At 41.6% G+C, this 72,089-nt stretch overlaps 1 protein-coding gene across 1 annotated transcript; it reads right to left on the bottom strand.

The window, feature by feature from the left end:
- Positions 1 to 12,850: 12,850 nt before the first annotated feature.
- Positions 12,851 to 68,991, bottom strand: prdm5 (PR domain containing 5). The gene is made up of 16 exons (XM_033621090.2): positions 68,724 to 68,991; positions 67,863 to 67,946; positions 64,932 to 65,054; positions 63,291 to 63,459; positions 62,142 to 62,319; positions 61,387 to 61,479; positions 60,407 to 60,528; positions 59,639 to 59,718; positions 55,289 to 55,373; positions 54,305 to 54,462; positions 53,699 to 53,792; positions 47,952 to 48,112; positions 43,671 to 43,764; positions 30,738 to 30,823; positions 20,369 to 20,473; positions 12,851 to 14,666 (listed from the first exon to the last, which is right to left on the bottom strand). Exons 1-16 carry the CDS (start codon positions 68,820 to 68,822, stop codon positions 14,502 to 14,504), a joined length of 1,896 nt encoding a protein of 631 aa, XP_033476981.1. The 5' UTR covers positions 68,823 to 68,991; the 3' UTR covers positions 12,851 to 14,501.
- Between the last annotated feature and the right edge of the window lie 3,098 nt (positions 68,992 to 72,089).

Raw genomic sequence — 72,089 nt, 5'->3', positions numbered from 1 at the left:
CTTTGTGCAGCCATAAAACTATTTGCAAACCATCCCCTCGAAAGCTCACTTACTAACACATGCATAAAAAAATCACCCCAGTCCGTGGGGTGTCTGGGCTCAGCCTCAGAGATAGGGTGAGGAGCACAGACATCTAGAGGGAGCTCGGAGTAGAGCTGCTGCTTCTTCGTGTTGAAAGGGATCATTTGAGGTGGTTCAGGCATCTGATCAGGATCCTCCTGAGCGCTTCCCGTTAGAGGTGTAATAGACACGTCCCACTGGTAGGAGGCCCCGGGGCAGACCCAGAACACGCTGGAGGGATTACATATCTCATCTGGCATGGTAACGTCCTGGGGTCCTCCAGGAGGAGCTGGAAACAAGGCTGGGGAGAGGGACGTCTGGGGTGCTTTGCTTGGCCTGCTGCCCCCGTGACCTGGCTCTGGTTAAGTGGATGAAAATGGGTGGATGGATGGATAAAAAAAATTGCAAAAACGTTGAATAGGGGTTTTATGGAAACTCCATAAGTCTTGTTGTCTGCTCCCGGCTAATGCTGTGTTCACACGAAGCGACACAGTAACAGGCTACAAGTTATTTTCAAAGGAAGCTGGAGACATGAAGCTACAAACTGACACCCAGAGCTTGTTGCTGCGTGACGGGTGTAACCGGACCGAGACCACCTCTTCAAGAAGGTCTCAGTCCGGTTGTTTTGGTTCACACCTGAGTGTGATTGCTGTGTTCACACCTGCCCAAATGAACCGCACTTAGGGGGCAAATGAACTTGAGCTCAATTGAAACGAACCAAACAGGGCAGGTGTGAAAGCAAACTAATTATCTAACTCTTGGTAAAAAGGTAATGCAAAAATGATCAACTCTTGTCTTTTAACTTTACAATCACAAATGCATGAGTCGGATGTTCATCCTAAAAGAGCAACTCCTGTAAGAGTGACCTCACAGTATTCCCTCCAACAGTCTAATGCTGGTGTCTGTGGAATTAAAACTATTTTTGAAAATTGCTTCATTCTTTGTACCTCAGCACACAAGTCTACAAATCCCATTTAAATGGTCCGTATCAACGTCCCATAGGTGAAGTCCATTCTCTCAGTCAGACCAGGAGGAGGGCTCATTACTTTCCCCACACAGACCGCTGTGTTTGGTGGTCTGAGCACAGGCTGCACCTGTGGCCTGCCGTGTCCACAGCTGAAGGAAAGAAAACAAATACAGTAAATAACTGCCCCTCTGCTTAATGGAGCTTAAGAGTGGCCTCGCTCATTTGCCGTGAAGAACAGAGGGCTGGAAATGACTAACAGCACAATGGCTCTCAGATAGCACTTCCTAGTGTGAGCGGTCTCCAGTTGTGGTGTGCACGAGTAACCTTGTGATGGTTATCAGTTTAAACTGTGTGCAGGATGAAAAAGATGTGAGAGCAACGACTGTAAAGGTTTGGTGCAGAGGTTAAATATACGGGTTGCCCACATTTGCCGAGAGAAACAAGCGGAAAGTCCTACACAAACATCATTGTCTGCTACTGAGGCACAAAGACTGAGGGTTCGAGCATCAAAGACTCATTCAAGGACATGGAGGTAAACTGTCTCAGACCCAACGCAAGCTGAAACCTGAGAATGTAAATGAGGTCTTTCTGCATTCACTATCTGGTTATTTTCATTTTAAACAAAGGAAAGCAGCTTTTTGTGCAGGTATTGTCTTGAGTCAACACAACTGTTGTGTATCTGCAGACAAAAGCACTATTTTCTGTTCAGTGTTCTGCCTTGAAATCCACTGCTCGTCCCTGTTTCGCTCTGCGGGCAGGATTTTATTTATAACAAGGGTGTAATTTATGAGAATCTGAAGGCCCTGACTATTCCATAACCTGGGTCAGACTCACTCATTCTTCAGCATGACAGCGCTGGGCTCCTGGAGTTATGGGATCAAGGCTGATGTCTAACAGAGCATAGCTCGGGGGAGCAGGTATCTGCACTTCCTTATTTTATCAGCTCTCCAACAAGTGAACATGAACACGGGCCCCTATAAATCACTCGCTTCTGATGACAGCCCAGAGGCAGCAAGGCAGAGCATCGACTGATGTCGTACATGTGTGCCATCTTTTTTTTTTTCATAGAAGAAATGTAGCATGACAGACTGAGCTCTCCTCGTGCATCTGTGTGGGTGTAGGTGTACTACACCTGCAGAGTGTGAGGACTAAATGGTAGCTGTGATGCAAATAGTGGTCATTTTAGCTCTAGCATCTGCCAACACCTTATACCGTGTTAGGAGAGGGGTCCAACTGTGGATGTCCCCCCTGACGACCCCAGGTTTGCAAGCCAGTGGGAAGAAAGTAGTGTCCTTCGCATGGATGTATTATAAGAACAAGATTCTGTGAGGTAGATGGTTTGTTACACAGAACCATGTGAGAAGCTGTCATTGAAAATAATTTGGAAAGGGGCTGGCACTGCTGTCACAGGAGCACCAAAGGCAGACAAGACAGTTTGTAATTACCTTAAATAAACTGCATGCCATACACAGAATAAGCAGGCAGGTGAAACAGCAGTGGCGTGGCTTGTGGCCTTTCAAGACACAGGTTCAGTCTGAAGCACCAGGTATAACATGCTGAAGCAGAGAGCAGGTGAGTCAGTGGCGTCCACTGGATGCACACAAACAGTTCAAACGTGTGCAGCAGTACCTTGACGGAGCAGACGGGAGGCGACATCAGATGAGCAGTGGGCCTGATACCAGGTGAACACAGAGGGGAAGGCAAAACATCTGTAGGTAGGTCAGAACCAACGAGGAGTCGAGGAACCAGCGGTGATGATGTGCACACACAAAGGCAGAATGTGCAGCTATGTGGCGAGGTAATCCACAAGCAGAACAGGTAAACTCAATATGTAGAGCTGACTGGTTGTCTCTCCACACAGCCATGTGTACAGGCAAACAGAAACCTGAGATGAGGAAGCAGAGCTCTTGGTCGAGGACAGAAGGCTGAGTGGTTTACCGGGGAGCAGACGGAGCAGGAGAGTCAGAGGCAGGTGAGGTCGGCAACGAGAAAGCAGTCCAGGAACACAAGCTGAAAGGTCTTGCGTAGGTATGACGGTATCATGTTGATCTGTTCTGCACGACTACGTCTATTGCACGTCTGTCCGTCCTGGAAGAGGGATCCCTCCTCAGTTGCTCCTCCTGAGGTTTCTACCATTTTTTCCCCCGTTAAAGGTTTTTTTGGGGGGAGTTTTTCCTTATCAGCTGCGAGGGATTGTGATTTGTGATATTGGGCTTTATAAATAAAATTGATTGATGACAAAGAATAATCTGGCAACGAGAGCCTGTGAAGCTGGAGTATTTATAGTGGCAGGGAGTACCGAGGCACAGGTGAGCGGAGTTGGCTTGAGGAGGTGGGTGTAGGAGATGTGTGGACAGGTGATAGGCTGGCAGGTAGGTGTGGTGACATTTTTTATTGGGAACCAGTATTGTACAAATATCAGATACAAAATAAAATATTTCTTACAGTGGTACAGTATTTTTCTCCAAAACAAAAACACCACCACCCTTACACCTCAAAATAAAAAAATAAAAATGAAATAAAATATAATAAAATGAATTAATAGATAAAAAAAAAACCTATGTTAAAAATGATAGCAATAAAAATAATCTTAAAAAAATAACAGGGGGAAGAACTACATAGGAAAGACAGTCAAGATGCCCACTCAAAGAAATTAGATGAAATGAGAATCAGATAGGGTCCAATGAGGTGAGTGTACTTACATAAGAAATGATAGGCAATGATACCATCTTCTGTAGAAACTGGCCAATGAGCTTTTCAGGGAATATTTCACTTTTTCTAATGATGAAAAGGACATAAAATCAGACAACCAGGTCATGGAGGGAGGAGGGTTAGAGCTATCCAATGTAACAAAAGACGTCTGCGGGCAATGAGTGAGCAGGGCTGTCGCAACCGGACAGGCAAACTAGGCAATTGCCTAGGGCCCCGAGCTGGAAGGGGTCCCTCAGAGACGGCTGACATTGGTCCATATCAATGACAATATGATGGAACCCCTATAGACACTGCAACAATGACAACACGTTGGAATCCCCCCTAATGGGGCCCCCTACTAGCTGCTGCTTGCGAGTGGCTAAGTACGGTGACCAGACATCCCGCACTGTGCGGGACTGCATGGCATTTCTGTCTCTTTTCACGCGTCACGCAAATTGAGACCATGTCCCGCATGATTGGTTGTCACCCGCGCTACCATTGTTGGAGTACCGTAGTACTACGGTACCTCATGGTAACACTACTGTGGAATAAGTTCAAAGTCCAATTGCAAGAGGGTGAGTGTCCATGCGCATGGACACTCACCCTGTCAAATACGCCGCAAGATAAGGCTTTCCGCTAACGGGGAAATCCGGTTCCAGGTCCAATAATTTCCTCTTTGCTGATTTCATGACTGCCCAGAAGTACCTGAACAGCCAAGTCATGGCGGCACACAGGTATGTGATGTGTCAGAGGGGAAACGAGCCGTTCACATTTCTCTCTTTGTGGCAGGTAACGGCCCTCAAACCTCACCGCACTTTAGGGACTGTTCTTAACTTGTCAGGGGAGGAGGGTGGCTGGTTGATTTTTATTTTATTTTTATTTTATTTCAATTCCCCCTATGTTAATCACTTATTGATGCTGTTTTTGAAGTATGAATAAGTCAATAAGTAATTTATTCCATTGACATATCATTGATGTATTATAGAAAAGTGATTTATCTTTTCATAAATGACAAAAGGCACATCTGCCTCATTTTTGCTGTGGTATCGTGATACTACTCAGAACCATGATACTTTCACTGGTATCGTACTTTTACTGGAACCTGGGGGGGGGGGGCTCCAAGGTGCCTCTTGCCTAGGGCCCCCAGAGTGTCTTGAAACAGCCCTCTGAGTGAGACAAAAGCAACAACGTCTGAGTGTTTCTTAGAGAAACTGACCGGTGTAAGGGATTCCCCAGAGATGCTGGATTCAAGAGTGATATGATAATAAAGCTAACTTTAGTTTAATATCAGCATCAAATAAGATCCTATTCTTTATTTTTCCACACCTTGCAAATGTTAAAATGCTAATGTTAATTACAAACATTAAAAAAGTTATATTTGCCCAGTAATACTGTGGCTGTCTTGGATTTTTATTTCACTTAACCACTGAATCCCAGTGGGCGTGGGAGTGAACCAGCCTTCTTTTATGCGAGAGGTCCATGACCTTGATTCTGTTTCCACTCTCCTGTTTCTGTTAACGGGAGTGAGGAAGAGAAAGTGAACACACAAACATGCACGCTTGTTTTTCAGCGTATGCATATCGTGTGGGCTGTGTGTGGGTGTGTGAGGGGGAGACAGATATGGTCACGGTCAACAAGACAAGAACAACAGATTCATTACATTTGTTTGACCAATAACTTCCTGTGGAAGATAGATGTGTTTTGGCACGGCAGCTGTTCACTCTGACAACAGTCACTCCCCTCTCATGATGTCCCTGTACAGCGGGGGAATTATCATTCAGTGCACGAACATATATGTGTGTGTGTGTGTGTGTGTGTCTGTGTGTGTGTGGTCTGGGTTAACAGGTTCAGCGTGGCTAATTCAGAGGGCCCAGACAGATCCCTGGTCACACCTCACACTTCTCAGAAGGGCCACAGACACTGGAGGCCTTTCTCCATGAAGTTAGTGACATTATGCGTGTTCAGCTGCGTTCGCATGTGTGTCTCCATGTGTGTTTTTGACTGCTCGTTGGACCGAAACCTAAATCAGCACATGAAAGGTGTGTATCTCAGTGTTGCTCCTCCTGCTTCTCTGACAGGAAACAGACCCTCGCCGTGGTATTTGGTTTCTCCAAACTCACTCAGGACTCCATTTCAAACATGGTGCAAAATTCAAAACAGAAATGTAGCATGAGTGGGGACAATAAGGCCAATGTTATGTCACTAGTTAAATTTAATTCCAAAGATTGCTCACTGCTGTTCCAAATATATCAATTTGCATGAATGAAAAAAAAAAAAAAGATATTTTGCATCTATTAAAATTTGCTTTTTCTTTCAACCCAATGCACACATGTTTCATATTTACTTCAAAAGCTTTTAAGCAGAGTTAAATCATTTAATTTCAGAGTGAATCCTGTGCTCTGTGTTGTCTCTGTGTGTGTTCAACATGCAGTCATTACCCCTGCTTCTGCAGCTCAGCAGGAGCTTGGTGTTATTTGTGTTGGGCCGAGTGTGTAACACAGGTCTCGCAAAACTCCAAGATTATGTGGGCTGACACAATAACAGCACAGGGAGGAGGGGGAGGATGAGCAGCAGTGTGACCAAAGAGAAAAGACGGGAATTATGGCACGTCTATCATCACATTTGCACAAATGTTTTGGCTAGACCAGTTGAGTCTTCTCTGTCATCACTAATCACCTAACAATAAATCCCTGAGCAGCACTCTTTGGGAAGTTAAGAAGCAGAAAGTCTGTTTGCAGGAGAGGCAGCCTTTTGCACAGCGTTTTCAAATATTCACAGACTAATAAAAAGAATGGGTTGAATTTGGTTCCTGGCAGCTCATCATAAACATTTTCCCCTTTGTGGCTCACAATGAACCTTGGCATAGGTCAAAATCTTATTGGATTTGCCGTTTTGTTGTATGTTTTCTGCCAAGATGAATTTCTGCTTCGACAGCTGAACTTGAGCACAACATCAGTGTTGTTTCTTTTGTCCCTTCAGGCTGCTGTTGTCAGAATCAGAATCAGGATCAAGTTCATTGCCAAGTAGGAAGTTGCCTTGGTGTTTGGTGAAAACAATAAACAATTTAAGACCAAATAAAAATAAAGGCAGAGTTCTGCAAACGTTAAGAACATGAATGGAAAACAGAAAAAATACAATAAAAATATGAATTAGATACTAATGACATTATTGAACGGTAACACCAGGCACAGGCCCAGGGTCCCAAAGTGTCAGGTGGCCCACTGGCCTTAGCTCAAATTACAATAAGAGCTTCAAAATGACCACAAAGAGATGCAAAGTAACTGCAAAGAGACACAAAACGACTACAGAAGACCTCCAATTATCCCGGAGACAAAACACAACCAAAAGAAGAAACAAATGACCCCAAAAAGACACAAAACGATTACAAAAGTCATCAAATTACCACCAAAGATACACAAAACAACCAGGAGAAACAAAATCACCACAAAGAGAAACAAAACACCTACAAAAGACATCAAATTACCTTATAGAGACTAAAAACAACCACAAGGAGAAACAAAATGACCACAAAAGACTTTAAATTACCTCAAAGAGACAAAGAAACAACCACAAGACAAAACAAAATGACCACAAAGAGACACAAAACTATTACAAAAGACTTTAAATTACCTCAAAGAGACAAGATAGAACCACAAACGGAAAAAAAGGACCACAGAGAAACATAAAACGACTACAAAAGACATCAAATTACCTCAAAGAGACATAAAACAGCCACGAGACAAAACAAAATGACCACAAAGAGACACAAAACTATTACAAAAGACATCAAATTACCTCAAAGACCCACAAAAGAACCACAAACAGAAACAATAGGACAACAGAGAAACAGAAAACGACTACAAAAGACATTAAATTACCTCAAAGAGACAAAAAACAGCCACGAGGAGGAACAAGATGACCTCAAAGAGACACAGAACAACTACAAAAGACATCAAATTACTCCAGAGACACAAAAACACAAGAAGAAACAAAATGACTCCAAAAAGGACAACAGAGAAACAGAAAACGACTACAAAAAACATCAAATTACCTCAAAGAGACACAAAACAACCACAAGAGAAAAACAAAATGACCACAAAGAGACACAAAACGACTAAAGACTTTAAACTACCTCAAAAAGACAAAGAAACAACCACAAGACAAAATAAAATGGCCACAAAGAGACACAAAACTATTACAAAAGACATCAAATTACTTCAAAGAGACACAAAACAACCACAAGAGAAAAACAAAATGACCACAAAAAGACACAAAACTGTTACAAAAGACATCAAATTACCTCAAAGACCCACAAAAGAACCACAAAAAGGAAACAAAATGACCACAAAGAGACACAAAACTAAAGATACCAAATCACCTCAAAGAGACTCAAAACAACCATAAGGAGAAACAACATGACCATGAAGAGACACAAAATGGCTATAAGACATCAAATTACCCCAAAGAGACACAAAACAGCCACGAGGAGGAACAAGATGACTACAAAGAGACATCAAACAATTACAAAAGACATCAAATTACTCCAGAGACACAAAAACACAAGAAGAAACAAAATACAAAGACATAAAACTATTTTAAAGAGACAAAAAGCAATGAAAGGAGAAACAAAACGACTACAAAGAGACATCAAATTACGCCAAAGAGACACAAAACTACAAAGAGACAGAAAATGATTGCAAAGCAACACGAAACAACCAAAAAGATATATAATTGCCCCAAAGAGACCCAAACATTTACAAAATGACATAAAACAACCACAAGGAGACACAAAAAAACCCCAACTTATAATGACTACAAAGAGACCAACAATCACCACAAAGTCTGTGTGTTGTGCTTCTCTGTAGGAGAGGTGGTGGGGCCCTTTGCATATCTGTGCCCAGGGGCCCATTGTCTCATAATCTGCCCATGACTATAACAAATCTGAACTATATAAGTGTTTTAGAATGAGAGAGCTGAACAGTTTTGCACACATAACAGTCCAAGATGTACGTTAATGTAACACATGGAGTCAGAGACAGCAGCTTTGTATAAGACCCACCTTGTCTGACTTTTGTATCTGTTGCTACAATGCCCGGCCCACAGAAAGAGACACGAGACGTCAGCCCAGCGAGCACGAAGTGAGGACAGCACTGTAGTTCCTAATGAGGCTGAGGAGTGATGGCACCCAGCAACAAGGTGCTGACAGAAGTGACCAACACTAAAGCTCCAGAGGTGGACCGACACACTGACTGATGTCTCAGCCTCTCAGAATGAGCCTCTCTGTCCTGTAACTCACCGCGGGGCCTTTCATCTCCCACATTTCTTCACAGTTAGAAAGAGTCAACATTCTTGTTTATTGGAATTAGCAGCTCTGCTTGGCATGTGCTGAGCCATTCTCCGAGGGTTTAACCTCCCAAAGAGGACAAAGCCGGGAAAAAAAAGACAATCCTCCGTCATTCTCCTGGAGCGTTTCCTGGCAGGCTTTTTAGCCTCTGTATATTGTCGAGTTCTCGTCTTTCTCACGAGTTTGCGTCCAAGGCACCATTGTGCTCCAGCTCTTCAAATGTGGTTCCATTTCCTGCAGGCACTTAAAACATAAACAATTGGGGAACGCTGTTTCCCCATCAATGGACGTCTATTTTGATTTTGCGGGGTCTTTCCACAGGGGGAAAAACATTTGACAAGACATGTTCCCTTTTCTTTTTACTAGAGGTGAAACAAGGTTTAGTTTGAGGCATGATAGTTATTTAAAACAGCATTAAAGGAATATCTCACCCCCCAAACAACTGTCAGTAACTCACCCTGTGTCACATACCTTCATGGTGACCCAAGAACCCAAAAAGGGAGGAAAGTATTGAGGAATTGAAGTCATAGGGGTTCGTGATTAACAACAATATGAAAACATTTGTTAAAAAAACTCAGTTTTCCAATGACACAGCCCTTTCTGAATGGAAAGTGAGACTTACTTACACTCTTTTCAAAGCCAGACTCCATTGACAAAAACGGTAATTTTACCTTGCTGAAAACGGGAGCTGCTGGTCTACCACTGCCACTTTCAGTTCGTTAGTTTATATCAATGTGTGACTTCAGTGTTTTAAAGGGCTAGTTTCCCGAAAGTCACACCATAAGACAAACCATTTTATTGAGGCAGCATTCGACGGACATCTGCTGTGTTCAGTGAGGTAAAACTGCTGTTTTTTGTCAATGAAGTCTGGCTTTGAGGAGAGCATACATCAGTTCCACCTTCCAGTTCCCTGTCAGAAAGGGCTGGCTGTGCTCCTGGACACTCTGTAGCACTTTACACCACTGTCTTATTTCCAGCCCCCCCGCCATTGGCTCTCTGCTTGTACCAGCTCCTCTTCTTCTCTGCTCCTGTGGCAGCTCGACTCCCCTCCTCACCAAAGACGTATAAAGAGAACTCTGATGCTGTTGCTGTGTCTCGTGTGTGACAAAGAATAGACAAGGAGAGGCTTGTGTTGAGGTCAAGAAATATCCCGAGCTAAACGACCAACAATCCCATTATTATAAAGACAACAGCAAAAAAGATATTGCCTGGCGAGTCATAGCTGTGGAGATCAGCTCTTAAGGTGAGAAATGAAGTTCAATTAGAGGCTGTCCACACATGATTTTAAGCTAACTCAGAGGAGGAAGAGGTTCAGATCGTTCAGTAAAAGTAGCAACTCATCAAATACCGCCACTTTGTCAGTGGAACTACACGTCTAGATATGACGCTCTACGTATCCTCCTGCGTCTGTTTTGGATGTTCAGGCTCTTTTCAAAATACACTTCTGTTTTCACAGGACATGTACAGTGTCTGATCGTTACATGCATAAAGTCTGTTTCAAAATAAACTTACAACGTAGGAAAAAAACTTGATTCTGAGTTTTTTTTCTTAAGTTTAGGCAACAAGAGCACGTGGTTACGTTTAGAAAAAACATTATGATTTAGCTTAAAATTCACACAGGAAACAAACAGCAGGTTCCCAGGTGAGAGTCCGGAGTTTGTTCGATCCATCCATCTCTGAGGTGCCTCACTGACTGGTGCCGACAACACTGACGAAGTTGCAGTTTGGGAGTGAGAACGGGCTGACTCCTGAGGGTCATATCGGCTCTTTAGATGCTTTAGTTGCTTTTGTCTGCTCTTTAAAAAAACTACTTGCACAATGCTTGTATTTTGTGTCATCTGTCCGAAACAATTGTGTATAAATGAAAGGTTTGGGCTGTGTAGGTCGGGGGTGGGGAGTAGCGTGTGTAGTTTAATGATAGTTCCTCTCCCAATTTCCTCCTAATGAAATAATCCCTGTCTACCTGACCTGGTACTTGCCTGGAGTGGAGTCTGGAGATTAAATTAGAACCATCTTGTAAATCAGCAAGCAGGACAAGAATATTGTGCGAATGGCGTGTGTGTGCATATGTGTGTGTGTTTTCCTCGGACGGGCAAGTCTCTCGGCTCAAGCCCTATGGCCTTGTGTCAAGCATTTGACCTTTTGCTGGTTTTCAGTGTCAAGGCTTTTTAGGTACCCAAGTGCCGCAGTCTGTCTCCATGGAAATGTGGCTTTAAAGGAACATCCATCACCGCTGAAAAGGGTGACCCAGAATACCCAAACACACCCTGCCCACTCGTTTTAAAATTCTCCGACATGGCACTCTTCGCCGGGCACACACATTCCACTTTGCTCTGGTGAAGGGAAGCGAAGGGGAAAGGCTACCTGTTGCTACGGCAACACCGGCCAAACACAGAGGTCAGACAAGCGTGTCCGTGTCATTCCTAACGTGACAGCGGTTTACCATAAACCCGGCCCGGCGTGGTAATGATACTCCTGCGCAGTGGGGCGGGGCTGGCGTTCGGCTCTGTGGATGCTGGTCGGGGCCCAGTCTGGCCACACTCACAAATGGGGAGGCAACACAGGAAACTGGGGCTTCCAGTAAAAACATGTAATTAGAAACACATTGACTGGGAGCTTTTGGCATGATACACCCAGCAGGAAGGGAGAGACACATGCAGGCAGGGATGCACGCGGGGGGAAAAGAAATGACTGAAGTGGAGGACAAGATCACTGGGTCACTGGGAAAGTCCCAAGAGGAAATCAAAGGTTGTGATACGAAAATAAAAAACCAGAGACATGGACGGTGACAGGCGAGACGCATCGTTACAGAGAGCAGAGCGATAATCAAGAGCAGAGATATCTCAACACTCAGTCTGACCTGTCAGCCCGATTCGGACCGACAAGTCATGCGGCAGACAATGATATTCCACTGATGGAAATCCCTACTACTACTACTACTGTTTACAAGATGCAGTATAAATGCTACTGTATTTGAGAGTGCGTCAGTATGGCCTGGAGGGCTCACCACTAACAAGCGGGCGGCGGGCAGCACAAGCTCAGCGGGCAGCGAGGGCCTCAGTGAGGCAGGGTGACTCGGGCCACGCCCTGCATGGCCACGCGGTGAACCAAGCTCCAGAGGGAGAGCAGGTTAACCCGGCCGCATGTGATCTGAGAGTCGGCGCCAACCACGCTCCTCTGGAAGCCTGACAGAGGCTGATGGGAGCACAGAGACATCGAGCAGTTTTGAAGTTTTATGCAACAGAGCTGAAATGTAATCTAACACCAGTAATTAGTTAATTGTTAAACAAACAGCACGCACTCAAAGAGGTGAAGATAGACACACTGGAGGAGTTATGTGTTTTTTAGGAAGCCAAAACCACACATGGCGAGATTTATTGAGTTTGAACAGCAGCCCCGTTTCACAGACTTCACAGAGCGATGATGAGAAGGACTCGCGGCTCTCCCACTTCACTCCGCTGCTCGTGGGATTCTCACAGTCGAATCCAGAGATACCAGAGAGCCTCTGCAGGGGACGGACGTGAGAAAGCGTCCCCGCGTCCACAGAGAGAAACCATCAGAGGCGCTCTTTACAGTGTGGCTTTACAGATCAGGCAAGTGGTGACTGTGGCCTCAGAAAAAAAAAAGCTTTAATTAGCCCTCACTCCCAGCAGACTGCCAACCCAAGAACAGGGGTTAGATTAACAACGAGAACACTTTTAATCAACTCTCAGAGCGTTTCCTTGCAACCCCCCCCCAATGTCAACAGTTCGCAAACACATAATTAGAACGGGCGGAGGAAATGGATGTTTGGTAGGTGATGAGGTTTTATACATTTCAAAATACAAAAGTGTGAAGTGACAATTCACAGTCTACAGATGCAGAATAAACAGCTGGAAAGTGTGCATTAATCACAGGGGCAGTAAACGAGGAAGCAAATGGGTCTGGACATGAAACAGGACAGAGTCGCACCTCTGGTGGAATACATGAAATACTGTATTGACCAACGATTACAACTTACAACATACTGTAAGGCACGATGACCCTGGGCCATTCATAGGAAACAATAAATGAAAGTCAACACAAACAGTACTTTGGATTATCTTTGTCCCTAATACAATCTGGGACGCAGAAACAGTAACACAGTTTCAGCACCTAAAGGCAAGAAAGTCTTTCATCTTAAGTTAAAGGGATGATTCGCATTTTTTGAAGTAGGGTTGTATGTGGTACATTTCCACAGTAAGTGTATTACCAAATGAACTGCACCAGAGTTCGTTTGTTACTGTACCAGGACCACCTCTTCAAGAAGGTCTCGATCCGGTCGTTTTGGTGCACACCTGAGTGCGACTTCTGTGTTCACACCTGCCCAAGCAAACTTAGATACGATTGAACCGAACCAAACAGGGCAGGTGTGACAGCACCCTTAATACTTTTTGTTGCTGCTCCCTCCTCACTCCAGCCTGCTTCTCTAAACTGGCAGCATGTTGACTGACATCTCCTGTATGTAACACAGTGACTACAGGTAAGTACATCATACAACCCCACTTCTAAAAATCTGAACTTTCCCTGCAGGTCCAACAGTTATGAAGTCGTCTACCAGATTATACAGTACCTGAAAACAGTTTGAATCAAGCATCCATTAGTACGACAAAACATGAAACTTTCCCGTGCAACTTTTCTTGGAACCGTTCATAACTTTTATAAAAATGAGAGCCCTTGTAGAGCGGTAAAAAAAAGGAGCATGAAAGACTGATGACAGTATGTTTATACTCTCTGGCTACTCTGTAAATAAAATATTTAACTTGTGAGCTGTTTCAGATTTTGTAGCTGGTTAGCATTTGTGCTTTTAGCGCTCCACTTCTCTCCGTCTCCTGCTCAGCCATCCTGTTTTAATACTTTTATTTTGAAATAATAAATGGAGCAACATGGTTTTGAAGTGTGCTCGAGGGCGCAACAGAGTCTAAATATTAAACATGTTTGGGCGCCAACAAACAGGTGTAAACATGTAGGAAGCGTACAGGTAAAACTACAGAAAATGTGCTCACAGGTGTTTTTTGGCACATGGCGACTGGCCATGGGTGTACAGTAATGTGTTCAGACAGTTGGTCAGTAAATGCTACGGTGGAAGAGGTCAGGCTGTGACAGTACGAACAGTAACACTGGTTAGAAGTCGGAGAGACAGACACAGCGGCTCTGGAGGCAGCTCAAACATATCTGGGAATATCCAAAACAATATCCGAACAGTATGACAAAAAAATTACAAATGTACAGCCTATGTTTCAATTTCGAAATACCAAATGTTTTCCATATTCGACATGTATGTATCTTTAATAACAACATTTCTGCTATCTATCCATCTGTGTATAGTATGTGTAGGCCATACTGGTTGCATGAAGCATGGGACTGAACTTTATCCGAGGAATCAGATATCATTCTCAGCCAGTGGTTCCATAATTGGCTCTAGCTCTCCGTCTCCCCGTGGACATTCTCCATATGTACTTTGAGGTAGTCGTTCCTGGTGAACTTCTTATGGCACAGCTGGCACTCTGCCATGGGCCGGTTCGGGTTGTGTGTAAGCTTGTGCCTGCTGAGCATCTTCTTCAAGCTGAATGACAGGTCACACACCTAGAAAACACACAGGATTTAAATAGGAATAATCAAAGTAAGCAAAATAAACACACTTTAAGTTTTAACTTGTTTACCACATTCCTCTGCTCACTGCAGAGTTCAGGCTTATCACAGGCACAGCCGGAGACACACAGAATGATTTGTAAATCAGACGCGACGGACCTTGACGACAGATATTGCTTTTTTTTTTTCACCAGTAGCGAGAGGGAATGCATGCAACTTAACATCCATCACAAATGAGCCATTTTACACTGTACAAATGACTCCATCGTCCTCTATCAATCATTATAATCCGCCGCTGGCTGCTGTTCAGCTGCAGTTTAACGTACTGCTTCAAGAATCACAGCATGTGTCCTCCTCACTCCATCTGTGAAGAACTTCAGGGCAATGAATTACATTCAGAAAATCTCAGACACTTTACATCTGTGGCCTGTGAGATATGAAAGAAATCAGTTCTGGTTTGAAGTGATGCCGAGCAATATATCGATTGTACTCAATGTTTCACAGCTTATTCCATATTGGATGTATAAAATGACTATGTTGCAAACATTGAGTTAAACTGTCACTTTTTTAAAGCCACTGGCATAAACATGACACGTCACACACACGTGGCGATACTGTGTGAGCAGGCAAGGTGTGTTGTACCTGAAGGGCTCCAGACCGTGAGCATTTAGTCACATTTTGCAACCATGGAGCACCAGTGCGACATGCAAATACTCTTAATTTATGAACTGCTTAGTTTGTTTCCCATTCACAGTGAATAAATTCTCACTGTTAATGGCGTCACTCTTATGGTTTCACTTCCTGCTAACGGCTAACTGTTGACTGGAAGCTTTATGTTCAAAGCAAACACATCAACTCTTCTCGCCCGAGATGAGACAGGAACATCAGAATAAAAACCCCAGTGGTTCTGCTTTGACTTATTTTAATATCAACAATACTTTATTCAACTTAATTATACCAGTATTCTATTTAACTTTATTACAGCAGTACTTTGTTTAACTTTATTACAACAGTATTTTGCTTTACTTTATTATAACACTATTTTCTTAAACTTAATGCAACAGTACTTTGTTTAACTTTGTTATAACAGTACTTTGTTTAACTTTATTAAAACAGTATTTTGTTTAACTTTATCATACCAGTACTTTATTTAACCTTATTACAACAGTACTTTGCTTAACTTTATTATAACACTATTTTGTTAAACTTAATGTAACAGTACTTTATTTAACTTTATTATAACACTATTTGGTTAAACTTAATTATAACAGTACCTTGTTTAACTTTATTACAGCAGTACTTTGCTTAACTTTATCATAAGACTATTTAGTTAAACTTAATTATGACAGTACTTTGTTTAACTTTATTAAAGCAATACTTTATTTAACTTTATTATAACAGAACTCATTTACTTTATTATAACAGTACTTTGCTTAAATTTATTATAACACTATTTTCTTAAACTTAATGTAACAGTACTTTGTTTAACTTTATTATAACACTATTTTCTTAAACTTAATGTAACAGTACTTTGTTTAACTTTATTATAAGACTATTTTGTTTAACTATATTAAAGCAATACTTTGTCTAACTTTATTAGAATAATACTTTATTTAACTTTATTATAAAAGTACTTTATTTAACTTTATTAGAACACTATTTTGTTAAACTTAATTATAACAGTACCTTGTTTAACTTTATTACACCAGTACTTTGCTTAACTTTATCATAAGACTATTTAGTTAAACTTAATTATGACAGTACTTTGTTTAACTTTATTACAGCAGTACTTTGTTTAACTTTATTAAAGCAATACTTTATTTAACTTTATTATAACAGTACTTTGCTTAACTTTATTACAAGACTATTTTGTTAAACTTAATTATAACAGTACTTTCCTTAACTTTATTACAACAGTACTTTATTTAACTTTATTACAACAGCACTTTGCTTAACTTTATTGTAACACTATACAAGTACTTTGCTTAAATTTAAACTTTATTAAAATGGTACTTTATTTAACTTTATTGTACCAGTATTTTATTTATCTTTCTTACAACAGTACTTTGTTTACATTTATTAAAGCAATACTTTGTTAAACTTTATTATAACAGAATTCATTTAACTTTATTATAACAGTACTTTGTTAAACTTTATTATAACAGAACTCATTTAACTTTATTATAACAGTACTTTGTTAAACTTTATTATAACACTATTTTGTTAAACTTTATTATAGCAGTACTCATTTAACTTTATAACAGTACTTTGTTTAACTTTATTATACCAGTATTTTATTTAACTTAATTTCAACAGTGCTTTGCTTAACTTTATTATAATAGTTCTTATTTAATTTTATTATATCAGTACTTTGTTTACATTTATTATAACACTATCTTAAAATTAATTATAACAGTACTTTATATAACTTTATTATTGCAGTGCTTTGTGTATCTTTACTATAACATTATTTTACTTTTTTTATAACAGTACTTATTTGATTTTAATATATTAGTTCTTTGTTCAACTTTATTCTAACAATACTATGTTATAACAGTACTTTACTATTTTAGTCTTCTACTGTAAATTGGAGGAGATTTCAAAATATCAAGATATAAATCATATATAGCGATATAGCCTAAAAATATTGCAATATTATCTATAAGTCATGTAGCCCAGCCCGTGTTTGGACACAATAATGGTCAAAAGTAAGATTCCCGTGATATTATTACGCAGTCAGTCCACAAATTTCTATTTTCCAGCTGATGTATGGTCCACAGTGGTTCTGTTTATAAGTCTACAGCCACATGATACATTTTCACCCAACTTCATATTTATTTGCTGTCCTGTTCTCACTTCACTGTCCCAGAGTCAGTAAAATATTAAGAATTTTATGAAGTGAACCGGCGACAGGATCTGATGAGAGTGGGGCCTCCTCGTCTCATCGTAACCCAGATGTTACTGGATGCTTCTACAACATTTTTAATGCTGTTATGACAGACACTGCTTATAGAGCCCCTCTAGCTTGTCTGGAAAATGTTCTTGGAACTGTGCAATCCTTTTTGTCTGACTCAAAATCCACCCCAAAATAAAATCCACATGTTATTTCTATTATCTTTAATAGTTTAGCGTAGAATTATTTACATGAGAATGTCTCTTCCGCAGCTGGGAAAAAGAAGCCAGATGAATGTTAGAGACACTTTCTGCTGATGCTTCACTGGCAATGAATAGGATACTGATTCTGTGGTCTCAAACAACAACTCCGTGCCCATTTTCTGGTCTGGGACTTGAGGCGATGCCACGGATTTAGGCTTATTAGGGTGTTAAAGCTCAAACGAGAATCTGGGAATCCAGAGTTGGGTGATGGATTAGACACGATTGTTTTTTGATGTTCTTCAAAGAATTAAGAGATATTTGGATTCCAGAGTTATGATCTATTGGCCATGACTGAGCTGTCTAGAAGAAAGGTTTTCAGTCCGACACTGCGGCCCCCTCGTCAGACAAAATCGAGACAACTGCGTCCACCCTATTTTAAAATTGCTTGAGTTTTTTGTCTGATCTGAGCCACAGTAATGTCAATTCATACTGAACGTGCACCACAAAAACTTTCATATCAATGGATTTGTGTATTAGTGTTATTCTTTGTTCTGCTTCTACTTTGGGGGATAATCATGCAGCATGTGCTTTGGATTTGGACGCAGTTGTCTACATGAGCTCCCTTTACTTTAGTATTTGTTTACATTTTGGCAAAAAGTAAAAGTATACTGAATTACCTTTTTTCAGTTCCTGTTTGCAATGTGCCCATGGACATACACTATCACTTGATTATTTTGGCACTGAAGAAAACTTGAAATTGTGTTGATTCTCTGGCAAGTTCTTAATTGTAAGGATTGTCTTTATTGCTGTGATTTCGAAGCAGATTTCATGGACACTGGTTCATGATGGAGTAAGGTCCGTAGAGTATTTGAGGGGGATGCCATCCCTCTTCTTAGCAAAGTGAACAAAATGCACCACCCTTGTTAACCTGCTGTCTCTCTCCATCCCCCTGGGTCCAGACCCAGAGTCAACATCTCGTCACAAACCGACATTTGGTCATGGACTTTCCACGTTGACATATGATGTATGACTTTTCAAGAACACTTCTGCTTTCTCAGGAAATGTACAGCTTGCATATAAACTCTTTTTGCAAAATACACTCACTCACACATTATATTGGCACAACAGGGCGGCACGGTGGTGCAGCGGTTAGCATTGTCGCCAGCAAGAGGGTTCCTGGTTCAAACCTGTGCGGGGAAGCCCCGTGGGTTTTCTCCAGGTGCTCCAGCTTCCTCCCACAGCCCAAAGACATGCAGATTAACTGGTGACTCTAAATTGTCCGTAGGTGTGAATGTGAGTGTGAATGGTTGTCTGTCTCTATGTGTCAGCCCTGTGACCGTCTGGTGACCTGTCCAGGGTGTACCCTGCCTCTCGCCCAATGTCAGCTGGGATAGGCTCCAGCCCCCCTGTCAACTGACGTTTTTTTTTTCCTTCAACAACAAATGCACGAGGTTACGTTTGGACAACTCACGTTGGTTGGGTTTATACAACAAAGGCACAAGGTAGGGTTTGGGAAAAAAGAACAGGGCTTGGCTTCACAATCATAAGGGAAGCAAACACCGACCTCCTGGGTGTCAGTGGTTGTTGGACCCATCCACCATCTGTCCTGCTCACCCTAGTCTGACTTTTGCCCCCTTGACATGCATTGTTGTCCCACCGCGTTTCCCCCTGATGCCACCAGGCTCTGTTACACATCAACAGCGACCGGCCACATATTATGCTGATGCGAAAGAATGGCTTTTTTTTGTCTAAAGTCACGGCCCAAGCGCCGGTATTTGACGACTTCAGAGTGAGACCAGGGTGCTAGAGTCCGTACCCCTCTTAAAAATTAACAAATCACCAACTGAATACAGTCAATAACCCTCTAAAAGTGTCTGTCACACTGACGTTAAACTAATGTTCATCATGTCTGTGTGACTAGATTTGACCAGGTCATGACACTTTAATCGACCGTGTTGGTGAATGAGCCAAACTACTTTGACTTCCTGTTGTTTTTAGAACAAAGGCATGCACCTGCCGCTTTCACCTCACACAGCATTGGTTTAAAAAAACCTGTGGTCTAGAATAATACTAAAAACCCATCACTTTAATTCTGTTTGAAAGGTGTCAAGGTCCCAGAACCCTTGGGCTTCACATTTATCCATCACACTGAAATGTTTTGAGAGGTAGACAGGACTTAATAGGATTTTGAATTCAAAAGATTCCCTAAGACAAAGTTGTGGCTTTCTACATGAAGAGCAGGAATTTGCCTTACGTTTCCAATTTTCAGAGATGGTGATAAAGCATTTAGAAAGTTGTTTCCAACATGGACAATGTCTTCTGTCACATGTTCCCTCCCTAGTCTCTGAAAATAATTATTACTCCAACAGTATTATAAGCAGAGGGTAATTTCTCCCTCTGATCCTCTCAATGTATTTACGTGAGATCAGCCCACTCGGCCCCTCCAGAGAAGCAAGATCACTATCTGCCTCTTACTGAGCCCCCTGACTCTTCCCCACATCTGGCCTGATGCCATCACGTATACACACACACAGACAAACACATGCAAGAATGGAGGGAAGGCTGGTTTGGAGGTAAAGCAGAGGCAGCTGGATACTCACATCACATTGGAAAGGTTTCTCTCCTGTGTGGGTCCTCATGTGCTCGTCCAGTCCTCTTTTCTGGCTGAAGGCTTTGTTGCACTCGCTGCATTTATACGGCTTCTCCTGCAAAAACATACAGATACACACTGAACTTAAAGAGGGCACTTGATCTGTCAGTGTACAGCAGAATAATACATAAAACTATACTCAGTTTGGTCACATATGGACAAAACCTGGAGGATTTGTGTCCATTATGGCGTACAGCAGCGTAATGACACACACATGTACACACACACACACACACACGCACAGAAGACACGCACAGTGGAAAACACAAGATGTGGAAATATCCCAGTAACACACACAATCACACACTGATACCCTCTCACTTCACACCCCGGTGTTCTCCCTGTCAGTTTATGAAGATATGATATGAAAGGTTGTACAGCCCCTGCAGTAGGGAGGAAATGGCCGGCGCAGGGGCCATCAAAAACACATGGAATCCTCAAAAGAGTAAGAAAAACACGGCACAGAAGATCCCTTTGAACATGTATCAGAGCACTGGCACTCTGGGGCTGTAGAATATCACTCCTCTGTCTCCACACCTCATCAGTTTACCAAAGAACATTTCCTCTGCGCCTTTCGGAGGCCTGTCTCAGTGTCAGTCAAAGCAGATATCTCACCGTGGGTGTGTTTTTCACAAAAAAACTCCAAGTATGTGTGTGTGTCGGGTGCAAGTGTTTAGCAGGGTGGACGGCCTTGAAGAGTGGGTGTGTCCTGCAGTCAGAGGGGAAACGGTGGCGACACCTAAAAGACTTGAGGAGAAGCATGAAGATAGCGGGAGCTGGCTCCCAGTGTCACTCTTTGGGAAGCTGTTTTTGACAAGCCTGGCTGATAGCAAAGGCTCTACCCATTTAAAGCTTAGTTGTCATGGGAACAGGGTGAATGCAGGAAGTAAGGGTCCTGGGAAAGGCGCTATCATGTGGGCGGGGCAAGGAGTGCCCAGTGACACAGGATACAAAAGGAGGTAAAGATCAGGTTCGCTGCTTGTGTGTGAGCGTACGCATGTGTATGAGCGGCTTTAAGTATGCAACTGTTTGCGTGCAAGTGACTGAATAAAGAGGAGCGATGGAAATAAAGCAGTGTGTGTGTGTGTGTGTGTGTGTGTGTGTGTGAGAGAGAGAGAGAGAGACCTCAAGGAAACAGACTGTGATGATCTGCGTAACTCAAATTTCCACTTTACGAGGATCACTTCTTTTTCCATAAGGCCTGAATGCTTCTTGTATGACAAAGAAAAAAAAACCTACGAGGGGTCACAGTTCAAAGGTCAGGAAACACATGGATGGACTTAGGCGATGTGGTGTACCCAGAATGCATCGTTATGACCCCGGTAACATCGAACATCTGTACCTGGTGACCTTCACTCTTCAGCAGCTGTTCACCCAGCGACCTCTGACCTGACCTTTTCTCTCAATCTGACCACTCTCAGCAAAGAGCAAAGATGGAGTTTTGTTTATTTGCTCATGTGTCAAGTTAAATATGTGGATATTTGTAAAGCAGCATGCAAACAGGAAGTCATTGTGCTCTGTAAGGCTTCAGGGTGAAGTTAAAAATCAACAATGAAATCCACACGAAATACAGTTTTCTGTATTTTATAAAAAACACTTGTGATACCAGGCCACTTCCTTTCATAACAGAAATGTATTTTAATTTGAAACCTATTGTGGTGGTCATGAACAATGCCAATTCAAAAACACATTAAAAATCCAAAACAGGTACAACAATGGAAATTTGCTGCAGAAAGCCAAAACAAACACGTTAACATCAAAGACGGCGTGCAAAGTTGAAAACACACAAATCCCAAAAATAAATGCAACAGAAAAATGCTACATATCCAGTCAACTCAATGGAAACTCTCGGCCTCGAGGAGGAGCACTACGAGGAACAGCTTGATTTACGACCTGAGTGAGAAAGAGAGGAACCAGACGAGTCTGTTTGAAGCACAAAGTAAAATGAAGTAGAGCAGGTTCACAGGACGTGGGCCAGACTCTGAAGCGATTTTGACACAGTGCCCAAACTACACTAGTGTAACTACAACTTCCGAGTCCATCACATGATGCCATTAGGTCCGAGAAGCCCCCGCAAAATGACTTATTTCGCTCTCCGACTTTGATATATTGTGTGTTTTTGACTTTTTGACCCCTTTTTGACAGTCTTGGGCAGGCCTTGGCATGGTTTGGTTTGGTTTGGCTTGGCTTGGTTTGGTTTGGTGTGGGCCGTCCGCTCAGGGTAGCAGGGATTTGCATTTCCACTACAACAGGACTACCTTCTTGAAGGTGTGCCTTAAACTGATAATGACTTGTCTTGAGTGCTAAAGCAGCGGGCCAATCTACGGCTTAAGTCCCCTGTTATTTTTGCTGCTTGTGTTTTTCCACAACAGGGCAGGTAAAAGAAGTTTACCTGTTGGTGGTGAGCTTTTTGCAGAGGTGCAGTAAGAGCCTGTTGCCTGCAGCTCTTCATCAACATCTCACTGTGGCTGTTTCTGCTTTTACTCTTCCTCCCTACCGTATTATTAGACTGGTATTTATTAAGGAAAAGTTGCTGATAAAGTTCAGCTAATTCAGTGATAAACACATTTCATTTCCAATAGATTCTTCACAATAAAAGTCCCACATTAATTTGTTATGTAAAAACTTTTATTGTGAAGCAGCAAAATAAGGAAACGCTGAGTTTTCAGCAGCAACTTTACATAACTTCTAACACGGCTGATAACGAACATGAAACATAAAGCAGATATGTAAAGTAAAAACAGGATGCAGGAGAGAAACTAAACTTCAAACCACAGAGATTCAGGCAGAAGCTACAGACGTACTGAGACCTGAACACACACAGACTCTGGTCTCCTGCAGACAGAGGTGAGACGAGTCTCCCAACACACACACTCGTTTCATGGGGATAAACGGGGTTGTCGGGGTTTGGAGAAACATCACCGCTACCTCTAGGGTAAGGGTTAGGGTTACACTCTAGACCAACGGTGGTGGCTGTGGCTCAGAGGTAGAGCGGGTCATCCACAAATCATAAGTTCAGCGGTTCGATCCCCGGCTCCCCCAGTCTGCATGTTGAAGTATCCTTGAGCAACATACTGAACCCCAAATTGCTCCCAATGGCCGTTCCATCGGTGTGTGTGTGTTTAAAGTAGCAGGTGGCACCTTGTATGGTAGCCTCGGCCACCAGTGTATGAATGTGTCTATGAATGGGTGAATGTGACTTGTAGTGTAAAAAGCGCTTTGAGTGGTCAGATGACTAGAAAGGCGCTATACAAATGCAGATCCATTGACCATTTTACTCTGGAGAAGGTCAGCACTGCGCGTCTAAACTGACGGATGGAAACGCAAATCAGTGCAGCGTGGCTTTACTCGTCGCGGCCAAGAGTGACAATGGAAAAGACCCATTTGTAGCGTGTTTGCTTGCTGATGTATTTGCTTTGGGGATTCATATGTATATTTGAATTGGCATTGTTTCTCAAGCTGCAGCACTTTTCTCCTAATGAAAATATTTTGGGCTGTTGTAGAGTGTTTGCCCTTGTCAGCCACCGTAGAAGGCAGAGATAGACCTTTACTGTGTAATCAGAAGTTCTGGGCGAACATTAGCTTACATTTGCCGTGTTTATCTTTAACATTTAAACGTTTTTGCAGTTTTTAACAGAGTTTCCTCTTTTTAACAGAGCTTGTTGAAGCGGAGCGACACAGAAAGCTGGGACTGACATTACATCATATTAGAACTTGTATCAACAGGAGTAAAAAACATGTTTAGCAAGTTGGTTTGTGCAAAAAAAAAAAAAAGCTGAGCCATGCAGAGGTGAAATAGTTTGTCAGAAAGATGCAGAATAGCGTGAACACACTCAGTGAAGCCTCTTCCTTTACCTGCTGTCGTATATCTATACAAAACACTTAATCCTACTGCAGAGCTATGAATTGAACTGTGTATTATACAAGGTTTTGTTTTTTTTTTTTTCTTACAGTAGTGTGTCTGCTGTTGGAAGGTTTAGGCATAAAAGTTTAACCTTGAGGCTACTCAGAGTTTTTAAGTTTTCTAGTCAAAAAATTAAACAGCTTTATGTGCAGGAACAAAAGACAGAACCTTTTATATAGAATGTGTGTTTGTAATAACATGCAGTCATCACCAGAGATCAAAACAATATTTCAAAAAAAAATATCTTCATATCCAAAATGTCAGTGGTTTATATCGGCATCAAACGTGTTCCATTTCAGTTTGCACACGATGTGGTTTTTGGTATCAACACGCAAACTCCAAACGCATCCATCTCAAACGCTCTGTACATTAACAGCGAGCTGCAGCTCTTTCAGCCAAATGACATTTGTTTTGCTCGACAGTGACTTCATCTGGCTCTGCTGTTTGTAACTGTTCAGCCCATATTTCAGAGCGCTGTGAGCAAAGGCAGAGCCGGGAACATTAGGAACAAAACATCAGTCAGTGTAATCAGCAGCTCAGTAGAAAATTATACCTGCCTGTTTCTACTGCGGGATGTCAACCTGGGCAGGACACGTCCGTTATAACACAGTGTAATGGCAGAGCGCTGTGCTCTGGACAGCATTAAGAGGGGACAAATCTTTGAAATTAACAGCGCTGACAGGCTCCGACTGTCTCAGTCATAGCTGTATGAATTGATGATGGAAATGCATGATGAAACACATTTTAAGTTGCATTTATCAAAAGTGGCAACAACACACAACCAGATGTAGTCGCTTTGGTGGAGAACTTCAATGGGGAGAAGTGACGCGGGGGAAAAAGCGCCATCCCAGCCTAGGAAATGAGCTCACGATGTCGATTAAGAAACCTACCTTTTCCTTTCTCCACCCGAGCCCTGGCTCACTGTACATTTACATGTTCAGGCCATCACAACCCTGTTTCCTACATCTGCATCTGAATATTCTGCATTGTTAACAGTCGTCCATGGAGTCAGCTGGTCTCAGTTTCGACAGCAGTTAAACAAACGCAGTCTAAGTGTATGTAATTTTCTCTTGACTTTTGTGCCATCACTAGATGATTCATGAAAGAACCTGCAAATGTGGGAATTACCTCATGATTAAATGGGCAGGGAGTGTCACACTGTTAGACACAGAGGAGACAGGACGTTTCTCACAAGGCGAGGTGTGTGAGAATTTCTCTGTGCCCACTGCAGCTGTGAAATTCAGACGAATACTGAACAGAAAACCTGAAGCAAAGCGCTCCAGACTGAAAGATAAAGTCAGTGGGACACCTGACACTGTGTTAGCATCCCTTTTTTCTCTCTACACCTATTCACTGCACTCATTCTGTATTAAACAGCACAATTAGTTGTCAATAGGCCTTATTCCCAGCAGACATTTTCACTCGTCACTGTAGGAAAAGCACAGTTGTTACTAACCCAGAACTGATGTGGTGTCGGAATAATTGGAATAATTAGTTCCCAACTGGGAAAATTAACGTGAACGCCCCCTCTGGTCAAAACAACAGCTCAGAAAGTTGGCATAAATTTCGGTACACGAGTTGACGTCATATATGCAGAAAAATGACGGATGAAACCAAATGTTCAGTCGATGGTAATAAACTTTTTAATATTAATCAACTCATTTATGAAGCCTATCCCAGCTGACATTGGGCGAGAGGTGGGGTACACCCTGGACAGGTCATCAGACTATCATGGGGCTCTTTAATTATCTAATTATTGCATGTCACTTGTTTTGCTCTTATGTAAGTTGTCATATGTTATGAGTTGTTGCTAGTTGCTCTCCAGTAGAGCAGTGGTTCCCAACTGGTCCAGCCACAGGGTCCAGACTTCTCCTTAGTCGTTAGCTCAGGGTCCACACAGTTTAACCCTATGGGCCTAAACGACGCAAAGCGTGTCCAAATTCACACCTGTTCTTCTCTATGGATTTTCTTTCATCATAGCGAGACACTACTCATATCACGTGAAATCACGCTAGTCCAGTGTTTTCACAAGGAAGGAAAATTATAAAGTTACACTTAAGTTATGTATAACAAAGCTTTCATACTGCTTTGCACACACAGTACTCTTGGATGGATTACTCGTGAATGCAGGGTCGCACAGAAATGCAACACATATCACATGAAAGCGCAGGACCAGAGCTTTCCAATGATACCACACACATCATTGTGCTGTCATCCCATCACGCTATAAATACAGATCAATTGTCTACAAAATAAAAACCTGACGAATTTCTTTACAATCCATTATACAGATCTTGTTATCAATCACTTCATATAGTGAGGAATAATATCATAACTATTTTCTATTATGTTAGATGTAAATATTGCATGTTTCTTTCAGATAAAACACATTTTTTCACTTGTGAATGAGTCAATGGAATTTCTTGCAATAATGAAAAAATACTGGCAATCATGTCCGCCTGGCACAAACCACCTGTTTTGGACAGCTGTGAAGTGACAGAATGTCCCACCATCATGGTTCTTATATTGCCAGATTCCAGAGAGTCTCCTCTCTTCAGATATCACAGAATATGTCTACTTCCAACTTGTTATGGTGAGATACATGTAAAAATGTAAGACATAATTAACACAGATTTTTTTCTCCATTGATATAAAAATCAATATAAAATACAGGCACATAGAAGGACATGCAATGAATGAATCAAATCTGGATAGCCCAGACTGTCCTGAAAACAAAACAAAACAAAAAAGATATAGCATGTGTATGTAGCCTTTATAATGACTGTGATATCAGCTTAAAAGTAAAGCCAGTAAAAATACCCCAAAAAGGCCTCTGGGACTAAATCACTTTGTAATATAAAAGCTTTACACTGCTTAAAATACGACACATCTTCTTTGTAGCACCCAAGTTGTTTCCACATTACAACTAAAAGTTCATGAGGACACCAAAGCCGGAAGAACAACTTCCCAACTTGTGAAATGAGACCATCCGCGGAGCACGTGAATGTAACTTAATCACATTAACAATGGCCCATTTCTATTCAAGTGTCATGGTAAGTCATGACAGTGTGACAGCGAGCCAGCGTGCACAATACCAGCACCCTGAAACTGAAGCAGCGAAATGAAATTCAGCCACATTTCATTTTATTATTCACACCTGTGTTTTTCCTACTGTAACATGTGATAGTGAAGGCCAATGGTGCATTTGGTGCTTTGTCTCAACAACAACACCTTTAATTTCTTCACTTCCTTCAGGAAATATATACTAACACCACCACAGCATGTTACAAAATAAAAAGGAAAAAAATCTACAGTTTAATGGACACAAATGGCTGTGATTGATCAAACTGTTTATCTGTGATTACAGAGCGCTTAATTTGATGCACTAATCCTTCTTCTGTCTCAAAAATAAAAATGTGAAAACACAAGAGCATGCCAAACCAAAAAGCAGTGATATAACCCCAACCCTAAAGCCGTGTTTGCCCATTAAGCAAAGAGGGAGATGTTGGTCATTGAAAAACCTGGCAAAAAGCTATTACGAAAAGGTTACCTGGCTGCAATGGTGCATCATAGCAGCTTCCAACGCCTCTCTTCCTCAATATAGTGGATGAGTAACTGAACATTTAAGTGACAACATGTGAAAAGCCCTGTTAGCAAGGTTAGAGCCAGCACTGTTTTTGGCCATGTTTGCCATTGCAGCAAAAGTTGTCTCATTTGAGACGCCTCTGGAAGGAGATAACAGCGCACACTCTGACACCACAAGCCAACACCTCCTGTCTACATGTTATGGCTGTATGTGTTCCCTTTGCTGTTGTCCCTGTTCGCTCTCCTGTAGGTCTGCACAGGTGTGCTGCATTGCCTAACGAGGTGCACTGCTCAACGAGGTGCACCTGGGATGAGGAGGAGGTGCTTAGCCAGCAGAGGAGAGAGCCTGGGATTTTATTGTCTGGTATGCTTGTCCTATCTTACTATATGACAAAATGTCTGTGTGTGTGTTCCACGTTTTTCTACTCACTGACTTGGTCAATCCATGTGAAATTTGGCACAGTGGTAGAGCGTCATGGGAGGATGCGAATGAAGCAATATTACATCAATTGGCCAAAGGGGGGCGCTATAGCAACCGATTGAAATTGCAAACTTTGAATGGGCATATACTTCATGCCCCGTATGTCGTAGAGACATGAAACTTTGCACAGAGATGCCTCTCCTCATGAGGAACAAATTTGCCTCAAGAACCCATAACTTACCCAGGCTTCACTCCAAACAGACTGGATGCAACCTTTAAGTTGTGGCAGCAGCGAGGGATCAATATTTATTTGGACCTCTTTGAAAAAACCTCTCTTAAAAGTTTTCAAACCTTGAAGGATCAATATGGAATAATCAACCAGGACCTCTTTAGATATTTGCAGTTAAGGCACCATACAAAAAGAATAATTAACAAAGATGATCTGGGAAAATCTACATCTGGAGCAGGGGTGTTAAGAATCTTTACTGCTGCATACAGAGCAGACCTAGGTGCAGGGACTGTTTCCAAGTTATATAAAGGCCTTCAGGAATTAGGTGGGACCAATACATCTTACATAAAAGAAAGATGGGAAAATCACTCTATCACTAGAGGATTGGGAAAATTTAAGTGACATGCAATGGAAATCAACTAACTCTTTGTCATGGAGAGAGTTTAATTGGAAAAACAGGGTCAGATATTTTTTAACACCTGCATTCAAGCACCCTGGGGGGAGGCAGACAACATGCTGGAGAGGCTGTGGGACAGACAGAGCAAATCACTTTCATGTGTTTTGGGAATGCACTGTGATTCATCAATATTGGATTGAAATTAGAGACAGTATGAAAAATGTATTAAGATGTGACACTGATTTTTGTTTTCAAGTTATGTATTTGGGTAAAAAGCCACACCAACTTTTAGGTTTCTCAAAATTATGTATGTTCAACATAATGCTGGTCGCCAGTAAAAAAGCGATCACAAAAAAATGGCTAAATCAAAGGGCACCCACACTAGTAGACTGGTTCAATGTGATGCATGAAATTTACATCATGGAAAAATTAACATTCGCTCTAAGACTCAAGATGGATCAATTTGACAAATGCTGGAAAGGATGGATTGATTTCATTAGCCCACATAGATCAGACTTCAGGTTATAATGGAACATCATTTGTAATGTAACCCCCATGTTTTTTTTTCTATGCTACACGCCCCCCTTTTTTTTAAATTTATTTTTTTTTTAATTTATTTTACTTTACCTCTATTTTTAATTCTTTTACTTTCTTTTCTGTTTGTCCAATTTGTACTGTTTCAATTGTTAAAAAAAGTGTACAAAGTATAATCACTCTGTATATGTTGACTTTAAACGTAATAAAAAGATAATTTAAAAAAAAAAAAAGAATCCATAACTTCCTCTTATATAGATTTTCCGTTTCCATTTTGAATTTTTTGAAAAACACTTAAAATCGATCTTTTCCTAGGAAGTTTGAGCGATCTGCATGAAACTGGGTGAACATAATCTAGGGACCAATATCTAAAGTTCCCTCTTGGCAAAAGTTGGAAAACTTACTAAAACTGATTTTCTATAAAATCGTGGCTCATCACATAAAGGTGTATAACATCTCAAGGGTTTCACCCATCACCACGCAACTTTGTAGGCATATGACCACACATAATCTGAGGGGACCCCTCCATTATTGACCCCATCAAACAAAATGGGGGCGCTAGAGAGCTCATTTCTTATCTAGGCCTAACCGCCATATGGATTTTTACTAAACTTGGTAGATATGTAGAACAGGACGCCTCAAGGTGACTGGAGAAATTTAACTCTAATAGGCAACTGGGTGGCGCTATAACAACAGAAAAATGCTTCAAAATGGCTAAAATGCGACCAATCGCTGTGGCTCCCCCTGTGGACCAATGTTGGTGTTTTCTAATGTTTGGTATGACTAAGTCATGGTATGGTATGCTGTACATAATCACTGTCAGTGTGTCATTCTGTCAGTCCCACGTTTTTCTACTCACTGACGTGGTCAATCTATGTGAAACTGCACATAGGCATTGAGGATTAGCATAGGTAGAAGGTGACAAAGCTACCAATGGGTAAGGACTAGTATTATTAAATTACGTGGATTTGACTGTTTTCAAGGTGTATTCTGTAGTTGATTTGTGTCAGCAATTGTCTTGTTGGCTTCACAAGAGTCTCTAAACATCATCACCTAAATTACCCATGTACATGCAAACTAGGGCCAAGAGTCACAAATAAAATTGTACTTAACACAATATACTGTCAAATAAAGAATGAATTAGTGTGTGAACCAAGAAGCAATGGAGAATACAAAATAATTCATACACAGACAAAAATACCTAAATATAAAAGTCCTTTACAACAGGAGCACAGACGGGGGAACTTACACGAGTGTGTGTGCGGATGTGCATCTTCAGGCCATCGTTCTTGCTGAACGCTTTGTCACAGTAGGGGCACTGGTATGGACGCTCACCTGGGGAACAAAAACCATTAGTGTGCATGAGACATCATCATTCACACATGAAACTGATACTGTACCATACAGGTTTAAAACCAGAATAAATTATGTATCCTGCCATGTTGAACGCTGCGATGTCTTGCCTCACAGATGGTTTAGGTGTGTGTGTTGCCGCCTCTGTCCTGCCCTGCCCTGCTCTAACACAGATTTGACCTGGCTGCTGGTAGACCAGATATCTTTCACTCCGAGCCTTTCACTTCTGATGTACACCGACTTTCCACTGCAGAGCAAAAGCTTACATTGGCTACACTTCATGGCTCGCTATTGGAGCTGCAACTGGCCAACAGTTTAGGAGCACATCAGAGGCAATGTGGCTTATCCCAGTTGGATCAAAAGCAGTCCGGCCAAACTCCTACTGATCCTATCTGAGCACAAGGCGATGATGACAAAGAGAAAGTGACAGGCTGTCAGTCAAACAGTCCACTGACACATGGATCTGTTTACCACGAGCTGATCCAAAGGCCAGATAGGAGCACCAGAGCTGATTACTAATCTATAGAAGGGATATGAGGTAACCTATAGAACCGCACCGAAATTAAAGTCTCAGACAGGAAAATACAGTAAAAATTCTGGGTTCAATAATTGTTTAATTTATATCATAGATCAGGGAGCCAGTGCAAACTAAATACACCTCCTGTGCTCAGAAAAAAGAGCCAGGAATCAAACTTATATTTTCTTAAGCCCCCTTCCTCATGATATAAGAATTTACGCTGTCCTGAATTTATATATATATATATATATATATATATATATATATATATATATATATATATATATATGCCTGCAAGTGTACAGTTTAATGAAACAGATATCTACAGCTACACATTTACGTTCATTCCTTACAACAGTCTAATTTCTTATCTGCTTCATAGTAACGTAATCTCTCTTCAGTGACTAATTGTTGAACAGGCAAGCAAGTCATTTTATTGATGGGGGAGATGTTTTGCCCCTTTAAGGAATAAGGTTAATTAGCTGTGTTTCCTTGGGATTCAAAATGCAAAGATGCTTATTAAATCAGAAAATCCATCTGGGGAGTATATGAGAGGAGTAATATTATCTCTCACTGCTATAAACACAACTGTGCTGAAGGAATGTTTCTCCTCCAGTCCTGTCAGTTGGTACGGACGGACTGATCGAGTTACACAGTAAATGTTTGAAGTTTCCCTCCAGACACGTTTTAAAGTGTGTTAAAGTGCTTACACTAATACTAATATTTGTTTAGCATTATTTCCCCACATCATAGATCTTCATTGAGAAATTTTGACGTTAAGTTTTGCTTTACACTGTCTCTAGTGCTGCTTGCCCTAGGTTGACCGTTGAAACAGCAGTGTGCATCAAGATGGCTGGTGTCAGTGTCAGAGGAAACACTGGAGAGATTCTGACATAAATGTCTGAGCCTCAGTCAGACCATGGATGTATAAAGAGACCTGGATACAGCCTTAGAGGTGGGCTCCTGTTCATTCCTATGAACTGTGCTCAGTGGCACATGAAGCCAAAGAAGCTCAATTTTCTATGGTATTACATTTCCTGGATCTTCAGCATTGTGGCGCCCATAGAGCAAGCGCACTACAGACTTCAGGCTTGTGTTGATATAGCATTTTATTTTTTTCTCAGTGCCAGCGTCTTTTCTGAATTGTTCCCAAAAAATTTAAAGCTGTCATAAGTACAAGGATGAATGAGTCGGTTGGGTCTTGTCACTGTGCCGAGGTGCTCTAACATTTCTACCTGTTACTGTATTTCTTTTATGTTTTTTATTGTGTGGTTGTTTGGCTGTGTTTTTTTGTGTGATGCTGTCTTGGCCAGGTCTCCCTTATAAAAGAGATTGTTGATCTCAATGGGACGAAATTTTAAAAATGAGCGGAGAGCGTATGTGGCCGCATGAAGCTGCCTAGAGAAAAACCGCCACACCTGGCATCTTTTTTCAGAGTGCTTCATCTTTGCTCTGAGCGCTTTAATTTGAAAATCTCTAAACTTTTTAGAAAGCCGCCGATGACATCACCGCTACCCTTTAGATAGATCGGCTAGTGGACATTAGATGTTGCAAAATTTGTTCTTTTTGTCGAGGTGGCGGGAACAAGAACAAAGTTCTTTCTGGCCAGGACATTTCATACTTAACGAGAAACTCGAGTGCAGAACTTCTGGGAAGTCCTCATAGGCCCCTCCCCCTGCCGCATACGTCACACGCCTACTTCAAATTTCTGACCAATCACACAATAGTTCTCAGACACCACACAAGAAAAAAGTTCCCAGATGATGTGTCGAGAACAAGCTGCAAGAACTCCCAAACCAGGGCTGCAAGAAAAAAAATGATGTCATTCTTTTCTTGCAGCCCTGTGAGAGAGAACAAATTTCTCTGTTCTTGCGGAGTATGTAAAAGCTTGATGTTGACTGTGTACTGCGAGTACATCATTAAAAAAATGTGCTGGGAGCATTTTTTCATGAAGCTCTGGGATCAAGCACTTCCCAGCACTCTGCCATGGCTTTTCTGCTGAAGAAAAATGCTATGTGGACACAGGGCCTTATCTCAGCTGAGTGTAGCCGAGGGGCTAACTCACGCCACCTGAGCAGCTAACCTGTGGTTTAGCCCTCTGCTGAGCTGAATGGGGAGAAAATCAATATAATGGTGGTGCTCTTTGTGTTTTCAGACTGAAGGGATCAAATCCTGATAATGAAATGAGTCATTTTGCAGAGGTTGTGCTCAAAAAAAAAATATCCATTGATTTAATGACGTCTCTTTCACATGATCAGTCTATGGAAAAGTCTTTATGGTCCCATGACATTGTGTGACAGACCCAGAAGCTGTAATTACACATTTGGCCACTTTAAAATTAGCTAAAATTGTCTCTAAAGCCTGACACTGTTCCTGGGGGATTGAGTCAGACCTAGACTCAGTTGAGACATCTGTTCCGTATTGGAATGGTAAGCGTCTTTGGCATCTTTTATTTTTTATTTATGTTGTTTGTTAGCTTTCTAGCTTGTAGTCTAACTGTAGTCCCTCTTTTCTCGTCAAGAGTTACAGAGGCTGCATTGGCAATTATAAATGGAAGTTTTGACAGCGTTTTGGGTGCAGGAGGTTCATCTCACTACACAGCATGGAGACCTGTTTGCAGAAGGAGTTAGCTCGCATCCATCAGAGGAGTGAAATCTCGAAAGATGATGAGATGGATGATATGTGACAGTGTGTGGCAGAATCGGTTCTGTTTGTTAAACCTACATATAAGTGGAGTTACAAATGACTGTGTGCATCATATCCAGGGAATAATGTCAGTAAATGTGGGTAAAATACAGATTTTGCTTATCTTGTGAGAATGCGCCGCATGAAAGACGGACATGGGGGGATTCATTCCAATATGTCATGAGATCGACTGGTAATAGTATTTTCATGGAAATAGGGCTTTAGACAGAGATTGGCATTCAAATTTGTTATGTACCCAATCTAGCTTACTTGGCGTATGTTTGATATTTCAGTTTTAAGTTAAGCACACAGACATCGCCTCCTTGAGAAGAGGAATGTTAAACACCTCCTCCAGTGACAAACTTTGCAGTCAATATAGTCAAGGTCAGGGGGATTTAGGGGACATAAACATAAAACACATTTGTAAGTGGAGGGGGACTTTCATATCATTTGATATTTTACATTTGAATAATTTCCTTTGAATATTGCTGCTATTTTTGTCCTAAATAAATGAGACTGACAATTTTAGCTCATGTATCCACATGTAGGGTCTGTCTGACCACTACCTTGACTACAAATGTTTATAATTCCGATGTTGGATTGTCATCTTAATTATTCACATCCCACAAATCCTTTGTCTTTAAACAGAGAAGCTACGACAGCTGTCACGTAGCAGACATACCAGTCGGGCTCTAAACCCAGCATAAACCCCCCACAAGAGGGCTTCAGAGGAGCACAAGGAGGAGCGCTGTGACACAAAGTAATAAAACGTGTAACCTCACGTTGGTGTGGAAAGGGTTAACGTGACATATGTGGACTGATTACACATACTGAGACATGTGCAGAGGGGCAGCTCGGCAGCATTCTGTCCCAAATCCCCGTCTGTGCAATTTCAGCCTCTAGGAGGCCTTTTGTTGACAAACAGGAAAATCTGAATCCCAGATGTGTTTTGAGAAAGAGGAGAGCAAATCCTATGTCTTATGTAGCATGTGTGGTATCAGGTTAAGGCCCAGCGTTAGCCTTGGGGAGTCCTGGGGAAGGCATTAGTGCGCTAATAGCACCGGAGCACAGTGTGCCAGTATACTTCTGCGGCTTGGATCACATCCCTCCCAGGAGCTGGCTATTGTCAGTTAATACACGGCACAGATGACCACACCCCGCTAACACGGAGCCTCGCAATAAGTGCACACCAATTCACCTACTTAACCTATACACTCTCAGGTTCTGGACATGTGTGCCTCATCTGGAAAATGCAAACAGAGAAAATGATGGTATTCCTAAAGAGGTCATTCATAAATACGTCGCTAATAGATGACATCCAAGCTACTTTTATCCAGCAGTCATGGCTTTTCCACTGGATCAACCTGCTCCTAATGAAAACAAGAGCAACTCAATCCTTTAGCGAAACAAGAAATAAACAAACGCTACTCAGAAACCTAAGTAGTAACATTCTTGCAACATTGCTCTCTGTTATTCGTGTGAGAGGTTTAGAGTCTGTTCTGCCGAGTGTTACTGTAACTAGAAACCCTCCACTTATTCTCCAGATTGAGCCAGATTGTTTGGGGATTATGAGGGGTGGCTGCAGCACTGAGCCAGGGCTTTATGTGTGTGGAGATGGTAACTGATTTAGCATGTGCTGAAACAGGACACCATCTCTTTGACCCTGGGTGTCTCCCCCGGCCCCTGCTGTGGCCCTCACACTCCTTGTCTGCTAATCGATCCGTTTGGCACCCCTTGTGTGTTGTATATGTGCGCGTACGGCCGTGTGTCTGGTTAGCAGATGGCCGTCTTTGTCATTTTGCTTGCCGCACGGCGTTCGTGTTATGGAGAGCGCTTTGTAGCTTCGGGGCTCCGGTCTGAAAGACATTAGTGCTGTCCGTCAGAAATTAATTCCCGGCTTCCTCCGGTTCAGTCAGACAGTGGCCCTCCACTGTCCTTCCCTCTGCCCTGTGTCACATGCCGACAGGGGCCACGGAGGTAATGTGATATCAGTGTGTTGGAGATGATAAGAGATCGCCTTTGATGAGCCGTAGGAACGCGCAACAACTTTTACACTTGACCTTTCCATTATAGCCAGGGTCTCGGTAGATTTCTCCACTTCCTCAAACAATTCCCTTAAACTTGCCCATGTGAAGGCATCACACAGACTCGCCTCGCCGCACATGCAGCAGATCCAAACTCCTGACACGCATCTCCAAATTAAGCATCCACGCGGCACCTAAAAAAAGAGATCAAGCTGCGATAGCGAGGCACTATTCATCACAGGGACAGAAAATAATCCAGTACGCGGTGATTTTACTTTACACGATTGTAACCATGACCACAGTCAAGACAAACAAAATCATCTGTACGTAAATAGGTTCAGTGATTCCAGAGTTTTACCAGATGTCCATTTGAGGGCAGTTGTTCTGTCGTGAGACCGCTTAAAGCTGCAATGTGTAGCTTTTTAAAACATCAAAAATATGGCTGTGTATAATCACCATAACAAATGACACCATGATCGAGACAATTAGGATCCTTTGTCCGGTGCCAGTGGGATAGCTCGTGCGTGTTTATAAAATTAAGACGTATTTTCCAAGAACAAGTTGCTTCATGTGTTTTATTTTCCCGTTTCTTTTCCATTACTGAAAAGGAAAAAAATACTGACTGTATATTGTTTTTAATATCATTTGTGGTCTCAGTGAGAAACTCATATTTACACAAAGAGCAGTGTGTTTCTCCTTACTTTGTGCCTCAGAGTAATCTCTGGTACAACAGTTCAATGTAAAACAAAACTGAAATAAAATGTTTTTAATGACAGTTTTCTGGCATGTATAATTATAGAAATGATTGAAAAATGGGTGGCAATTATTTACTCATGTATACATTTTTCAGGGTTGTACACGACTGGAACACAAGCTTTAGTTCAGTGAAGCAGATCTACTTTACTTGTCATCTGTAGTCCAAAAGTCAGACCGACCACTCCTTCCTCTAAGTCTCTGAGGAAAACCAGACACTGTTTGTGGCCTATATATTTATTATTCATTTTATTTAATCTGATAATAGCAGAAAATAGTGTGAGACAATTATGATTCCCCATCGGTGGAATATATCTAAGTACATTTACTCAAGTATTTATATTTTATGCTACTTTATTCTTCTTCTTACTCCACTAAATCACAGAGGCAAATATTGTACTTTTTAGTTCACTACATTACATCACATTACTTTTCATAGTACAGTTTTTCATCCCCTTCCTGTCCAGTGAAAACCATGTGTCTCCAGATGTGTTGATTTGAAATATTTGTGATAAACTAAAGAAGAGTGTTCCTTTATGTGTTGAGAAAATTCTCCTACTTAGCAGGACTTGTGCATCAGTTTTATGCAGAGCTTATGGTGTAGCCTATGCACATAGCCAACACCGTTGTGAGCATCTATACATGTGCGGTTGTGTGTCTATGTCACTCTGCAGTTACAGCTCCAAAACACTAGTTGTTGGCGGAGGTTTCTGTGAAGTGCTGTAAAGTTTAGCTGATTCAAAACACATTAAACATGGCTTAACAGAGACAATTTCAAACACAAGTACACAAATCAGCTTCACTATAACTCGCAGGATTCACAGACAAACACTTGTTTGTATCTGGACACATTTTCTACACAAATACAACATGCTAACGTTTTTAGCACAAGCCTATGGCATTTTACATTGTATAAATTAGCCTAGCAGCTAGTGGACTTTTCCTCTGCACTTTTCGCACAAATGCCTACGAAAAGTAATGCACCACAATTATATATATATGACCCACCTAATCGTGAGACAGTAATTCATGTACAATCCACGTAATTGGGAAGGCTGTAATCACATGACCAGTGCAAAAAAGGAAGTACTTCTGAGACCAAAAGTCAACGTGAGAAGGCAGGTTGGGTTGGTGGGTGGGTCAAACAAAAACAGGACTTCCCCCAAGAGAGTGGTGTTCGAAACCGTGTGAAATCTACCGAACTTTGAGTTCTTTCAAGGTACGACATCTCCATGTTTCTTTTCTTAAACCAAATGTCAATAACTTTACTTGCCTAAGTCTAACCTATGAGGTAGGACGCACCTTTATGTTTGGTACACGCCTTTATGAAAAATAACATCATTCATAGGGTGCTAACTTGTTAGGTATCGTACGAACCGTTGTATGTGCATTTTAGAAGGACTGATATTAAGTATAAACGGTTGTTAAAAGGAGTAAAAGAGTAATACCGTAACAGATGCATTAATGACATAAGTTGAATGATATCTAATTTACTAATATTATTTTCATTATCATTATTTGTAGCATTATGTAAAGCAGTAACATTTTCTTTAAATATTCTTTATTATAGAAGACAATCATCGGACAACCACCACTGAACTGTTCAACCACCCTATCTGCAATAAAATGTTGTAACAGGTCCCTGGATCCTGTGTGTTTGAATGTGCACCCCATCATCAGATGTTCTATGAGCAAGTGGCAGCATAACTATACAGTTTTTTTTAAAAGATACTATATTAACCGTTGTATGAGAATACATTGATCAGTGAGAATTTGGATTTGTTGCTCTTTCTCTGATCGGTACATCGAGGGTGCACATTTTTAATCTACAAGTTGTATCATTTCTGCTTTGGTTCCCGTGGGAGCTTTTTAAAGTCTGAAAACATAACTGATGATGTCAGGAAGTGCAAAACTAATGTTCTGGAGTGGCCCTTTAAGGCCACCATATGAGCACATTTTTCATAATTATAGCATCTTCAAATAATTATGATGGCATAAGTTTTTGCTCATAGAAAAATCAGACAATCCCAGTGAAAATTGGTGCGGCCTTTGTGTTGCTTTCAACCCACTCATGTCCGTTTCCTCTGAGTGTATTGACACATGGCGGCTTTAATATAATCATCTCAGACAGCTGTGTGGAATTGACACATTGTACTCGTGGTTACTTTTTGTTTTGTTCTTGTGCTTGTGAAACTTAAAGTAGAAAAATGTTTTATTTGTTGGTTGTGACGATGATGTTAAAACCATCCAAGTGTTCTCTTTTTGACTACTGAACATGTGCAACCACACTGGAGACCTCGGTCTGTCTGAGCATGTGGAAAAACTCTTAACACTGAAGCTTTATTCATAACACAACATAAACACAAAATCAGCATTTCTAAGGGTTAAAATGCCACGCCAATTTGTCGTAACACAGCTCATGGGTTTACACTGATTGCTGTGCCCACACATGACATGTCCTATGATGTCAGTATGACACTGGGGTTCTGGGTTCTGTCAACGTTTTTCCTTTGGCACAAATAAATTTCATGACCCCACTATGGTTATTTACCACATCATGGCACATATGGTGGGAAAATCTACTCTCACTGAGCTGTGATGTGGAGAACGACACACAACAGGGCCAAGAAGAATCATTTAGAAGATGATAGAAACATCCATCATGACTACTGAGTTCCACAAAGTCTTCAGCATCCTGGTCCAAGTTTTTTGACAGCTCACATTTTATGGGTTGTCGGTGATCTCATAAAGGCAGCTCTCTGAGAAGACGCCTGCCTCTGTGGCACTACAACTAATTTGTTTGAGCTCAACACGATGTTCTAACCAAATTAAATTGAAACAAAATCCAAGCCAAATATACAGTACATGCCTCGCCAGCTACTTAACACTCTCAAGTTGATGTTTTAGGATTTCTCTTTAATCTATTTCTCACTTTACCCATTTCTCCGACAATGCGCTTTAGTGTTTGATGGTAAAATGATAGGGAGAGGAAATCTCCAAGGAATCCGTACAAAGTCCTCTGTGTTTAGCAGGTAAATAATCAATGCTGACTTGTTCCTGTGAAGCAGGAAGACAAACAAGATCGAGCTTTCCTTTTTGCCATCCAGAGAAGCTGTCGATTTAAAGGTCTTCACCTCAGCTGGTGGCCTTCTTTAAGAGATCACTGACAGAAAAAACTAGCCGTCTTTAAAGTTTTACTTCCATTAACAGGCTCGTTTTATGATTTAAACATTTATCACACAATCTCCATAGAGAGCCGTGTGTGCCCACGAAATTACTCTCCACTGTTTGAGAACAAGATGAGTCTTGTTTGATTGTCGCTCAGGGAACGACTCACACTTTTCACCAAAGCTTATTTTTTCCTCTCACACAAAAAAGCAACAAACAAAAAAAATCCCAGTCTATAGAATGAGGGGACAGATTTACAGCCAGTCAGGGTCAAGGGTCATCCGGCTGGATGCTTTCTTGGAGTGGTCTTTTCTCTCTTTACTCCTTTCTTTCTTTGAGGTGTCCCCTCGGCTCCCACCCCTCCCCCAGCATTCCTCCCTTTTGTTTATTCTATATAAATACAATCAGACTGGGCCGCGGCCCACACTGGAATACATTCTCTCTTTCTGTTGGTTTGTCCTTCACACATGCACATGTACGTAAACACACACATGCACAGCTCACACACACACAGATACAAAGGAAGCTGTTGACAAAGTGTGGTAGGACCACCGTCCTGCCACCACTCAAACATACACACACATTTTGACACACTAATCTCGTCAGTGCTTGATGGGAAGGTCTAGAGAGGCTCCATACATGATTTAAGTTGAAACATTTATAATATGATGTGTTGTAGGGAGTCAGTACAAGACATGGAGTGAATGAAGCTTCATATATTTAAACACTGACTATATGAGGTAATTGATTTGCTAATTAGGGGCTCTGTGTGGGCTGGTCATGATGACATGAATCTCCCTGGATTCAATAGATCAGAAGATCACAAGACATGTGAGGACGATTGGTATGTTTTAGGGGTGCAACGATTCATCAGTATAGACTGATGCACTGATTCAATGACCATCAATCGTTGATACAAAGTGAAAACATCGATCCATATCATCATCCAATAGTGCCAGGCCAACTCATCTTTATACAGTGGTTTGCATGACATGCTATGAATTAGATCCCCTTGAATGTTAGGTCCTTAATGTAAAGTTAGGTTATTAACGTAAAGTTACAGAGGTTGGGTTTGTGCAAAAGAAACATGGTGAGGATGTTCCTTAAAATCACTCAAAGTTCACACGGTTCCGAACATCCTGTGTTGTGTTGAAACCCTTCACCCCAACCTGCCTGCTACGTGGACTGCTCGTCACCGCTTTCTTGTTAACTTCCTTCAGTGCATTGGCCATATGATTTAAGCCTTCCAAAATAAGTGGTTTACGCGCAAATTACTGGCTCATTATTATGTGGGATATTTGCGAATTTGGGTGCATTACTTGTAGTAAGAAAATAGTTTATGAGAACAGCCTGACCAGGCAGGGGCACCTGGTCGTTCACCAAGTACAGCGCATACAATTTGGCTGGGTCCTTACTGCAGTGGGCCAGAGCTCTGTGCTGCAGGTCTCCCCCCCTCTCCCCTTTCATATCTTTGTCTATCCGTGTGTCAGTTAAGCAGAAAAAAATGCCAAAAAAAAAAAATCTTAAAAAGCAGGCAGAAAATGGCAAATATGGATTCTGGAGAAAAGATGGGTCAACAGCCAAAGCACATGCCATGTGCTAACCATAGACTGTAAAAATAATGGACGTAGCTATTGTAACATTTCCCTATGAACCTATCCCTATGTTGTTTTTTTGGAGCCATAAGTGACCAGGTAGCCAAAATGACTTGGCCCAGAATTGGCCTGAACTTGGCATGCCAGATGAAATCAGCCGGGGCGCATCCGGTTGCCTGACTCGGCTGAGACTCAGCATAAATGGCGCCCCAGAATTGGGCCAAAACAGCTGGCCTGACTCTGGCTGCCGACACTGCCATCACTGAGCTGTTCTCAAAAAAGACCTGGCCCAGAATTGGCCCAAACTCAGCATGCCAGAAGAAATAAGTCGGGCCACATCCGGTTGCCTGACTCGGCTGAGACTTGGCCTAAATGATGCCTCAAAATCAGGCCCAATCAGCTGGACAGATTTCGGCTGCCATCACTGGGTATTTGGGCATGAGGCTTGAGTTGTGGACTACTGAATTTTTTTGCACTTCCGTGTTGCCTCATTTTTCAGCCCTGGAGGTTGCCACTTTGTGCAAATCATGCCTTTGCAGGATAAAATACTCAGGAAATCTGACAAGCATAGCCAAGCAATTTATTCTGCTAACTTGTTGCTCTCACTGCAGCAATATTAGCTCCTATGTTTATGTTTGGCTGAAAAAACATGCATGCCAACTGAAATTCACTTTGTTAAGCTAAGAGTAGAGGAAAGGTCCGCTATCCACTGCTAAGTGCTTAAGCTAATAATGGATCTATAAATTTTGACAGTTATTATTGTGCCAAATTTTATACTTCTATGTTAAATTTTCTTGTTTTTAAGCCATGTTTTATGTGTGTTAGAGAAGTCAAATTAAAGTAAAAGTACTGCAGATAACTGCTTAATTATTTATGTGGTTTTTTTTAAATGGCCATTAGCAAAAAAGAAAGGGGTGGCCGCCTTTTTCTGTAACTGACTGCGTGGATGGACATACAATATCATCTTATATTAATCACAGGCCTGTGAATTGTATCGTGGCAGACTTTGTGATATCAGATAAAAATCAATATAATATTGAAACATGATAAAACTAGTGATTAACACCCCAGTATGTTTTCATAGGACATAGCCAGTTTTGAGAAATCAATTGAGCTTCAGTGCTTTCCAGTCACCAAGTCTGAAACTAGAGAGCAAACAGAGTAAATTCCAAGAAAAACAACAGGACAATGAGAAGACAACATGAGAGAGAAAAAGAGATGAAGTTCAGTAAGAGTGAGGAAAAGAAGGAGACAGCCAGGCAGCGAGCAGGCAGTGAGACAGACAGAAAGAAAGAGTGAGTGACGGAGTTTAGAGGCCAAGAAGTGTGTGTGTGGCCGTGCCAGGTCTCTGCACCAGTCTGTTGGTAAGGAGACGCACAGGAATGTGTAGCTTTCCAGTTTAAGGCAGTTTAATGAACATCCAGGGCTCTATTTTTGTGGCAGTGCAAAGACTGGAACAAGCAGTGTGGCATCATGTTGGAATTTTGAATATTAAAATGTGCCTTGGTATGTTGTTGTGACCTGTGCAGTGAGCATGGTGTGAAGGTGGTTAGAGAGGGGCATAATACAAGAATGACATTCAAGACAAGGTGTTGGTGTTTAGTTGCCTGGTTCCAGACCTCTAATGGCCTCTAATGCACATCTTCAGTATGTTCAGATTCAGAAAGGTTTAGCCTGCTGGAGAAACAGGCAACCAGTTGGAGCTTTGGGGACGTCAGCTTCCTACCAAGCTACATTTATCATTTTGTTTTTCGTTTTATGTTTCAGCGAAAATGCATGTGTTTGGAAAGTACTGAGCATACGACTGGATGAATAAGACTTAAATTATACTGCATGAGCTGTGTGAGAGTTTGCTAACAGATGTACTGATATTGTTTTGCTGTTGTTAAATGCGAACCCCTTTGATTTCAATTCATCAAGACTTTTCTCCACTTTGGATGGATTCTTTGCTCACCGTGGAGACATGCAAGAAAACAGTTTGCTTCATAACCCCAGCCTAACACGAGGTCAGTAATTGATACACAGATGGTCATTTTGTGGGTAAAGTAATCCTTTAACAAAGCATTAAACCGTGGAGAGCCACTGACCTGTATGGCTGCGGATGTGGACCCTTAGCGTGCCGTTGCTGGCAAACTTTTGTCCGCAGTACGGGCAGATCTTCTCCTTCTCCCCTGTGTGTGTCTGCCAGAGACATGTGGTTGATGTTAAGAAAAACATTTGTAACATTCATCCTCACATCCTTCCTACATTACAAAGTAAAATGTGATCTTCTGTGATAGCTGGAATTCAACGTCAGAACATTATAGGAATCAGATATTCATGAAAACATTATCAAAAGTGGAATATTAAACTTTATCATACTGCATCTTAAAACCATTCATTCAAACATAATCAGATTTTGGTATTTTTTTGTTTGGTGAAAGCAGCTCCAGGATCTAGGTTCCACTTTAAATGCCCACTTTAAAGCATTTATTTTAGCAGCACTGTCTGATTGGGTAAAGAATTAACAAAATGTAGTTTTCTTCTGTAGCGCACCACTAAGTCGTGGTCAACTCAGTGAATGGAGATGCACATGTTCACATGACAGTGGATCCACTGAGCTGCCCTGAAGGCAGGATCAAAGAACACAGACGATGCAGATTTGCCAGGGTCCAAGGCCCGGGGGACCAAAGGCCAGGGTGCACGTATGCATTCATCTTCTCATCCTCCTCCTCCCTCTTCTTCCTCTCCTTTCACCTTCCAGCAGTCCACAGTGTCGAGCTCTGTGGGCTCATACGGGCTGCACATGCAAACAGGGAAGAGGAGCATGTGGAAAGCGTGTACTACCTCCTCTACCTTTCCCTCCACCCCTTCCCCCCTCACTCCTAACTCCTTCACTCTCTCCTTGTTGAAAAGTGCGCCCTGAATTCCTCCTGCTGGCCCTGTTATAAATTCCCGAGAATAATCGTGAGTATGAAAGGCTCAAACTCAGAGCGACAGTTTCAACAGCAGTACAACAATACAGGAACACCTCCTCCCTGGGCCCCCATCCTTTCCTCCATCACCCCACTGTGTCCCTCTGACACCTCGGGTGTTTCGTTACAAAGGCTCCATCCACACACAGACACACATGCACATTAACACACACATGCACAAACACTCACACGCACATGCACAAACAAATCCACATATATACGAACACATGCGTCCCAGATGGAGCGGCGCTGCATTATTTAGTTAGTTGTTTGTACAACAGAGAAAACATCACTGGTATTCTACCTTCGCAGGCAAACAGCCAGGGGGTACGCCGGCAATTTCTCTTGGGAACATCAAGTTCTGAATCATAAGTGTGAAATTTATTGGGAGTTGTAAGTAATTATTCAAAGTATTTATATATAATTGATCTGTGTGTCTGCAACTACTCAAAAACCAACCCTGTAATTTTCATTCAGAGGTGAATTCTTCCAGAATAGCACCGACAGAGGTGAGACCATCTTGTACAAAACATACAATACATGCACATACATGCTGACACACACGGCCTCTCGTATAACACAAACCCAGGCTCAGTGAGGAGAAAGCATTGAGTGTAACACAAGAGCGCTCCACGAATAACTCAGGCCTGTTGTGCCAGAAATGGACCACACTACTGTTCATTTACACAAACGACTGGTGAACGTGTGACCAAAGAAATAAAAGACACAAAGTTATACATCCGTTCTGTCTGGTCTCAAGTAGAAAATAAAGAAAGGATGATTCTTTATCAATATTCACATCAAAATTGTCGTCTTTAGCAAGTCGTTTGTCGTCAACCTTGAATTCTTTTTTCCTTTTCTTAAAGCTTATAAAAATTCCTGGTTGAGGTGAGATAATTGCACTTGTGACTCAAAATATCACAGTTGTTTCCAGTAAAACCAATGCATCCCCGTAAAGGTCGAGTGTGTAGGATTTAGGGGGATATATTAGCAGAAATATAATATAAGACTGCCATGTTGCACCATCATGTTTCTACAGTAGCCCAGAATGGACAAACCAAACACTGGCTGTACATAAACAATTTGGGTTTTCACATCACACAGTTGCTGATAATTTGGTTCGCAGTAAAACCCTGAAACAGGAGAAGTTTGTTGTAATCTGCAATCCTTAATGCTTGATGCCACTAATCCCCCCTAAACTGTTCATACTGTTCCTTTTGAAAATTGGCATTTGATTAAAACATCTCTTAAAGCAATTAAAATTCAAATTATCGGACATCGTTCAGGCTCAGTGGCTACATCTATATGTGCTCAGAGAGGAGCCACCAGGTCATTCAAAAGTAGAGCTGAAACAATTAGTCTCGTAAATCCTTAGTCAACAAAAAAACAAAGCAAACTGCAGCTAATTTTACATTGATTTAACAATCAATTGTTCCAGTTATTTTACGAGCAAATATGCCAAAAATTCACTGGTTAGAGATTCTCAAATGAGAGAATAACTGCTTATCTCTGTCATGTAGCATTGTTATTTTAACATATTCATTTTTTTTTTACTCTTTCTCAAATTATATTTCTATTTCAAAGACTGAACGTTAAAGAAACAGGATTTAGAGGCACCCAGCAGGGAGGATTGCAGATTTCAAACAGCTGAAACTTCCCCAGTGTGCCAAGCGTGGACTCTCGGTTAGATTTCCTTCAGTGTTCATTGTTCAGGAGGTTTTTACCATGAGCCAAAATATCCACAGAGGTCTCTTCCTCTCCAAAACAAACCGACCAGGTGATTAAAACCAGTATAAACACTGAATAAAGCAGTTTCATGTTTCATATCAGTGTTTCTTTGAGGCCATTCAGCTCGTTGCACACGGACTAGCCCAGGACCTGCCACTATGTGCTCACCTATCTTCTCTGATAACTTCATGAAGTTTTCACCAGGAACCAAATCATCCTCTTGAAAACAATCAGACCCAGTGATTTAAATCGGTAAAACCCGTGAATAAAGCAGTTTCACATAAAAAAAAATCAGTGCTTTTCTAAACTCTGGTCACTCAGAAAACACAAATGGCCCTACCTAGAGACAGTGTTTGGTTTGTCTGCTCTGGGCTCCTGTAGAAACAACATGGCAGACCTACTATGTGATTCTTATTTGTTTAGGTGAAAACATACTTATCATATTCAATTTCTGCCAATATATCCCTCTTACGTACTTCAACCATTCACCCTGCAAACTCTACACAGAAGGGCTCCAGCCAACTGGTGAATTTGAACCCATAACCCTTTTACTGTGAGGCGACAGCGCTAACCACTTCACCACCGTACCGCCCAGTCAGATCCATCTACATTGAAAAGCACAGTTAGTTGCAGCTCAACTCTGTTTCAATAACTGAGGTTAGCTCATACTGTGATTCAAAGAAACCTGGATCAGATGTTTGGCTTTCATAATGTTTAAAAAGTTTCTTATCTTTAACTTTTGATTTTCATCACATGTGCAAAATCAGACATGGTGCACAGAGCTGCGGTTAGATGTGATACAAACAAAACATGGCTGTGAGGACTCTTTGTGATTATTTGAGGGCCAAAGTTTGCTCAGACAAACAGTTGCCGAGTATCAAGGTGTACATCAAATGAGACCCCAACAACAGCACGGCCAAAAGCAGGATTAACTCTGCACATGTAAACACGGCCAGCAAGTTGTCGTCCCCTCGGCAACCTGGCTTTGATCAAGGCCAGATCCCTCTGCAGCCTCCAGACCCTGTAAGCAGTGAGACAGTTCAACATGCCTGTCTTCAGCCCTACTGTTCTGAGACAACCTCCGAGACATTTTCTTTTGCCTTGTGCCAAGAAGCTGTTTGGTTTCAATCTTGATCCATAACCACACCGGACGTTGTCAGATTTAGGGCTCATAATCTGCAGAGAGATCTGTTTGGGGCTTTGAAACCCTGCGGAGCTAATGGACTAACTGCCATTCCTAATCAACATAGGAATTGATTTCTAAGCCTTCATGGGCAGCAACGGTCAAGATGGATGTCCCCGCCAGGTTTGACAGTCCAAGATATTACAACGGTTAGCTGAATCACTTTCATGAGGCGAGGAGGAAGACTGGATGTAAAGCAATGGAAATATTTTGGTAGAAATAGACGACTGGGCTGTCATTCCTTCCCTTTAAAATTCAGTGTGATAGCAGAAGATTGATGACGGAAAAAAAGTATATTCTTTGCAACTATCTGTGGTTATGTGCAAGATAACCGAATCAATCAACTTCATTTTACAAGGTTTCATAAGTTATTCTCTGTTGTGTTTCTGTGTGCATTTCAAAAATGCTGCTTGAGCTCAAATCCAGGACAAAGTGACAGCCCTGGCAGACATGCAATCACTGTGTATGATTGAGGTCGTCTGGCTCCGGCTCTTTTCACTCACCTTCTTGTGGCTCTTGAGGACTGAAGGAGTGACAAAGGCCTTCTCACACAGGTCGCACTTATACTTCTTGTGGCCGTCGTGCACCACCTGGATGTGGACGTTGAGCGTGTCCTTCCTCTTGAAGGTGGCGTCGCACTGGTCACACTTGAATGTCCTCTCACCTGCGGCAAGGATAGAGGAACATTTATCAGAGCCATTTCCAGTTTATCTATTGTTGTGCCCCTAAACACACAGCCATCACGCACAGCAAGAGGGGACCCAATTTCACTGGGGTGATTGTGTGGACAGAAAAATACAAAGAGGGGTGTTTCATTGCACCAGACAACCCTGAACAATGGTCTTTAGAAATTTTTGGCTCTATTTTTTTTCAGTAGACGTCGTCCTTTATTGTGCATCTGTAGCTGAACACATCCCAGGGGAAACAGTAAAACAAACTGCTCTGCCATATGTTTCATCTGAGCATCAAATGGTTGTGTCTCATTCTTTTACAGTGCAAAAAAACATGCCTTATTGTATTAATCATTCCACTGACAAGCACTAAAATGCCAGACAGACAGTGCTCAGACAGTACGCTGGGGCACAATCTCAGCTGTTCACAGAGTGCAGCCTGATGTTTTCCTTCACGCCTCTGCTCTCTGTCTCCATACAACAGCCTCTATTGTTGAAGAGTAGTTGTTTCCATTATATGGAGATCATTCAATTTCCACAGAGTAGTTTGCTGAGAGAGTGTGCGTGTGTGTGTGTTTGGCGGGAGCAAGTGGTTACGAGCTTGTGCTCATTCTCCTGTTACCAAGGCCGATGATGGTCAGCTCAATAACCTGGAACACCACTGAAAGCTGAGGTCCATTGTGTTTTTAATCAAATCGAACACATTCGCTTGATGATAATTAATGTCAACGACACCCTCACATAAAGATTTCATTATGACTTGGAACAGGGCTTCAGTCTGGTATTAAACCAGACATGCACAGACAGTGATTTATACTTTCACACACACACACACACACACACACACAGGATTGTTCTCAAGGTCTTTAAACAACTAGAAATACACATTACACATACACAATTATTTCTGCATCACTCACCCCGTCTTACGCCCAATTTTGGAGAAAACTGTTTTTCTCGCATGCTTTCACCATGGCGAAGAATCCAAAAACTAAGAAAATTCTTGATGAAATGTGGTAACAGGGAGAGTGTGTGTGTTTTAACAGCAAAACGATGTCAAATTATCCATTTACGAATTCTCCTACAACTTGTGCAGTATAATCCTAGTCAAATTTATCCAGTCGCATGCTCAGTGCTTCCGAAACGCATGCATTTTTGTTAAAACCTTACAATTTAATGACGTTTTTTATTGAAGAATAACTGCAAATCATACAAAATTACAACTGAAACAATACTTTTCCTTACATTTTTTCTTATCTTAACAAACATCCCTCCCCATCTTCCACTCATTCCCTAACGCCCCTACCTTGAAAGTCCAAGGAGATACAGGTTGAACACACAATGACACTGATTCCATTTAAAAAAGAGGAGGTCTTTTGAATAACAGTGCGTGAGAGTGAATAGCGTCACTGTACAATTACATAATATTTCTTCTCCGTTCAGGAGGGAGTGTTCAAAGCCTACTGAAATAAACTATAAAGCATTGCCATTTCTTATAGAAGCGGTCTTCAGAGCCTCTAAGAGTGAAATTTATCTTCTTAAGTTTGAGAAGAAATACTAGGGGTCTCATTTTCTAAACAAGCCTGATTGTAGAAACTGTAAAATATTTTTTGGTGCACGTCATTTTTGGCTTTTATCTGTCAGTGCATTTTTAGTATGGATCCTATGCATTGTTTTATAAATGAGACCCCAGGTCTTTAAGCCAGACAGACCTGGTATTTTTTCTCAAACTTTAGAAGATGAAATTCCACTTCCGCGTACACATTCTGACACACAGACATGTAACGTTTGACCTCTGCTTGATCTCTAAAAACTCTGCACATGTATGCACAATCTGTGGGCACCATGACAAAATGTTGGTACTGAAAGTGTCCTGGTTTCCCTTTGGAGTCCATTTGTAGTCCCAGTAGTACTGACCAATCACGTTTGAGCGGCAGGTTAACAGTCCATCAGAACCCATCAGCTATGTCTGACAACAAGTAAACTAGACATTAGGATTTTTTTATTATTATTATTATTTTTTAAATCTATCTGCATTCATAGGCAAATATGTTTATACAGAGATGCCAAAATGACCGTCACAAAGCAGAGAAAGTTTTGGCTCAGATATCTGTGGCTACCAGGCCAAAAAACTTCATCAGACCAATAGTTGATGGGTTCCAGGATTGAAATCTACCCAGGGTAAAGCATGATCAGAGTTCAAATGCATGCGCTTGCCCAGCTGTGTTACTCGTATACAGAAGTGTTTTAAATAGTAAGGTTTTAGCGAAAAGGCGTGTGTTTGAGGAGTACTGAGCATACGACTAGATAAATGAGACTTGGATTAAACTGCACGACTTGTTTGTAAACTGATGATTTGATATAGTTTTGCTGTTAAGCGCAGATGCATTTATGATAGTTCACTGACACTGTTAGCCTTTTTCAGATTCTTCATTCACCATGGAGGCATGTGAGAAACATAGTTACTTACTGTTCTCTTCATTCATTCAAGATAACACAGGGTGAGCAACTGATTTATAAATGGTCATTTTGTGTTTTCTTTTTAGGGAACTTGTCGCATTCATCAAATTATTTGTATTTAGAATTTTCTTGAACAAAACTCGTACGAGTCATGCAGGTGGCCCGGTAAAAAAAACTATTGTTTAATTTAAGGATTATATTGCCTTAATCTAAATGAATTTTAAGTTTAAATATGTTACCGAAATCACCTACAGTAAAAAAACTAAAATAAACCAAATCCACATTTCATCTTGTGCGACATTTATTTGTTTTTTATACTTGATGACTCGAGTTCAGTCGCTGTTCGGAAAATGCTCTCAGTCCAGCTGCCTGAGGGTCTACATGTGAGTCTGAGTCGCTTTCAATGATCATCCTTCGTAATAACACCTGACAGTATGACATCACCACCCTGTGTGATGGCTGCTGTATTCATATTTTCAAACTAATTATTTCAGGTCCCCTTATACAACCACTGACACTGTTACACTGTGTAGTGTTTCTGTCTGTTAATTTCCAGCAGCAGTGTGAAAGTCTTTTTTTTAGTAATACTTTTGTGAATGAAACTTAACAAACAGAGCAGAACAGGAATTTTATGGGCATGGATTATGCTAATAATCTTCCTCATGAATGAATGGCACTCCTTAATGTGAAACAAGAGATTTACGGTTAGTTTGTCCGGTTAAAGAGAGTCTGGTGAATTCAATTCGGAACGACTGTACTACCAAACCTAACAGAAAACAGTACAAGACATTTAAGATATGAATATGACATTCTTGCATGACGCGTGTTGGCCGAACAATGCTGTGACATCTGTGCTTCATTTTCTCATTGTGAGACAATCGCTAACATGGTACCCTAACATTAACTCATAAAGACGGACACATGTATTCAGTGGCATGTCTATTCTCTCACCTCCAGTGAAATCATACACTCGATCCTCCCGCCCCACATACTGTCTAGAACTTGATACATAATACGAGTCCTGGTATTATATGGCCTGCCTCCTGAGACAGCGGCAGGAAATGCCTTGAGCTTTACAATCTCTTTGTTATCTGGCTCAATTCGAGGACCAGCGCTGCATCCTGCCAAGGCTCTACTGCAGCTCAACTGTCTGGGGAGGAATGTTTCTGCAGGGCCACAGCAGCCAGGGACGACCAGACAAGCTGAACGCTCTCAAATGTCTCCTTGGTGAGACGTTTGATAGAATTATGATGTCTGTGATTAATGGAAGTGTCCACAAGGGTGAGGATGAGCTGGCTGGTTTTAACTTAAAAACATGTCTACTAAGAGATACCAAGAGGGATACAATTCTAGATGGCTTTATCAAAGTACAGGAGGGATAAATAATTTGTTCTGAGATCATTTCTCCCCAAAAATAGGCTTCATATTTCACATGGCTCATTTAGTAATTTGTGCATACGATATCATCAATAATTTGATTTGATTTGGTATTTCTAACTTGAAATTTAAAATGTGAATACCTACATCCAAAAAAAGAAAAACTAACTTTCTGGACTTGTTGACATTCCCTTTTCAGTGTTTCCCCTACACTGCCTGACTGATGACCTTTCTTTTTTAACAACAAATATATATATAGATATTAAGAAATAAACTTGACATTTAAGGTTAAAATAAATGTTCTTTTTTCATGTATAGGCCCTAATGTTGTGTTATTTCTGTGTAAAACAGTTGTTTGTCTTTACATAGTTGTTTATCCTGCAAAGACTGTGCATGTAGTATGCAAAGTTGCAACAAGACACACCATACTGAAATTATATAAAAGAGATGAACTCCCTTAACCTGGAGGCTGGGGGATGCAGAGACATCTGATGTTGGACCATCTGAGAAGCACCAGAATTGACAGAGTAAAAACTGCATTTAATCAAGCCATCACTCGCATCTCTGTGGTCAAACCAGTTCCATCTATAGTTAAAGTGCACCTGTATTCTGACCTTTACGGTAAAAGCATTGAAACGGCCAAGGATATACATGTAACTACATCCACTTTTGAAGACAAGGTGTTAACACAGAGTCTAAATAACAAGTGGCAACCTCTGGGGCTGAAAAATAAAGCTCATGTGAAGTGCTACAAACTGCAGTTCCTCAAATGGCCACTTGAGGCTGGCTCAAAGAATGAGTCAATCCCAGGCCCGAGAACGCCGCTCGGCTTTGCAGACAATTTTTCCCAGTTGCCACCCACGGTATTGCAGCGGAAAAATCCCCTGTGCCCCAAAAAGCATTTTCCCCGTAGGCTACGATTCTAAAGAGAGGTCTGGGGTGGTGCCGAGTAGTAGTAGTCGTTCAGCGGGTAGAGCGAGCGCCCCATGTACGAAGGCTGTGTCCTTGCCACAGCAGCCGCGGGCTCAATTCCAACCCACAGCCCTTTGCTGCATATCATCCCCTCTCTCTCTTACCCAGTCATGCTTTATTTTTCGAATCAAATAAAGGCATGAAAAGCCCCCAAAAATATTGTTAAAAGATAAATAAATATATAAATAAATGAAAGAGACATCTGCAAAACTGCTGTCAGGACACTTTGGACTGCAAACAAGGTCAATTATGACTTTTTCTATTATGAACTTTTGATCCATTGAAGTTTTATATTTGTAAAACTTTCCTGGCATTGAGTAAAACCATTTTAAAATCTGTGACATCATCACAACATAAAGTCTATGAGCCTTGAGGGAACTCGCAGGCAGAACCAGCAGGAGAAACATTACTGTACGCTTTCAGTGGACCGCTTATCGCAGAAATAAACACGGAAGCTAGATACTTTTTTGGTGTTACCCCAGGTGAGCAATTCAATGGGACTGAATAGGCGCCATCTTAAGGATCCGGTATCTAGGAATTATTGAACATCTTTGGTTCATGGACTCTTCTGGCTCCAATTATACAAGATGGCGACAGCAAAATTCCAAACTATAAATCATGTTACCTGCATTGTAGAAGAAAAAATCCCACTAAACTGTGAAGCAAATTAATTTATTCTTTAATCTTTAAGGCTGCACTTATCATGGGTGGATGTATTCACCGTGGGCAGGGTCACAACACCACACAGAGGCTCTCACACTCATACTTACTGTTGTGGATGAGTAAGTGACGCTGCAGAGAGAAGGGGGTGCGGAACAGAGCTTTGCACTCCTCACACTGGAAGGGTCTTTCCTCAGAGTGGGTCTGCAGAGAGAGCAGAGCAGCATCAGCATGTTTATAATGTGTAAGGCGAGCCGCCTCCCGCCTCAGCGTGGATGTTGATGAAGCCTCTTAAACTGATGTGAGAGGATCATGGAAAAGTCTCCGTAGCAGATTTAGTTTGTTGACTTGATGAGGACAGGCAGCTCGGGGGGCTTTAAGTTCAAAGTGCTTCTGTTTTTCTGCCCCCCCCCTCTCCGTGCCCGGCCTATCTATCTGAGTGACACCTCAATCCCAAAAGTAAACACAGGGGGACCTCAGGGGTGGAGCAGGCCAGAGACCCCACAGATAACAGCCACCAACGAGACCCTGATTGATTACAGCCCTGCTAATAATTCTAGCTTTGAAGTTCCTTTCAATTAATTTCTCTTGTCAGCACACACCAATCAGCTATATATAACAGTATAAAGAGAGCAATTACCGCTGTTGTGAGAGCCTAATTACAGTAACAATTAACTCACCAGTGGATTATTATGACTGATACCACATCTGCTCACCTTCTTGTGATTCTTGTAGACGTTGCGGTGGGCGAACTCTTTGCCACACAGCTTGCATTTGTATGGTTTGTCCTCGCTGTGGATGATCTTATGAGCCGTCACCTGGTCCAGGCGCTTGAAGGAGCGACTGCAGATCTCACAGGTATACGGTCGCTTCTCTGATCATTGGAAGATTAAGACAGATGCATTGTGGTAAACAGAGATGATGCATAAAGTTAAGGAGCGATGGATTTAAAGGTTTAGCAGCACTCAATGGCCTAATTTCACCGAGAACTGAGCCCTTCTTTTAGAGGAATTCCAAGGATACGTGTGTGTATCCTCAGCAGGTAAAAAGTACCCACAATTCTTTGCGCATAATTTGCTGGAAGTGAAGGCGGGGCCTCTTCAATGAAACCTGCACCAGCGGAGCTCAGCAGGATTTAGATAAATATATAATTTATTTGGACAAATATCTCCAGGAGTTTTTATCATACACACATAAAAAATTACTGACAGAAACCTCAGAATTTACACTTTCCAATGTGTCCGCTGCCGAATATGAGATTTAAAAATATACTGTCATTAAGATAAAACATAAAAGTTTTGAAATTCATCATTTACAGCAGTGACAGAGCGCTAAGTGCCACAAAAGTTTAATTTAGCCTACCTATTTGCTTTTTTTAAGTATGATCCAGAAATATATATTCCATCCCATTTCTTCCGATATATCCCCCTTAAAGCCTACACACTGGACCTTTAATTAATCAGTCAAAAAAAGAAATGTCAGATTAACTTATTAATTGGAACCGCTTATCGTGGAGCCTACTCCAGCTGTTACTGGGTGAGAGGCGGGCTACACCCTTTACTATTGCAGGACTGACACAAAGAAACCGACATGCAAACTTCTATATTATAACACACATTTATATAACATCATATATTTCACTTCTGCCAATATATCCCCCTAAATCCTACACACTGGACTTTAATGCACCATTTTCTTACCTGAGTGTGTGATCATGTGACGTTTCAGCTGATTTGTGGAGATGAACTTCTTGTCACACGCATGGCATTCAAGTATTTCATGTACCTACAATAAAAGAGTAAAAGGGAGAGCATTTAAATTTTGGTCTTGCTGATAAGTTTTTAAAAACTTGGGGTGAAGAGCACGAAAAGAAGTTGAAGGATCAGGGTCTGCGATGGTCAACAGAAACTAAATCTTGTCCGCTTTCATTAGACTGATGTCTACTGACAGAAAAGCAATTAAAGTGATGAAAAGTTCCAATCCTTTTTCTGCTTCAGAGCATAGCTCCAATAATTGCACATTCAATAGTTCCCCGGCGTACAGCTACAATAGCATATGCTAATGTGAAGCAGCTCCTCTTGTCACAGCTGCTACTGCAAAAGCTTGTTCAGCTAAATGATGATAATGGCAGTTTTAAGCTGCTTCGGCGCTAACGTGTCATTATGGAAAGTTTGATTGCTCCTCTGCAAGAATAATACTTAATTCCCCAATGTCTTTGAAGGAAGCTATAAGAATACAATATGTGACATATTTATCATAAGACTTTGTGTTTAAGCAGGACTCTGTTATTCTGAACAACTGTTTAAATGTGTTACTGAAAAAACATCATTTGTCAAAATCTAATGTAACGCTGACCTCAATTTATAGGAGCACATTCAGCCTTTCAGATCTCAGATTTTATAACAGACAATGCTTCAGACAATAGTGCATGATTGGAAATCATTTCTGCCGTCATGAGACACATAATAGCAGAACTGGCACATAGACACATAAGGAGGCCACATAGGAATATTACATACGCCTATTTTAAAACACCCTGGAGGTCTGAAACTGGAGAATACTGACTCATACACAGACGAAGTAGGTTAAATGATGCACTGCAGAACTATGTCACAACTTCCAGGTGACTTTAAATGTTGGACAGTTTGGAGGTGGCTTCATGATGAATTTAAAGTACCGTTGTGGATTAATCTGGACAGTAGATGGTGACAAGAGAAAATGAAAACTCACAATCACCAGCAGGGAAAATTAATGACGAATGATACCCTGCCTGGCCAAAAAAAAAGTCGCCACCCGGATTTAACTAAGCAAATAGGTACGAGCCTCCTATTGGATAATTACTGCATGGGCAATTATCTTTCAGCTGGCAACAAGTTATTTAACCCCAACTGGTGCAATGAGTTGCTTCTCATTTCCTAAACAACCATGTCGAAAGACACATCCCGTGGTCGTGGAAAAGATGTTAGTCTGTTTGAGAAGGGTCAAATCATTGGCATGCATCAAGCAGAGAAAACATTAAGGAGATTGCAGAAACTACTAAAATTGGGTTAAGAACTGTCCAACGCATTATTAAAAACTGGAAGGATAGTGGGGACCCATCGTCTTCGAGGAAGAAATGTGGCCGGAAAAAAATCCTCAATGATCGTGATCGGCGATCACTTAAACGTTTGGTGAGATCAAATCGGAGAAAAACAACAGTAGAACTCAGGGCTATGTTTAATAGTGAAAGTAAGAGCATTTCCACACGCACAATGCGAAGGGAACTCAAGGGATTGGGACTGAACAGCTGTGTAGCCTTAAGAAAACCACTAATCAGTGAGGCTAACCGGAAAAAAAGGCTTCAATTTGCTAGGGAGCATAAAGATTGGACTCTGGAGCAATGGAAGAAGGTCATGTGGTCTGATGAGTCCAGATTTACCCTGTTCCAGAGTGATGGGCGCATCAGGGTAAGAAGAGAGGCAGATGAAGTGATGCACCCATCATGCCTAGTGCCTACTGTACAAGCCTGTGGGGGCAGTGTTATGATCTGGGGTTGCTGCAGTTGGTCAGGTCTAGGTTCAGCAACAGTATGTGCTCAAAGAATGAGGTCAGCTGACTACCTGAATATACTGAATGACCAGGTTATTCCATCAATGGATTTTTTCTTCCCTGATGGCACGGGCATATTCCAAGATGACAATGCCAGGATTCATCGGGCTCAAATTGTGAAAGACTGGTTCAGGGAGCATGAGACATCATTTTCACACATGGATTGGCCACCACAGAGTCCAGACCTTAACCCCATTGAGAATCTTTGGGATGTGCTGGAGAAGGCTTTGCGCAGCGGTCAGACTCTACCATCATCAATGCAAGATCTTGGTGAAAAATTAATGCAACACTGGATGGAAATAAATCTTGTGACATTGCAGAAGCTTATCGAAACAATGCCACAGCGAATGCGTGCGGTAATCAAAGCTAAAGGCGGTCCAACGAAATATTAGAGTGTATGACCTTTTTTTTTGGTGGTGACTTTTTTTTTGGCCAGGCAGTGTAGTTAATGAACGACAACCAATAACACGATTTGTTGGAGATAACTTGCATTATCATCCAGTGCCCAACATCATTTAAAGTGCTGTCCTGACCTGAACTAGAGAACAACAAGTGATTAATCCATAAAGATATTTTTGTTTCTCTAACTCCTGGTAAAACTGAATATTCTACACCAGTCACATGTATTCTGGCTATTTATTTAATACTGACTGCATTGTAATTACATCTTTAAAGCCCAATCCAGTGTATTTGGCATATCTATATTATTTCATATTTAGCCACACTGTTCCCCAAATATTTTTTGACAAAAACTTAATACTGTGCTCAAAGTTAAAAAAGAATAAGGTCATTGCTAAAACGGGTGAATGACGTGTGACTATAGTAGAAGCTGTAGGTCAATATCATAGATATTTTAGCTAGACAAAACAGATGCAGACTGTTTGCAGAGTGAATGTGTTGTATCTTTTTACAGGCTACACCTGCAGCACGCATACAGCGTAGGGTTGTGTGCGTCACAGGCAAGTCAAGACAGAGACCTCTTATTTTGGGATTGTTTGGACCCAGCACAACGCTGTGAAACTTGGGTAACTTAAGTTAACATTTACAGACCACAGTAGGCTATGTAAGGGATAAAGTTACTAGCAACTGTCAGCTGGTGCTGGCAAAATAAATGGCAACAGGGTGATCAAGACCTTAAAGTGGAAACTCTGTTCCACACAAAGTAACTGATATAAAGTTTGGATAACTTGGGTTTTTCATTCATTTGTTGTCGGCAAACAAGCTAGTTGCCCATATCAACTGTTGGTTAAATAGTTAAGCTAAATCGGGCCAATATTAGATTCAGGAGGTGGAGAAAAATTCTTCACCTCATAGCTTATGTTAGAGTGACAGCTGTTGCTATCCCTGCCAATACCCATGCTAGCGCTTTGACACATATGCTAGAACAGCAGTCTGATTGCCATGGTAACGGCTTACGCGCAACTGGAGTGGAGTTTCAAGAGGCAGAAATATTAGCTTATTTAATGCACAACAGAGTGTAACCTGGCAGGCTGTTAATATATACCTACCAAAATTAATGCACCACAGTTTGTATATAACACACTTAATCATTAGCCAGTATTTCATATATAATCCACGTAATCAGGAAGACTGCAAGCAAGTGACCAATGTGCTGACAGGAGTGAAAAAGGAAGTAGTATAAAGAGCATTGGGTTGGTGAAATGGGTCACAAAACACAGGACTTCCCCCCAGGAGAAGAGTGTTTAGAGCCGTGTGAAATCAAGCAAACTTTGAGTCATTTTAAAGAACATCGTCATCATGTTTCTTTTCATAAACCTAACCTATGTAACTTTACATTAAGCACGAAACTTTGCGTTAAGTAGGTAACGTATTCGTCAGGCACTAATTTGTTAGATATCATACGATCCATTGTACGAGGATACGTTGAATCTGGAAAGAACAATCCTCTCATAGCTGTGTAAACGGCAAATGGAAAATGATCTTAACATAAGCTGATACTGGCAATACACAATACCAACACAAATATGTATTTGTATGAAAACATTTTAGAATATTTACATAGCCCTGTTCAAACCTGTAATCCATCAGTAAGAGGGAGAGTTCTGACGCCAAGGTTTAAACCTCATTGTCTGCCAACAGAGCCTCTTGTATTTCACAAGACCTGTGGGATGAGCTTGTGAAAAAGAAACCACCCCTCTGCTCTTTGTCACCAGGAGTATATTTGTAACAGCCTGATCATAAAGACAGCCTCACGTGGAGAGGAAATAACCACACGACTCAGAAGCTCAAGAAGCAGAGGCGAACGCAAAAGATTAAGAGGTGAGATGGGGTCACAGAAAAAGTGGAGTGTGATGGATTCCACTGTACAGCAGGAAACAGCATAAAAGAGACATCACTGTAAAAATGGATCATGCAAAACTGCGTAAGCTGAGTAAATCCTCTCAGATCCGATGCAAAGTATCTGGGTGGGGATAAAGTGAGCTGTACAGTAGATGTCTCACCTTTCTGTGTTCTTGTAGATTCAGAGAGGAGGAGCATTTTCTGTTGCATATGGTGCATGTGAGTTTCCGACGTGCACTCCCTTTAAAGGAAAGAAGAGCCAAACCTAAAATTACCAAACCTAACCTACAGGGCAGATAACAACAGTGGGCAATCATGACAACAATTTGAAGACAATCATCACAGAGCAACAGAAAAAAAAGACCCTTAACTCTCCTCATCACTGCCCCAAATGATCCCACCATCCCACCATTTTGGGACCCTCCCCTTATCCCCATCTGAATCGCATGACCCACATCTGACGAGTCTGATCCACTTCCCCTCTCGCCCACACACACACTCCTCATCCTGACCACATTGGTAAAACATAAAGGGCCGGATCTCAACTCCATCAGCCTCTGAGATGAATGTCTTAATCTCGGGTTGATACTTGATTCACGTGTAAGGCTGCGCAGATCCCCGCTGCCCTACATCCCATCATAAATAGCTATGGAGGTCCAATTATCTGAAGGAGTGAACCGCCCCAGAACACACAGGTCAGCAATTATGTAGCGCAAGTAATTAGAGATGTGTCTCAACATTGCAGAGATTTTAACTGATCGAGGTCAAGTACTGTTACTGCGCTTCCTTGAGTGCTGAGGCTGCTAATGGACAATTAACTTCATTACGTGACTTGTTGAAAAAAAGGAAAAGTGCTGTGCATGTGAATATGTGTGAGAGAGAGAGAGAAAATCACAGAGAGATATACAAGGAGAGACAGAGATGCCAACCTGTGTGAACATTTCCTTTATGCTTCTTCAGAGCGTCCTTGCTCTTGAATCTTTTGCCACAGCTTTCTGCTTTACAGATGAACCTGGCATCTCCTTTACAGGCTTCCTTATGCTGCTCAAAACTGTACACACAAGATACAGGAGAAGAGAGGGGAGGAAATAACTTAATCTAACTGTGCATCTTAGGGCCCTGACACACCAAGCCAGCAGTTGGTAAGGTAAGGTAAGGTACACTTTACTGTTCCAAAGGAAAATTTGTTTTGGACTCAAAGCTGCTGCATTATACAACATTCACACAAAAACACAAATGTAGACATCACATGCTCAATGTTGGGCCGTGTGTGTGCATCTGTCACCCCAGTTTGCAGTGTGTCCTGCACCATTGGCACACATCTTTTTTTCTGCCCAATTCAGCATGTTGAATCAGCGTCGGAGATGGCGGAGCACATCGGTAAATGAAATCACTCGCATCAGCAGTTCAGCTCGATGCACAAGAAGAAAAATGGAAGTGAGGAAAGTAAACAAAAGTCAAGACGGTGTGAGATCGAAACAAACTTGTTCTATCAGGCAAGATTGCGTTTTAGTCATTGAGCTCTTTAGCACAGACGGTTCATAATTATTTGTGTTATTGTTTGCTAGCAAACGGCTGTGTTATTATTGTACTAACTGGCTAACTAGCGTCTTGAATCTGTCCTCTCCGTCTTCGTTTCCCTTTTTGAATGACAAATACGAATGTTATTTCCTCTCACGGAGGCTCAGAACGTACATGCTAGTTGGCCGTTGGCTGTTGTGTCTTTGTGGTGTATTCAAGTGCGACTTTTTGGCAGACACAGGAGACATAAGGTGACACGAGAGTCAGCCTTCCTCGCCATTAATTCATTGATGTCGGTTTGATGTGTCTGGGCCTTTAGGGAGGTAGATGGCATGCGTCCATTATACTGTTCACAGCTAATAAATTTCAGCAATGTATAGCATGTTACCTGGATATTGAGCTGAACGTGTTGTGGCAGAGGGAGCACTGGCGTGCTTTAGAGTCACCTGACGGGTCCACTGACTCCGAGCAATGCAAAACACTGGGGAAGGATTCAAAATAAAAACAAATTAGGCACCAAATAGGAAATGCAACACATGTAGGTGATGGCTTAACAAAACAAAATGTCAAGGAGGATACAGGATAAATTGATCTTACTTAAATTATCATCAAATCAGATTATCAGGTTTTACCCTAAATTTCAAACCAATGGTGTCAAGGAGAAATACAGAAATCTTCAATACTTTTTTAACAAATTAACTCATTAAATCTAATTAAAGGTGCTGGTTGGTTGATTTATTTTACTTTTGGATGGGGCCAAGCAAGCTGTTTCCCCAGTATCCTGATTTAGTGCTAAGCTAAGCTAACTGGCTGCTGGCTCCAGCTTCAGATTAAACACACAGACATGCGAGTGGTATCAATCTCCTCATTTACATCTCAGCAAGGAAGCACATTTTAATAAAATGTCCAACTATATTACATGGAACCTGCAACATTCTCCTCCTGAATTAAGCAATGTCTTTTTTGTATAACAAGCAAAGAAATTAAGACCTTTAAAGACTGAATTTCTTTACCATCACATATAATATAAAACCTGCCAAATGGGTTAAATACTTTTTCAGACCTGCAGATTTGCTGTTAGAACAGTTAAGTTTGAAATAAAACAACACTACAACCAGTTCAGTAATGGAACAGAGAACCCACTGGCGCTGCAGAGCCTGTTTGATGGGGAACTTCTTGCCACAGTTTTTGCATTTGAACTCCTTCTCCTCTGTGCTGGGCCTCTGGTGCAGACTCTGGAGGTGGGCGGCCAGGATCTCCTCGCTGGGAAAGCTGCTCTCACACAACAAGCAGGGGTGGTCCTCTTTCTTTATGACTAGCTCTGTAGAGACGTGGCAAACGTGCAGTGAGCACAGATCTGAGAGGCAAATATGTGGTCATTTCTGTTTGGTTTTCATTAGAATATAAATGATAAACTAATAAAGCTCTGTGCGATATTCAGAGCGTATCAGAGGCTGTCTGCACACGGCTGCCAACATGGAGGTGGCTGAGGTGGTGGCTAGGAGCTAACGATGCTAACAGCACTAAAAGTCAGCTCCTCCATGGTGTTGCAACAATGAAAGCAAATGCAGCCATTCCCCTTGAATTCTGCATGACCTTGCAATTTGGTCCAATCACCACAACGTTAAGACAAAATTGAAGACTTAAAAACAGGTAAAATCTCATTTCATTGTAGAGCTGCACACAGCATACTGATCCGCTCTCACTGTTTATCATGAGACTACTGCTGCAAGAGTGACACAACTAACCGTTAGCATCATCACCTAGAGGTTATTTACAGGTTTAACGACAGAGTCGAACTGTACCGGTGTCAGAGTGAAATTGTTGAAAGCATTTAACGGCTCAGTTGGATGTTAGCCGCTGCTGCTGTGTTAGATCAGGCTACCTGGGCAGAGAGAGGAAAACAGCTGATCCCACCTCCCGCTATCACAAACAGATTCTCATGATGTGGAAAACACTAAATGCTTTTAACAGCAGGCACCAAACCTGAGTATGAGCGCAGTGCACAGTGGTGGAAATTAGCTAGCCAGTGGGATACACACACAGGGACTCTCATGCACCAACACACATGTGCAGTTGGACAGTCTACCACAACAAATAACAGAGAAGCTCAGATGACAACACACACTGAGGGAGCGTAACTTCATTCTCTACTCAGGACGCCATTGCTCCGATATATCTTCACACAGCAAATAGCTGTTTGCTAATGTATTAATGCTCTGAATATCACATAGAGCTCCTTTAACTATCAGTGGTCAGGATTACAAATAAGGCAACATAACTCCACTGTACCCATTTCGACAAGATGCTTTGCATCTTTGCTGTTTTCGTCGTCATCTTTGACAACCTCCTCCTCTTCTTTCTCTTCCTCTTCCTCCATATCACTGTCCAGGTAGCCTATCAGGAGCTCTGTGTCTGTCTCAATGTCATCCACAGCCAGGTAAAAGATGTTCTCCCCATCCTAGGAGACAACAACATGGTTATTAGGGTTAGGTTTTATTTAAATATTTATAATACTGAAACCAATACCAGTACCTTCAAAATGATACTGATAACAATAGAGTACTTCATTTGATACCCTTCTTATACTTCATTCAATACTCATTATGTGAATGGAGTAATTTACTTTTGTCAAACGCCACCAGACACCACAGATGTTGCAAACGTTTTTGTTGCATCTCAGTAGGCTGAGCTGCCTTGACAGACAGAATGGGTTTGTAGTAGCTGCTGTTGTGGGCCAATCACATGTCTCATTAAATCAAGAAAAGCTTGCTGTGATAGGCTGTGAGCAAAAAATCTTTTATTTCTAGATCTGGGTACAAAAAGGATCAAATGCAGGTATCGTTTGACTGGACAAGCTTCAATACTACTTGGGTTATTTCAGTCGATACCTTGAAAGTATCAAGCACCAATGCCCTAATGGTTATTATGGTGTAATCACACAGTAATAATGATGCCATGGAGCACTGGCAGAACTGCACCTGCCATATTTGAGAAGAATGTACCTAATGAGAAAAGCATTCTTACTAAAATAACCATTTATGGTAATGCACACTGAGTAACTATTGAGACTGGCTGGAGGTTGAACTAATTACACCCAGACAACAGTCTGTTCAGCCTGATTAAGGCCACAGGTCAAAAGCTCAAACCCCTTAAAAATGTTGTCATTAACTTCCGTGTCCTTAAAGGTCATGATAATAAAATCAAACAGTCATTTTGTTTTAACTATGGGATTCTAAATATACATAAATAATGATTAAGAAGAGGAAAGCTGCACAATAAATGTCACTGCTGATGGAAAACAGAGCTTTAACACACGTGATGACCTTTAAACGACCAATCACTTTGGGCATTTGCGCATTAATGGCAGGAACTTTACCCTGAGACCTGAACTGTTCATCTTCTCTTCATTCCCCCTCTATTTTTCTTCCATCACGAGAAAACAATCTGTTTTGTCTTTCGCACAGGAGTGCAAGGGGGGAAATTTCCCAGAATCAGTATGCTGGGGTTGTGTCACTTTTCAGCTCACGCTTTCGCCACCGACCAATGTAGCACATTTAATACTTCAGAGATCTGTAAAACTAAACTCTTGTGGTCATATAGTACGTCATATTGAGCAAACACAACAAAGTGCTTCCATTTTGACGTGCGCAGCTGACAAAAGTGACTTTTCAGATGTTGGTTTTCCAGGCTGAAAAGAGTCTGTTCACTCTTTAGACTTTAATTATGAAGAAAATTAACAACACTCCAATATTTTCTTCCTGTTTAAGTAAAAAAATATCTCTCTCACTGATCTCTTCACAGCCCCATATTTTAAAAAATCATTAGCCGGTCCTGACAGATGTGTATTGCCTGTAAAAAGTATCATTGTCTTCCTAGTCTGACTCTTTAGGTAAGTCTGAGGGATTCATGGTCCGCTGAGAGGAAACGTACCTGTATGGCTGCCAAGTTCTTCTGCTCTTGTGAAGGCGCCTGATGGACAAACCGCAGCCAGTTGGCATGGCGTGGGTTACTAGCATCCAGAATATACAACACATCTCCTTTACTGCCACGGACCTGGAAAAAAACAACACAATAACTGCGTGAGTTGTCAGAAGAGAATGACTGATTCTTCTTCGTCTCTTGTTGGTTTCATGGTTTGTTTTGTGTTCATCAAAGCTTGCTGGCTTTACATACAAACACCTAATCATGTGCACCGGCTGCTACCTCACAATGTGGCAGCTACAGATAACTACATCACAGAATTTATTTCAATGGTTGCCATCAGTGGCTTCCCTACAACATAAGATGAGTCAGTGTAAATTAGCCAGTATGGTTAATTGATCTGCAATGTAATTAAATGTTCTCTTTATCACAGAAAAACTGTGAACATATTTACAAGCAACTGCGTCTTTCTTTCACAGCTGTCCAACAATAAAGGATGTGTTTTGTGCAAGCTGCAAGATTATTTACTGTTCTCTGTTAATTACAACACTAAATACTAAATACAGGTTTTACACGTGTGAGGGTATCGTCATCATGCTTTATGCACCTCTTAAAGGTCCATTCTGTGTGGGATTTAGGGGAATATATAGGCAGCAATGGAATATAATATAACAAGTATGTTCTCTTTAGTGTATAATCACCTCAAAATAAGAATAGCTGTTTCTATTAACTTAGAATGAGCCATTTATATTTACATAGGGAGCAGGACCTTGTCCATGGAGAACGTAATTTTTCACCGTAGTAAACAGCCCCTCCGCAATTACAGCCTCTGGACAACACTGATTTTTTTAAATGTGAAACTGCTTTATTCTGTGTTTTTACTGGTTTTAATCACTTGGTCCATTTGTTTTGTAGAGGGGGAGACCTCTGTGGATAATGTGGCTCCCGGTAAAAACCTCCTGAACATCTGGATCTTAATTTATCAGAGAAAAAAGGTGAGCATGGGGTGAGCTCACAGCCAGTCTGCGACGTGCCAAACAGTGTCAGAGAAACAATGATTTATAACTATAAACTGCTTCATTCAGTGTTTTCACCAGTTTTAATCACTCGGTCCGTTTGTTTAGGAGCGGAGGAGACCTTTGTGGATAAATTGGCTCCCATTAAAAACCTCCTGAACATCTGGATCAGAAATACGGTGAGCACACATTAAGTTATCAGAGAAAATAGGTGAGCTCACATGAGGCAAGCAGACTGTCTGCTACGTGCCTAACAGGGTAACAGAAACACTTATTGTTGTTTTTACTGGTTTTAATCACCAAATTCTCATATATTAAGCAGTGTGTAGGATCCATACTACAAATGTACATACAGCCAAAAGCCAAAAGTAGCATGTGCCAAAAAATATTCAACAATTTCTACAATCAGGCTTCCAATTTCCCCTCTCCATAAGTTCATAAGCATGGGTCAGAGTTTCTCCCATCAAGTCCGTTTTTATAGATCACAACTTTTGCGTGGGAAGTGGCGAACGCCCTTTCAGGCCTCGTTTTGTGCGTACGCCATGTTTATAAATGAGACCCCTGGTCCATGTGTTTTGAAGACAAAGAGACCTCTGTGGATAATTCGGCTCCCAGTAAAAACCTTCTGAACAAAGAACACTGAAGGAGTTCTAACTGGGAGAAGTTTCAGCTGGTTGCTATCTGCAATCCTCACTAATAGAAGCCAATACACTTCCTGAAATCTTACACACTGTTCTTTTAACTACCACATGACATATTTAATACAGCATTGTGAGGCTGGTGTTATGATTTTTAATTGTGTGAAACTTTAACTTTCCACCCAACACTTTCAGTATAGTACCTTTGGAACCAACAGTAACCCTTCAGACATGGTACCTAGACCCTAGCGTTTCCACCGCAAACAGTACCCTTAAATGTGGGCGGGGTTGTTGTCACTCACTGCTCCGTCCAGCTCTCACTGTATTTCCTCATCACTGGTGACACAGATGGAAGTCTGCACCTTGTTTATCGTCCACAGAATGAGGCAGCACACCCACATTTTCAGAACAAAACAGAACAGGCTGCATTGAGAGTCTCTCTCCATGGGATATTTAAAAATAGCAGGTTTGTGCATTTAGTCCTTCTCAGGCAAGCTCAGGGGTTTAGTGTTGCCAGAGCCCGCAGGAACGACAGTCTGTGACGCTTTTTTCCCCTCAGAGTGAGGATTAGAATATACGCTGTTCACATGACCCAGTCTAAATTAAAAAAATAAACGCTTGAAGATCCACTCATTACTAAAAGTGTATGTCATATAAAAACTAAAGTGATGGTCAAAGTTGTCACAGTGAAATTTAGGATGTGCTGATGGATTCACATCATCAAGTTATGCATTGAGTAACATTACAAGTAAACGTTCCACCTTAAAAGTTGCCGGCAGTCAACCCAGTGAATTAAATTATTATTTCCTCAGACTCCAGCTGCTGTGAGAGACAGCAAAACATCCTTTCATTTTATAGTTACAGTTTAATGATAAAACTCTCCACGGTATTAACAGTGGTTACAAGAGCCACCTTTTAGTACCAGATCTGTGTGCTAGGTACCCTAACAGAGGGGGGACCAAGAATGGGGACAGTACGGAACAAGTCCATTGGTACCATCCACAACTTTTCACAGTGGAGACAGAAAAAAATGCGTACCGCACTGAACTGTAACATATTGTACTGCTCGGTGGAAACAGGGTTTTGAGTACCATAAAAAGTGTTTTTTAAATAGAATGTATTGTCATTATTATTGTGCTATATGAACATCTTAACTAGAAACAACATTAAGTCACCTATGAATGACATTTTGTTCAAAGTTCTTTTTAACCTCTTTGAATTCTGAAACCTTTATAGAGCAGTGTAAAAACACATGAGAAAATGTGTATGTGTGTGTGTGTATTCACCTCCCACATAAGCCTGGTGTCCGAGCTTTCATCCAGCTCACTAGGCAGCTTTTTCTCACCTGCAAAGGGGCCAAACTTTTCTCCCTTTAAAACAAACACAGGGACCACTGGTCAGACATGATGCCATTGTAAAAAGAAACCGGCATCCAAAATGAATTACATCAAAACATTACACATGCGCTCATACACTCCGGTACACTGTCCAAACCATGATATTTGCACTGTGGGCATCTCGTGGGCACGCCTACTGTTTAATGTGACATGTGAATGCATCCTTCAGTGCTGGACATTTTTCCTTCTGACCTTCCAGAAGTGCCAAAAAATGCAGGGGGCGTGGTCAAACAATGTGTTCTTCCTGTTGCATTCATGTTCATCCTCAGCTTGCTCTACCACAGCACCACAGATTTAAATAACAATAGCCTGCTGGACGTGAACACATCACCACTACATGTTACATGAACCCGTTCATCCTCTGAGACTTTTCACCACTTCATGCGCCTTCTCTAAACATCTGACAGCACCGGGGAAATGTCTGTGTAAAAAAGTTAAAAGCTGGGAGCTTTAAGCTGAAGGTGACATCCATGTACAGTGTGTTGCTTCACGAGACACCCGCGCGACCCTTCTGTACCGACATGAATACATTGTTATGTAGTGAACGAGAGAAACAACTGGAGTCACTGTAGCTACGTGGCACTTCACGTCAGAGGAGCCTTGGGTTGAGACTGAGACTTTGACAGAAGCTATGAGGAAAACGGCGGACAGAAAAACTTTCCACAACGTTTATATTTCTTTAAAAGCAACATAAAAACGCTCCTCGCGTGTAAAGTCGGCGACAAAGTTGCCCAGTCAGAAACAACAAACCTTTTTCACTCGCCTCGCCGTGTACAGACCGATTCCATCCTGGACCTTTGACGATTTCAGGGAAAATCTGTCTGGCACATACATACCCAACATTGTCATTACTCGGAAATGTTTCCTTCAATGACAACTAGTTGGCTGTCAGATATATGTCAGCGGAAGTGGATAATAAAGCATTGTCAGTTTGAATTTGGAGCAGATAGTTTCTTCGTGAAGCGGTCCAGGTTGAACTTCTGTTGCTCCTGCTGCAGGAAAGCAAAGCAGCGTCCTGATTGGTCCAAAGTTTGTAACCAGAAGCTACCTTTACTGTCGTGCAACACCACAGAGTGTGCTTCATTCAGGCTGCAGCCCCAGCCTGCTCAGCATGAATGCAACACTGTGCTCACAGTAGGACAGTAGGAATACACGCAACAGCTGCAGTGTTCTCTAAATACCGTGTACTTTAACATAAAGTATTATAAATGATATAAAAGGCCTCACCTGAGACTGATGACTTATTCAGTATCATTTTGTGGGTGAACTTTCTGCAATGAAATATGAGCGTATAATAGATTCACTCACAAATTCAGCATCATTTAATTATTGGCTTATAAGACGTTAAAATAAATAGAAATTAAACATTGTTTTGCCACTTAACCAACCACTGAAAGACTCAGCTGTAAAGGTCCACGGTGTAGGATTCAGGGGGATATTTTGACAGAAATTTAATATAATATAATAAGTATTTATTTTCTTTAGTATATAATCACCTCAAAGTAAAAATAGTTGTACCTTAGAATGAGACATTTATATTTACATAGGAGGCGGGACCTCAACCATGGAGAGCACAATTTTTCACCACCATGTTTCTACAGTGGCCTAGAATGGACAAACCTGACTGGTTTTTGACAGGGTCATTCACTTCATTTTTGCATCGTCCAACCTAGTAAGCAGCCTCTCCGCAAAGACAGCATCTGGACAATACTGATCTTATAAATTTAAAAGCTGCTTTATTCAGGGAGTGGGTCCTAGTTTATGCAGATCCCCAGGTTCCCCATCATGTTTCTACATAGCAGGGACATAATATAGACAGTGCGGGTGGTGCAGTTGCGGTGGGGCCCAATAGGTGGAGAATGGGCCCTCTGACAGTGTGCTGGGTGGAGAACAGGCCCTTTCCCTCAGACATACACCTGTGTTCAAAGAAGAGCACAGGTTCAGCTAAATGTGGTACTATTTGCTATATATATTTCCATCGTGGTTTTCTTTCTTTTTTGTTTTGTTTTTTTGTTTTTGTTAAATAGTTAGTAGCAATCTGTAACAAAATTATATGCACCTTCTCCATAAACTAAAAAAAACTATAAACTTTCAATCATATTAAAAATGTCTTATTGTTTGTTCTTAACTGCTAATGAACTCGGGCCAATCATAATAGCATGCACTGGGGTCTACTGTAACTACTTTATACCACTGTACAGAAGCCCAGAAGGGACAAACCAAACACTGGCTCCAAGTAGGGCCATTTGTGTTGTCATGTTTTCACATCGTCCACTGTAGCCAGTAGCCCATCTGCAACAAGCAGTGTCGTAAAACCACTGATTTAACTTGAAACTGCTATAATCAGTGTTTTTACCAGTTTAAATCACTGGGTCCATTTGTTTTGGAGAGGAAGAGACCTCTGCAGATAATTCAGCTCCCGGTGTAAACTTCAACCTGAACATCTGGATATTAAAGCCCCTACAAGGAACTTTCATTTTGAGTTGATTTTGGCGACCATTTGGACAAGAGCGGTAGTGTTTTGCCGGAATGAAGCCTACGTTTCCCATGAGGTCTAGTGCGTATTGTCATAAAGACGCTTACCTGGCTCACGCATGTGTTTGTTTTGGGGATGAATGAAACAACAAGACGGGAAAACTTTGCCCCCGCTCCTATCGGGGATCCCAGCTCACCTCTGCCGCACCCCAGCTCCACCTCTCTGGCGTAAGCGCCACCGCCGCCGGGGTAAACGCAGTGGTCGGCTGGTAAGGCTGAAGGCCTGTTTGGCGAGCACTTCCACGGCTTCTTGGACTGAGTATGGAGCGGTGCCCCGCCTCTTTATTTCTCGGCACTCACTAGACCCTGTCAGCGCCTGGCTGGTACCTGTCGTCGGCCCGGATGAGGTGTTCCAGCCCCGCGGCCCCTGCTCTCCTCGTCCCCGCTGGCGCGGGGTGAATCTGCGCAACCTGCGGCCTCTGTGTGTGGCTCCCCGGACAGCTAACGCCGTGGACCTGCCGGCTCCTGCCAGGATTGGGCTGGTAAATGCTAGATCGCTAGCGAACAAAAGGTTTATCCTGAAGGATTTCCTGACTTCCCGAGGATTGGATTTTCTCTGTGTGACTGAGACGTGGCTGACTGTTGCTGAGTCCAGTGCTTTCACAGAACTTTTACCCGATGACTGCTGCTATTTTAACTCCCCGCGGACGTCGGGTCGAGGAGGAGGTATAGCGACTATTTATAAGAGTCACTATAAATGTAAGCAGCTAGGTAAGATGACGTGTGCCGTCTGAGTGCCGTAAATCGCTTCGTCCTGGAAGCGACCTGGGGTGGACCCGGAGACAGTTTCCTAAAGGTATGGATATACACTATATAGAAATAGCTTATCTTCACACTGATGGTCTCATTTGCTGTTGTAGGTCACGCACAGACATCAGCAGAAACAAGAGACTTTTGCATATCCAGTTAAAAGTTCCTTATAGCGGCTTTAAGTTGTCAGAGAAAAAAGATGAGCACCATTAGCATGCGGTGGGGAAACGACCTGACCACTTATCCTATTGGGGGTCGTGGGGGGAGCCTATCCCAGCTGACATTAGGCAGGAGGCGGAGTATACCCTGGACAGGTCACCAGACTATCACAGGGCTGACACATAGAGAGAGACAACCAATTAACCTTTGGACTGTGGGAGGAAGCTGGAGTACCTGGAGAAAACCTACAATGACACAGGGAGAACATGCAAACTCCCCCACCCCAGAGTACAATCAGGAGCCCTCTTGCTGTAAAGCAACAATGCTAACCACTGCACCACCATACCACCCTGATTTGTAATATGACATTGCTTTATTCAGCTTTTACTCACCTGGTCCGTTTGTTTTGGAGAAGAAGAGACCTCTGTGGATAATTAAACTACAGCAACTACAGCAAAGTTACAATCTGGAGAAATATAGTTTGGTTCAATAAAACTACTTAGAAAAAGTAACAACTTGGTAAAACATTGACACTGTACATGCAATATGAAATTATAACAATGTCCATCAGTCAGACACCTGCCTTACAGAAACTAGAGTCTAGGTGATAGTGTTGCACTGAACAGGATTGCTCAGTTAGTCAGGTAACTTCTAAAATGGTGTGCAACAACT

The sequence above is a fragment of the Epinephelus lanceolatus genome, chromosome 6 (genome assembly GCF_041903045.1).
Source record: "Epinephelus lanceolatus isolate andai-2023 chromosome 6, ASM4190304v1, whole genome shotgun sequence".
In the NCBI taxonomy this organism is placed as follows: domain Eukaryota; kingdom Metazoa; phylum Chordata; class Actinopteri; order Perciformes; family Serranidae; genus Epinephelus; species Epinephelus lanceolatus.
Note: the sequence above shows the minus strand (reverse complement) of the source record. Positions and strands in the feature narration are given on the sequence as shown.

Coding starts and splice junctions, on each gene's coding strand:
- prdm5 (XM_033621090.2), bottom strand. CDS start 68,822: ATGACAATGTTGGGTATGTATGTGCCAGACAGATTTTCCCTGAAATCG. Junction 60,529..61,386: donor ACGTTCAGCTCAATATCCAG/GTAACATGCTAT, acceptor TTGTGTGTACAG/TTTTGAGCAGCATAAGGAAG. Junction 55,374..59,638: donor ATCTACAAGAACACAGAAAG/GTGAGACATCTA, acceptor CTTTTATTGTAG/GTACATGAAATACTTGAATG.